Source organism: Python bivittatus, unplaced genomic scaffold (assembly GCF_059951505.1).
Source record: "Python bivittatus isolate LINGU-HERP-01145 unplaced genomic scaffold, Pbiv_v1 ctg000590_np1212, whole genome shotgun sequence".
NCBI lineage: Eukaryota > Metazoa > Chordata > Lepidosauria > Squamata > Pythonidae > Python > Python bivittatus.
The window spans coordinates 25,297,917-25,370,005 of record NW_028277086.1 but is presented as its reverse complement, the minus strand read 5'-3'; the positions used below and the strand labels follow the sequence as shown (position 1 = coordinate 25,370,005).

Genomic DNA, 72,089 nt, shown 5'->3' with positions numbered 1-72,089 from the left:
ACTCCTAACTTTTATGACCTTAATATTTTTGAATCTAAAGACAGCCTGATGCCATCTTTTTTAGAAGAGTTGTGAAGAGCTGGTTCTTCCCCCAGGCCTTCGGTGAGGGAGAGAGAACCCCCTTGCTTTGTTTCTATCTGGTCTGTTGTTCTTGGCCTCTGTTATCTTTTTTTCCCCTTCCTTTTAATTGGTTTATTGTAATTTCTTTGTTTTGATTGTGGTGAGCCATCCAGAGCTGTTGGGAGTCAGGTGGCATACAAGCTTGATAGATAAATAAATAAACCAGTGTTTTTCAAACTTGGCAGCTTTAAGATGTGTGGACTTCAGCTCCCAGAATTCCCCAGCTAGCATGCTAGCTGGGGAATTCTGGGAGCTGAAGTTCATACATCTTAAAGCTGCCAAGTTTGAAAAACACTAAAATAAACAACAAAGCTAAACTCAAGCTGCTTATTATTGACTGGAAGGCTCATAAGGCCTAGTGAACTCTGATTGGCTTGTTGGAGGTCAGCTGACAGCATATATCAAATAATGGACAACATTGACCCAGGACAGAAGGCTAGAAATGGCCACTGAGGATCCAGTGTGAAGGAAGGTAATAGGCTGCCATCTAGGCTGAATATGGTAGACTCTTCTCCCTCAGTTCTCCTGGATCAAGGAATCCTCTGGGGTTTAATTTTCCAAATTACGTTTGTGTAAGGCAAAACAGACTGAAGAGGGATAGTATCAGGCAGAGGGAAGCCTGAATTACAAAATTAATGTTGGGAGAAACTTTGGGAGGACGCTGGTTCTCTGTGGCCAATTGCTTGAAGGACTAGTTTTCCATATGTGGGGAATTTTGCTGTTCAAGAAGAGCAGCCAAGAGTACATATTCTCCACTTGTGCTAGGAACTGGTAAAGCTGGAAGGGGAACTGATTTGCCATATTCATATTAATATAAATTATTTCAGATAGGTGATGTATTTTCTCTGTAAGGGGACAATTAAAGGGACCTTTCTCTGTAGGGGGACAATTAAAGGACATTAAAAGGACAAATGGAAAGAATAATTGTTTTAAACCACTGCCTGAGAGGTTATATTAAAGAGGTTTTAGAATAAGTTATTATTATTATCATCATTTGATTTATAAGGCCACATAATTACATAATCAGTGGGACCTGCAGGATATGGTAAAAAAAATAAAAATGGTGGCCATGATGGTGCAATCAAAGTTCTGCTTGGGTTTTTTATGCGTGTCACACTGTTGTGGCCACCATCTTTACTTTTTTGACCATATTCTACGGATACCCCTGTACCTATAATCACATGCTCTAGTTATATAAAGAAAATACACCCTTTCCTCATTTATCAATCTCAACCCTTTCTTTACATTGGAAGCAAAATGGTCGCTATGCAAAATGGTCTCTAAGTGAACACATGTCTGAGAGAGAGAGAGAGAGAGAGAGAGAGAGAGAGAGATGCTGCAAAGATCACTGATTGCTGCCGTCTCATTTGGATAAAGTTCTCTCGTACAGCTACACCAGTGTTACTCTCACTCCAGAGTGCATTGTTGTCAGGCGCACAAAATTTGGTCATAAGTGCATGCATTGATCAGAAAGTGATTTTTAAAATTATTATTACTGTTGTATTTGCAAATGGTTGCTAAATGAAGTAGCCGCTAAACAAGGAGTGGCTGTAATTACGGTGCCTTCTTTCTCAATACAGCACTATTTACATATTTGCATGGTTCTATGCACATACATTAGAGTGACTGGATCAGGGCTGCAAAAATCTGGACTGCTACAATAGTGGTCCAGATTTTTTCAGCCCTGATCTGGTAACCCTCCTGATGCATCCCATATATTGAGGTAGGGAAAGGAGTAGAATCATGACAGAAGAACCTGTTGTACAGCATATATAGACTAGTTTTCCATAAGTGGGGAATTTTGCTGTTCAAGAAGAACAGCCAACAGTACATATTCTCCACTTGTGCTAGGAACTGATAAAGCTGAACGGGCAAGATTAACTGCAAGATTTAATGTGTAGAGATGAGCAGACTATAGTAAAATGTTTTAGTCCAGTCCAGATTAGTTAGTCTTCTTCTACACTTATAAATGGAATAGGAAGATCTGTGAGCCAAGAGGATTCCAATTCTTCTGAGTGCTAGGTGTTAAATCAGCCTCAGTTACTCTTTTTAATTTCAGTTCACTATCTCCAAGGTGAAGTGGCATGACTGGTCTGACATCCAAAACTGTAAAAAAGCGATTACCTAAATAATTATATGGAATACTTTGAATTTTGAAGTGCTATATAAATGCTGACCAGCATCATTGATCTTTGCAAGACAGGAGTGTGGCTATTCACAACCATGTGCAACAGCACTACACGATCCCATTGAACAGTAAGGTTCCATTTAACTCTCATGGCTAATAATCACTTGTAGATTTCTGCTCCATTTACTTAGTTGGCATTCTGACTCAGTGTATCAGGTACTCATGAAGAAGAGCACATGAATCCAAGATCTCAAGGAAAAAAGAAACATGCAGAAGTTCTGCTGAAATATTTCAAAAGCATTTCAAACCCTGGGGTTGACTCCAAGAGATATTTTTGAAACACGCACCCTGATTTAGTGACAGGAATCTGAACACTTGTTTGTACATGAATACAGTTATAAAAAAGGATGTATGATTAACTTTGATTGGAGCCAGAAAGTAGCTATTAAATGAGTGGGAGAGCTCTGGCACCCACATGAAACTCCTCTGTAGAGGAAATAAATAGGGAAACAATTCATTAATTCCTTCTTTCCTCTGGAGGCCCTGCATTGTCTCTCATTCTGCTCTAAAAGTTACCTTAATTCTCCAGTCCAGTTTACAATAGGTAGCCAGAAGAAGAAGTTGCATTAGTTGCCTTCCTGCATTCTTCCTCCCATAAGAGCCAGAGTCTGCTAAATGAAATCCTTGATCCATCCTATTTTTTAGATCATTGGTCTTCATTAACGTGTTATTTGTCTGGTATAAACAGATATCAGAAATTCCTTTCTTTGTCCTGCTAGGACTCTGTGTCGTCTTCTCCCTGGGGGTGGAGAGCAGAAGGCCGACTAATTTTACTTGATTGTCTCTTCAGCAAAAGAGTGAGTATTTTGCTTTCCTTTTTTAGTCATCACACTCCAGTATCATCTGGTGGTAGTACATTGGGTAACTGGTAAATGATGTTTTGGAAAATCTTATTCATCAAGAAAGCAGGAGTCATATTGATCTAAAGAAGAATTATCAGTTTATCTCTAAATGCCACTGGATGTCACTGTTGCTTTGTATATCTCTAATAAAATCTTATACATTTTAGTGCAGGAAGGCAGAAACCTTTAGCTTTAGATAGGGGTCCAAATCAAATATCCACCACATATTTTCATCTTTCTGTCCTTAAACTGAGAAAGAAACATGTCTAATTTAGTTCCATTTTTATAATTAGAACTGGAAGTTATATAGTTTTGCATGAGATTCAGAATTTTGAATGGATTTTTAGAGCTATCGAGCTTTAGCATAATTGTATGTAAAAATGCTTTCATTATCAGAAATGGACCTCCTTGAGTAGCACACAGAACAAATAATTTTGGGAGATGTGTTTGCATAGATTATGCTCCCTTGTGATAAAATTTAAGGTATTAATGGAACAAGCTGCTGAGCTGTTTACATTTTGATACCTATATAACTTGTGTAAATAATTAGTGCTTTGGTGTTTTATGACTCAGTCACTTATGAAAAGAGCACATGACAGCAGTATATGAGTGTGTTTTAATGGAAATATTCAAAAATGATTTCTGATTGAGACTGGGACATAGTTGCCTGCTTTGGAGGTATTTGGTTAGGTATCCTCTGAATAGACCAACACATATAACATACATTTTCTGGGTAAATGGAATATGTGCTTTTATACAGCCACATCACTGCCTGCATGCCTATAGTGGAGTGGAACTACCCATCTGGACTTGTAAACATGTCCATTGCCAACCTGTGGTCTTTAATATGCTTGGCTATTTGGAGCCAATTCAGAACTCACTAGTTATAGTAGTAGCAGAAGTGTAAACTATGCTTAGAAAGGATTAGCTGGCTACTTCTCTTCAGCTTGCTGCTTGTTTTCCAGCTAGCTCATTGTGAGTGATGTGAAAGTGATAGCATTTTCCAAAAGTTTCTTCTTCGTTGATTTTCTGAGTTAATCAATCTTCATGAAGATGGATTTAATGTTTAGTGTGTTATTGGATGTTTGTCAATTTTAATGAAACTTTCACTGTTTATTATTAATGTTATTGTTGCTGTATATACTACTTCCTATATCAAAGCATCCTGAAACCTTTTACAATTAAAAGGTAAAAGGGACTGGATATATTTAGCCTAAAAAGGAGAAGGCTATGGTGAGACATGATAGCAGACTTCCAGTACTTGAAGGGCTGTCACAGGGAAGAGGGTGAGGATTTATTCTTCATTGTGCCTGAGGGTAGGACAAGAACCAAAGGATGGAAACTTTAAAGAGTAGAATCCAAACTAGCAGCCAGTTCAGTACATTTATATATATTGTCCCAGCTATGATAAGTGAACATCTGTCTAATTTACCAGATATGAAGACAATTTGGATATATGGTATTCACTCAATGTAAAGAAAAAAGGAATTAGAACTAATGATATTTTACTGTAGGTTCAGCTACCCCTTCATAGTTAATATGGTATTTATGTAGTTGTAAAGAGTTAGGGATGCAAAATTGTATTAGAAAATACAATTAGCAGTGGTCCTGAAAGAAACAACTCATAGAGTTTCAGAGATGTATTTCAATGAATATGTATGTATATGTATGCATATTTATCATATTATAGCAAGATCAAGATGTGCATAATTCATGATTCATATTCCGTTTTGGCAGCTTCATGTCCAGAGAACAGTGGGCTGTCCATGTACTGTATACATAGAAAGAGATACTGAAAATAGCATCTCTGTCAATATTCAGTTGTTTTGCTACTTAACAGAAGCCATAAGATAATGAGCCATTGATACGGCACTCATGGCAGAGATGCTTCTGTTATTAAATCACCTTTCCTTATTCATGGAACCTTAGACCAGGTACAAGGGCTTCCAAATGTTGTGTAACATTCCTAACCTTTCTTCTAAATACCAACTTCCAATTGTTATCTCAACAAGTACTTTACTAAGCCATTAGGTCAGAACATGATATCTGATTGACACAGAAACGAGCTGAAAGAGTTTAATATGTAAGTTTAATAACTTACATCATGGTGGCTTACCATGAATAGTTTCCACAACAAACCTGAAAACAGGCAATTCAGCCAGTCTATGAGGTGACTAGCTCCATATGTAATGCCTGCTGCATCTAACAGTCCACACATGGAACACTAAATTTCTTATAAATCAGACAGTAACTTACCTCACTGACATATTTGTTTGACAACGAAGATTTTAGTACTTCTGTAAGGTTTACTTTATAGTAAACTAACCAGTCCTTCAAGACCAGTTCTAATGAACTTGTAGGATTTGGTATTTTTAATAATTCTATGAAAACTAGAAACATACTTTTTAAAAAACAAATAAAGGAGTCATGCTTTCCAGTTAGTCATTCTATTTTTTTCTCTTTCCTCCATCTTTCCACTTTGGTTTTTCCAGCTGATACTGTCCTAGTTAGTACATAACAATAACCCATTATTACCAGGATTTATTTCTGAGTAGCCTATTCATGTTCAATTTTTATCAATGCTCACCATCAAAATTTGTTAAGGAGTTTCCACAACAACCCATCTCCAGAAAATATAATGGATTTATTTATTTCAGGAAACAAAACCCCAATCTCTCTGCTATCCCTAAAATTTCATGTTATGGCAGTTTTGTCAGAGCTTCCTCTCATCCTCTTTACAAATCCTTACCATACCACCACCCCTATGCAAAGTATCTGATTGCATATGCTTGATTTTCATATGCTATATGATGTACCAACTACTTTTTTCTGTGGCGACTCTCTGGACAAGTCCCTGAAGTTTTCTTGACAAGATTTTGGAAGTGGTTTGCCATTCCCTTCTTCTTCCTAGGGCCAAGAGAGAAGTCACCAAGCTGGCTTTCTGCACAACTAGAACTCATGGTCTCTCAGTTTCTAGCCCGGTGCCTTAACCACTACACCAAACTGGCTCTATAAAGATGGAATACAGAGTGTAATATTGATAAGGAGCACTCATAGTCTTATAGTATCTGCCTGTCCCTGAAATTAAACAAATATAATTATATAATTATACTATATAATATATATATATATATAATATAATGACATTTGTCTCTGCAAGTTGACACTGACAATTTTTTGCCGTATCCAGTATATTTTTCATGGATGTTGGAACTTAGAATAAATACTTTTCCATCCTGTTTAAGCAATCAGCTGTAAGATCTAAGGAATAAAACATCCTTTGTGAAGTTAGCTGAAACTGTGACATCAGACAGTAGCAAAACAAATGATAAGAAAAACTAGGTCATGTTATGATGTCCCTCAAGGGTCCATGTGTCCTTCTGGAAGGCTGTCCAAAAAGAGACAGTCCAAAAATATTGGAAATCTAAGATATGTTGTATGATAGTTATATGAGACTGGACAAAAGGTGCTTTCACACTAGATTTTTATTCAACACATTGCCTTATTTAACAAACCAGTAATTTTTTTGTGAATATAGCTGGGAAAAATAATTCTCCCATGGGCTGGGAGTTATACTTTTGGAAATTCCATTGTGTTTTTTTGGTCTTTTTGTTCTGATATCAATAAGGTATTTATTCAATTACCTTAGAAATGCTGGTTTTGAGAGGCTCTTGAGCCTTGCTGCCCCTTTTGCCTTTGTTCAATAAAGACACTCAGAAGAAAAGAAAACATAAAATGATTGTCAAGCCTTTAAGGATTTAACAACTATAATACAGCAATAAAACATATCCTATACAAGTCATATTAAGAAATCCTCATATAATACCATTTATATTAACCATACTTTTATGTGCAATAAAGTTTTGTAGTGATTCATTTTAACAGAAGTTCTGTCTTCAATAAGAAAACCATCCTTTAACTAGATAAATTTTGCCTTAATCTAGAATGCCTGAGATCCTTAATGGACCATAGTTTTGAGTTCTTCTCCCATTAATACCAGTAGAACTATACACTTAGGAAGAAGTAGAACAAACTCCGAATCTTAGGCAATTAAGAAGAATATTGTAGTCAATGATATTGCATGCTGCTAACAAATTGAAAAGGACTAAGAGGTTCAACTCCCATCCCAAGCCAGTTCTGTTGGAAGTCCCTTATGAGCACAATCAGTATCATTTCTACCCAGTATCCAGATCTGAACCCTGATTGAAAGCGATCCAGATAGTCCACCTCCTCCAGCTTCCTCTGCATGTAAAATTGCATTTGGCATAAGAAATCATGAAATAAATCTTTCTGACATCCCTGGGCTGAAGAGCACTCCAGATTCTTTTTGCATTTACACTCTATGGTCTGTCTCTTTTGTCTTTTGCAATGTTACTTCTGTGCATTCTTCAGTGATGCTTTGTACTTCATATAAGCTGAGAGTAGAAGTTTGTCAAAATTAGAAACCACATTTTAGAAAAAGATGAATGGCTTTTATGCAAAGGAGATTAGTTTGAATGTTATTCATTACCCACTGGGATGGTGGGGAAAATCCTTAATGAGTTTTATATACTGGATTACTTGACATTCACATTGTTACCTAATCGTTTCCATTACATGTAAACACAAAAGGATAGTATATACTTTTAACAGAATGCCTTTATTTCCTTCTTTCTTTGATGCTGTTATAAAATGTATGATACTTAAATGCCTAGGCTTTTATAGTAGAATCATATATTCAATAGAACAACATCTGGAGAAAGTATTTGAGTTAGGGACAATAAGAAATCACTAGGCATTAAAGATATTTAGAGAATGGTCTCCATAGAAAGCATATTAGCTATATAAACTGCCAGTAGGAGAGAGGGGATTAAATAGCTATAAAATAAGACACGCTGGGTACAAATTGCATATTAGAAATTGTATAGCTAGGTAGCTGTACTTATCAGGGCTAGATTAATCACCCTGCAAGGTACTATGGATCCTCAGTTATTTATGTTATTATACTATGTAAATCCCAATTTTTCCACTGTAACAAAAGCAGTCTGTCTCTATTGCTCTCTCCACTGGATGTCTTTAAACTCCTAGTAATTCTTAACAGTTACAAATTTATTACAAGGTAAGGATACAATACCCATATCTCCAACTGGAGGAACTAATATGTCATCATTTTCTGATGTTCACTTTTATAAGCTTATCACCTTAAAGGCATTCGGTTCTGGGGCTACAGATATTCTCCAAAATTCTTTTACCTCTAGTTGCTAACAGGTGTTCAAGGAGGGGATGATTGTTATCATTTACACATTCCTTACATTCTGTGTGCTTTATCATGCATGTAATTCAGAGGTAGTTCATCCAAGTATACATCTGACATAGTCCTGGTTTGCTTTAGGAAATTGTATTTATTTATTTGTTAGATTTGTTAAGATGGCCTGATTCCACAAAGACTCTGGGAGGCTTACAAAAGTTGCTGTGTTATATGTCTTCAAATTGTAGCCTTGCCACATTTAGCTGATATTTAACTTGTGTTGTCAATAGCTTGTAAGCTGTTGGAGTCAGTTTGACTGAAGCCACATAGAAGCTTCAGTAAATAAACAAATAAAATAAATAAGGGTAGAAAAATACCCTTCGTACATGTTTTAAATATGTAGTGGTGAGGAAAAGTTTTTAATGAGTTGTAATTGCATCAAGACATACTTTACAGTTTATTACATGCTAGCACTCTTATTTTGTACAAGTTTTAAATCCATGAAAACCAGTGGGTTTGAAGGAACTAAGCTACGTAGACTAGCTTATCGCAACTGACTTAACAATTGGCATTGTACACTCGCTTGTAAGTTTTTGTGGGCCAGGTAGGATATGATGCATTTATGATGGTTCTTCCAGAAAATCACAAATCTGTTAGCTAAATCTATGATGGTCTCTTTTTCCTTAAATACTTCAGATGTGGAGAAGGAGATTCACCCAGGGCAACCTTTCCCTTCTATTCATGGGCTGATGTTGGTATATAATTTTGTCAGGCTATATCACTGCTGAATAAGAAGAGTTGCAGTGTTGACAATCATATAAATGGAACAGTAATAGTAATAATGATTATGTCAATCTTAAACAAAATTCACCAACATGATTCAAATATCAGTGGTTATGATGACAATAGGCATTTATACATTGCCATGTTGTGTTTCTCCTGGGATATTTAAAAAGGAACAGATATATCATACGGTGGACAGCTTTGGGTTAGAAACACCTCCAGGTTTCTTGTAGTATTGGGAAGAAACAGAGCTTGGACCAAAACACTGAAAAATTAACCCAGTTATACAAGAAAGTTTCTTGAATGTCCCCTCCTAACTTTTTGTTTAAGATTTTTTTTTAATCCTGCCTTTATTTATTTAATAAATAACTCAAGGCAGTGAACATACATAATATTCCCTCCTCCTCCTCCTCCTCCTATTTTCCCCACAACAACTCTGTGAGGTGGATTGGGCTGAGAGAGAGTGAGACTGGCCCAAAGTCACCCAGCTGGCTTTCATGCCTAAGGCAGGACTAGAACTCACAATCTCCTGGTTTCTAGGCCAGCACCTTGGCCATTACACCAAACTTCACTGAATGGTTCACACAGTTTTGGGTTCAACTCTTTCTAGCAGTGACTCCAGCTCATTTTTGGAGTCCTCCCTTGTGCCAAGCCAATTCAGTTTAGGAGGATTCTTCAAACCCCTAAGCAGCATTTTCAGGGGTGGAGTTGAAACTGCTGTTAGAAATAAAAACCAGAAAACCATGTTTCATAAATTCTGTTCCACCAGTAAAACACTAAATGTCACACCATTTACACATGTGCTTTTTCTGTATCTCCCAGTTTACTTACAAAGACCATCAAATGTCTTTCAAACATTTTTCCCTAATCCCCATTATCTTTCTTGTGCACTTCAACATTTTAGGTATGTTTTTTAAAAGCACACAGATGCAGAGGGCTTTACAAGAGATCGAACTTATAGTTCGGTGGTACAACACATGTTTTTATTTATTAGTATGGCTTGTATGATTGTAGACAGCTTACAATAAATACTGCATCAAGAGGATAAATTTTAAAAATATCACAGTCAAATTAATAAAAATGTGATAGCCCAGTGCTCATAACATCAGCACCCTCATTTTAATTACCAGGACAAACACCATCATTGTTCACCTAACACCACCTTTCAGTCCTTGAAGGCTCTGTGGAAGAGCATCCTAAATTCTGCAAGGGAAGGAGCCATTCTGTTCCAAAGGAAGGGAGCCCTGGGGAAACAGATGCCCTCTCTGCTAGATTGTGTCAAACAGAGATTCTTTCTGGAGCAGATCATCTTGACACCGCCATCTTTCTCTACAGATCCCCTGCAGGAATCCTTGCCATCTCTAGTTCAAGAGAGCAGATAATAGCTAATAAGAAAGGACCCCTGTTTGTTTCCCCAGGGTAGGAATGGACAATCCTTCTACTGCAGATCAAATTCCCTCAGGAATAATTTTTTGGAGCTACAGAGTGGGCAGAGTTGAAGACAAAATAAGTAGGGATCCCTATTGTCAGCATATTCAATATTTTTTATTTTCCGATTTCTCTCTCCCCCAAGTTGCAGGGAAGGGATAGGTTGTTCTTACCTGAAGTCAGTGCTCAGCATGACTGATTTTTTGTACAACAGCTTTGAAATTATACTGAGGGCTGTGTCAATGATTAGGGTTGTCCGTTGTTCTCCCTGAGAACAGATTACCACGGCCATCACAGCAGACAATACGGGCCAGGAGTCTGATTCTGGTATAAGGTAACTTCTTGGGACTGGCAGCTTTTCTAGCTGTTCCCTTATCAGCACTTTAATCAGTGTCAATGTGTATGCCTGCAGACCATATTTATATCCAACTGGTCAAGATTAGAGCACCTGACAATTTATGCATAGCAAGCCCTTCTTAAAGCAGCAGGAACAGGCCAGGTCAGGGTTCATCTTTTCTGGCTAAATGGCAACCTTGTCTTCGTTTCTCTGGCTTTCTCTGCCAGTATACCAGAAAAACTGCTTTGCCTTTTCAACAGGTATCAACTGTGCCAAGAACAAACTAATCCCAACTTCTTTTCAAAAGAGAATGCTTTAATTAACATATTACGTTGCAGGAAAGAAAAAAATCAAACAAATCTGGATCCAGCTAAAGTTACAGAGTATGTTTAGTAGCACTGGAATTCAAGGCACTTTTTAATGCACTGATGAATCTTTGCTATGGGTAGAGACAGGCAGGTTTTGTGTTTTCTCACAGTAACGGCAGTTATTTTTTTTATAATGGTTGGCAAGGAGACTCATGTCTAGCTGGGCACTTCCTGATTACATTAGCATAGCCCATCCCACATCGAACGTACGCCCAGCACTACCTCATTTTAATGCTGGATCCAGGCCAAAAGCAAAATCACTACACTGAATATAAGGAGGAGAATGACTGCAAAGAGAATCATAAACTGTAATAGGACTAGGGTATATTTCTGACTAGGACAGAAAAATACTATGCTGAACATAAGGCTTTAGGTATTTACACAGTTGAAAATATGCTTAGCAGCAAGCAAGCAAGCGGGCTGTGTTTCTCTTCTAGCTCTGAAACTATTATCTGATAGAAGAATCTGGTGCAATTCCATAGAAGTGGGAGTTTTTTTTCTTCACAGAAAAAGGAATTATCCAAACGGAAGGAGGAAAGTGGAAATAAAGCATGACAGGAACAAAGAGGAAAAAGGAAAATGCCATATGGAGGAAGATCCACGCCTTTCGCTATGAAGACTTCAAACTTTGGTGTGTAAGCAGGCTGCCTGTTTTGGAGTGGGCACCACACTATTGTTGGAAAATGGACCTGATCCATGATATAGTTTCTGGGATGATGCTGGCAGTTCAACAAGTGACGCAAGGTACTGTGTTAAAAATGGGGTCAGTGACTTGTATCGCTCTAGCCTTAGGAGTAGAAGTTCTGTTTACCTACTTATTCCTTTTTTTATGAAGGAGATGGGCATCTCCTTGCTTTTCCAAACCTGGGTCCATCATATATAACTTACCTTACAAACTCTGTTTGCCTAAAGCATATCCCGTTGTATTTAATGCGGTTTATTCTCTAGGATTTTAGCTTTAAAGAAGAATAATTCCTTCTGATCATGTTAACTTAAAACAGTATTATAGACTGGGAATCGAACAACAGTATTCTCTTTAACTTGCAAACAATGCTGTTCATATATTTATATGTACACATGCATACCTATACGCTCATTGTGGTGCTTTACATAATAGATGTAGCTTATCTTTCCACTTCTTCTCTTCCTATACTTATATCTATGTGGAGAGGTTTATCTTTGTTTATAGAAGAGAAAAGCCCACTTTAATAATAGCTTGTTAGGCATCCAGTTAAATAATCTTGTTCCTTTTATTTTTATTTGATGCTGGTTGAAAAATTGCATTGTACATCAAAAGAAGAATTGCAGATATATACAATTATGCCTTCAGATATAAACTTTAACAGTGAAAGGATTACTGCTTTTTGAAATAGTGAGTGTGGGTGTTGTAAAACACTGTTCACAATATTCACACTATTTTATGAATATGTAGCATTTCCTTTTTAATATAGTAATTTTCCTTCTCTTCCTCAAAGTATGAAAAAACATTAATCAAACAAATGATAGCATTACTTCCAATATTATCTGGTATTTCTTTGAAAATGGTAACCCATAAACTTTCTAGTGTATAAAAGGCCAAGGCTATGATATCTCATTTTTCATATTATCCTGAACTGCCCTGTATCATCTTATCCATGGCATCTTTTCTTGGAGAACTATAAATGAACATAGTGCTCCAATTCAATTAATCATTAATTGAGAAGAATAAGCCCTGGCTTATATATAAGGCCATTTTTTGCAGGTGATAATTCAAAAAATGCTACAATAGCTAAAGATTTTTCACATTATTGCATTTTAGGGAATTTCTGCATGTGATCACATGTTAAAATGGTCTATGACTCTTTCAGAAGCAAAAGCACTATGATAGCTGCTCTTTTCCAGATTCCCTAACAGCTTGGTCTAGTTTTCATTCATGCCCTGAAAATTATGAGCCCTCCTTTAATTGAATTATTCTGCAGCTGGAATCATCCGGTTTGTATACTTATTTATGCTTTTGGAGTAATTAGTAACATCTGCATTGGCATGATTTAAATTGAAGACCTTAATATTGTAGTACTGTAAAGAATTTTGTTCACTGATACATTCATACAAAAAAATAGCAAATTAAATGGTGCTAATAATGACATTTTAGAAGCCAACCCAAATATGGAGTTAAAAAAAAGGCAACATGGGTACTTATTTCTGTCCTTTCTGTGAACTTCCACAGAACAGGATTTTTACTAGTTTGGGCAGCTTTCCACAATTTAATTATTTCCAGATGTGCTGGGACTACAACTCCCAGAATTCTCAGTCCATGAAAAAGCCACCACCTGAATGGAAGGCTAAGTTACTACTTTAAAAAACACAGGTGATGTTGAAAAAAAAAAGTAGTTTCCTTAAAAACAGAGAAACTGGTTTAGGTACTTAGATTTATCTAATTCAGTACTGTTTACTCTGAGCTTATGTTCCCTAGCATACCCCAGTAACTGTTTTTATATTATATGTTGCTGCTATGATGTTGCTTTTGTCATATCCCAAGTCCATAGCTAATGCAGCTGAAAAGTATATTTAGCTGTCCAGTTGGGAAGTAGTGTGTTCCCTTTTTTCCCCAACATAAATTTTGCTGGGAACACAATTTAGGATGGTTTGTTAACAATTTGGTTGATAATGTGGTTATGGGCTGGCTTTTGCCCAGCTCCTGGCAACTGGGTTGCCACTTTAGGTTATTGTGGGTACCAAAACATGCCCAGGTTCCTTATATATATGGAATTAGCAGCCTTTTGAAAGAGCACTAAACCTGCTGCTTTTATGAAAGAGCTAGCCTGTGTTGTGTGATTTGAATCTGCCATCTATGTGTTACTGAATATGTCACCAATAAGTATATTACTGGGTTTCCACTGCTTCACCCCAAAAAAGAGGTTACATGTTTGTATTGTTTATATTACTTTGGGAGGGGCAGAATGGGATGTACTTTGCCTATGACAATGGCAGCCGTTCAGGACAGGACTCACTTCTTATCAGTTGCTCCCTCCCATTTTTCTCTATGCTTCTTCTTGACAGGTTACAGGCATAGAGATGGGCATGGGATAAAGCAGGAGGGAGCTCAGTAGGAGAGAGAGAACCCCCAGTGCTCCTTGCAACCCCTTCTCTGCCCCTGTGATCTGTCAGATAGGTGTTTCTGAAATGGGTCTAGCACTCTCAAGATCTGACAGGTGACTAAACCTGCAATTCAAAGCATTCACCTACATTTGCCTACCTCTGCTTTACCAGCCCTGTTAAGGAGGGTGATTGGTTTTTGTTTTTCCTACCTGCAGTTGATGCTTGGTGGAACATAATCCACAAGTTGCTTTCCTTAACTCGTCCCATATTAAACATGTTAAGGATAGCACCAGTCACTGGCCTCATTACTGAGACAGTCTAGGGCTCATCCACTGGGACAGTGTAATTTATGCTCACATACTTATCTGTCAGATCAAAAACTGGTGGATTGAATTTTAACGCAGTTCTCTGGCTGTGCCCTCTGACTGGCAGTACACTTCATAGCAGAGATTTTGTTTCATCACCTGCGGTCTACCCTTTTCCTTTAAATCTGGAAATGCCAGGTGTTTAAACCTGAGAAGTTGCTTGAAAATCATCTATTTTACCATCATACTGGCTTTTTAACTGTTGAATCACACAACTTGCTGATAATCAACTGGTGGTCCATTGGTACTCTTGAATCTTCCTCACGTGTACTGCTGCCAAGCCAGGTCTCCCCAATGTTGTAATAATGCATATGATTTTTCTTATTTAGAGACAAAACAACTGACAATCATCCTGTTGACTTTGGTCCACTGTTCAAGCCTGTTGAGATCATTCATTATTGAATTGAGAGAAGATATTAAGATGCTAGCTAAATATCTAGCTTGGCATTACTTTGATTCGATCCTCTAAAGAAGTTGGATAACACAGATCTGAGGATGAAGCCCTGGGAGACCCCAGTGGGTGCTTCCTTCCAAGTTAATGCAGAACCATTACAAGCTCCTTTGGGATGTGTGTTTTTTTAAACCAATTGTAAATCTGCTGACCTGCAGTACCTTCTGCTGGTTGTAGTACCTTTTATCCATCTTCTCCACCAGGATATCATCAAACACTTCAAATTTGTTATTGATATCAAGGTACATTACATCCACACCATTATCTTGGTCTAGTAAACTAATAACTCTCTCATAAAAAGAGAAGATAGTCTGATGTGACCTATTATTGACAAACTCATGCTAACTCCTGATAGTAATAATTATATCCTTTTCTAAGTGCTCATGGACGTGCTGCTTGACAATCTATTCTAGTAACTTGTCCTATACAGATGTTAAACTAACTGGTTTGTAGTTCTCCAGGTCTTCCCTTTTCTCCTGTTTTTGAACATTGGGGTTATGTTTGTTCTTCTCCAGTTTTCTGACAACTCACCAGTTCTCTAGAGAACTCCAGTCAGTGATTCTTAGATTACATCTGCCGGTTTCTCCAGTGTGCTGCAAGGTAATTTGCCTGCCTTTGGAATTTGTTTAGGGTAGCAAGGAGGATTCTTAGTACCTCTTTATCAATCTTGGCACAGAATGTGTAATATTTAAAAGCTAATGAATTACAATGAAAGTTAATATGGGAAGATGGAATTAAAATAGCTCAGATGTTAATTCTCAGATCTTGTAATGTAAACATGTTGCAAGGACATCCAATTTTAACAGGCTGGTAGAAACACAACCTTCTCTTAGAAGAAAATTGGTAGTTAATGGGAGCAGGTGGAGACCCATTGAAAAACAATTTATTTATTTTGCCCCTTGTAATTAAGTCCCAGGGCTTCAACTTTTCACGTCTTGCCTGTCAAAGTATCTTCATCTGTTCTTGTTAGCCACAGTCACTTATGTCTTAAGTAGCCTCTTTTTTGCTTGTCACTATTTTCCATCCCAAATCCTTTTCTTTGCCAAAATAGCTTTCTTGCTAGTCTTACCCATTGAACCATCCAAATTAGCTTCTGGACACAAAGAACCACAACCACCACTATTTATTTCACATACTCTGTCTGCCTGCTGCAAATGTTGGTATGCAATCAATCACATAATTGCTATCCTCCTAGGCATATGTTCTGCTAATGTAATTGGTAAAGGATTGAGGTTTAAGTCAAATATCAAAGACACTCTTAGGTCAGTCCTTTTGCTTTCTTCTCTTAAAGATGGATTACATCACTTGTTTATGAGGAATGAGCTCAGGGACCTACATCAGGGAATGAATATATATATATATATATATATATATATATATATATGTGTGTGTGTGTGTGTGTGTGTGTGTGTGTGTGTATATATATGGATCTATCCCTGGCAGAACTACTGAATAGAATAGAAAAATTAGCAGTAACTGGAGGGATTCAATCTTTGGTTAGTTGCTATTGTTTATGAAATAAATTAAAATATATTAGTGCATCCTTTCTTCAGCAAAATCATAGATAATTTCTGAAGCTATATGCCTCATGAAAATATAACATATGCTCTACTGTATGTTTGCACTATCTCTTGAGTTACCATTAAGATTTTTAAAAAAGTTCCTAACTCATCTCCTTCCTCAGTTGCCATCTCCAACCCCATAACTTCTGCCTCATTTTGAGAGCTATCAACATGCATTCATCGATCGACCAAAATTGTTTCATAAATACTGTAGGAAGAATAGAATAGTAATCTTGCTGCTTATATTTGAACAGATCAGTGATGCAACAGTCATTCATATTTTTTTTATTCTCTAAAGAATAAATTTTGGTGTTGCTCGGTGACACTTTCCATTAGTGGAGAATAAATTTGGATTTTGAAAAAAATGATTAATTCACAGAATATAGACCCAAGAAAGACTGTTTCCATCCATGAGAGGCATCTTTAAACGGGATATGGATGGACATGTTCTGAGAATATTTTAATTTGCAATGTGCAAGTAGTTGGACTCAGATAGATAGATAATTTTATTATCTTGGTTTATTTTACTTTTAACTAAATGGATCTTTCCAAGTGTACAGTTTCATGAATCTGTGAATCTTTTTGTTACCTAAGAAAAATATATAAACTGTTCCAATAAAAGAGAAGAGAAGAAAATCACACAGATCAAGCTACTGTATATAAATAGGGAGCAAACCCCACACTCACTATCACTGATGATGTTACCTAGTTGGGTAATGTAATGTCTGCAAGCAAACAACCAAGTTCAGAGAGCACCAAGGACTCCACAATTTATAAACTGATTTAATCAATTGCCTCAATCACACAATTTCTATATCTTTTTGGCATCTGCTGAATTAAAAACATTTGCAATAATTTATCTTGGCTCTTCTTTTTAATAATGAAAATAGGTAGTTGATTAGTTAAGTTTTTAAAGTTAAGGTAGTGCAGGATGTTTACAAATCCTATCTTTAGAATCCTGAGAGAGATCATTCTATCAGATCATTCTATCCATTATACCTATAATGAGAAAATAAGAGTCTTTTTCATATTGTATCAGATTAAGGAACTGGGATACTTTCAAGGAAAGGAATATGACATATGAACAGTATCTTTCAAAACAGACTTCGAAAACCAGCAATGAATATTCAAGGTTTAAAAATGGTATCATCTGAAACAAATTTAGTTCACCTGTTGCTCTTCACAAAGAAATTCTGTATAGTAATACTATCACCTTTATATGGCAAAATATATTTGGAAACAAAAGAGAAGAATTTAAAATTCTTCAATCCTGTTTGACAAAAGAAGATAGGAGATGACACATTTACTTTATTACATAATGGTAAATCATTTGAGTGATTCATGTTATGGCATCACTGATTAACCTATGATTAGAGAAGTAATTAATTGTATATGTTAACTGATTGGAGCCCCAAACAGTCATTTGACCAGATGTTCTGACTTGAGGGTAAAATAAGATTGTTTTATGCCTCTCTGATTTTTCTCTCAATCACCTTTTCCAAGATTATGGGCTATGGGTACCAGAGAGAGAAGTTTGTTTTAATTCCCAGATTCCTTTGATGCTGTTTATTTTTAATAACATAACTTGTTAATATAATTTTTTTTAAAGTTTTCAATACTTCCTACGCTCTTTAATAATTTCAACTAAATCAAAAGCATCTAATTTGTGCTTTCAAAATTAAATTTGCTAGCAAAGGATTCTAATCATAAACTATAGGACAAAGCCCATCTACTACCTAAAGAAGCTCTCAATCTTTTACTTGGATTATGGGTTTCTTAAAAAGCAGAGGAACTTAAAGTCTTCATGAGTTGGCAAACACATTCTTTCTTGGGCCACTAATATACATGCTAGGAATGTGTATTTTAAAAATATCAGAGAAATGGATCATGTGTATTTATGAGAGCTGCATTCAATGCTTCCTGAAATTCTAGAAGGGTAAGGGCTAGAAAGCTAGGGGCATCATCTGAGTTTTAACTCAGATGATGGAGAGGAATATTCTTTGTAAAAGCTAGCACTTCTGTTAGCTCTTCAGGTTCTGTCATTCTTCAATGCATCACCTGGAAGAAGTTAGGAATGTTTACATTTCTCTGAAATTGGTTGGATTAAATACTTAACAGTGCATTTCTATACTTGTCTACTCAAAAGTAATCCCCATTACATTTAATTAGATATACTCCTAAGTGGGCTCAACCTTAGCTGAAACTTAACTTGATCTTAACTGGATTTGTTAAGTTGGTATCCCAAATGTACACTAAGTTGTTCAGAGTTGTGGTGCTCCCAGGTGACTTTTATATTTTCTTTTTAGTATGAGGATTAGAGTGGGCAGGGTCAGAAGCAAAGAGCCTGAGATCAGACAAGCCCCCTTACAATAGTGATACATAGATGTCAATTGCTCCTCCTACACAAAAGTGACAGACCCATTATGCCATAAAGGTGGGAGAAAGAGAGATATCAGCTATGAACCTTCTGCTTTTTATAAGCTTGACTAATTACACTTTGCACTTGCTAGATTTCTTCATTACTGTTTTTTTTTAAGGGTTTGGAATAAGACTAGCTTTGAATCTCTGCCTATTGGTGTTACTGGAACCAATTATATTACAATTGCAAAATTATTGAAAATGCAATTATGGGGAAATGGGTGTCCAGAAGGAACATATTTGAGCCCAGAAAAATGCTCTACCCGGAAGGCACTCATATCCGAACCCATTCTAGTGAATATTTTAAATGACCAGTTGGTAGGCTCTTAACACCTTCATTCCCCTTTCAAACTCCCTTCAGTGCAAGTACATAATTTGATAATTTTTATTTATTTATTTTAAAGGTTTGTATGGCCTCCCATCTTAGGTCACAAGATGAGTGACAATGAAACCATAAAAGCCATAAAACAAAACCTAAAACCTGGCACCTCAATCATCATTTTGGGAAGCTCCAACAACCATCCATAGACTCTCATCACACTCTACCCCAGCACCTTTATGGCCTTCTGGAAGCTAAAAGGCGGGGGCCTGCTGGATCACTGGGTGGAAGGTATTCCACAGGTTAGGGCCCCCCACAGAAAAAGCATGCTTCCTAGGTCCCACTAAACAACAATATTTCAGGAAGGGACCTGGAGCATCCCCAATTAAGAATTGAGGGATTTAATATATATTGAAAACACATTTGAAAGATGCCCCTTGCTCCTAAATTAGACCTAGTTAAGTTTTTGATGCTTTTTTTAATATTATAGAATATAAAGCCAAATTCCAGATTATAAAAATGACTAGTGTGATCCTTAACCCTTGGCATTGTTTTAAGTAGACTTTTTGCCCTTGTGGTTATAACCTTGAATGTGGGGAACTTGGAAGTATTTCTCAGCAAATTGCATTGGAGTTTGGTTTGGCAGTTGTCCTGATTACCACAGGCATTTTTTTCTGTTGTTGCTTGTGTCCCAAGTTCATTACTTGGTATTTTCTGCAGCTAGCAACAATACAGCCAGAGGTAATTTTCTTTGCAGGTATACCATGGTTAGTGATCTATCATCAGCAATAAGTAGTAGCATTCTAAGTATCCCAAGGTAACAAAGGCACATATTGTTCTTGTGTACTGACTTCATATTAGCATGATATTCTGATGTACTCTAATGGAACTTACTATTTGTGCATTACTTTCTGTCTTTGCTTTACCCTTTTCTACCATTACGTAATGTAGGGCTAGGCTATTCATTCATTTAGATCCTGGCAAAATGAATAACTTTGCACGAGACTCTTTGCACGAGACACTGAAGAAGGTATACCTATAATTTATTTTGCTTTTTCACATAACTGGGCTGCAACTACCTGTCATTTTATTTTTTAACATTGGCTTTAGGACTATCATATCTGGGTTGCAAAATTATGGTAAAAAAAATGTAGGGCTAGTTTAATACATGAAAATATTGGAATTTGCTGTAAGTCATACTACGTCTGTGTGTAGTTCATCATTAACTATTCCACGCGGCAACAGCTTTAAGGGACACAAAAATTCTTTTTTTAGAAAGGGACAGATTGAAGGAAATGGGGATTCTCTGTCTCAAAGCTGTTGCCCTAATATAGCTATTATACTCTACTACCTCTTAAAATAGCCCTAGAAGGGGATTCTTCTAGGTCAATTATGTTGATATTTTCATAGCGGCTTATACTATATCTTTTCATTCTTATTTACCTTTTTTACAGGGCTTGCTTTTGCTGTTCTATCTTCAGTGCATCCAGTATTTGGTTTATATGGATCACTCTTTCCTGCTATTATTTATTCCATATTTGGAATGGGTCGTCATGTTGCCCCAGGTAAGTTACTTCTAAGTCCTTGCAGTCCAGTTTGAAAAACTTAGCTGGTGTCTTTGTTAATTCTATCAGTTATTTTCTATTTTATTCTGCAGCATTTCTTACATATAATATGAGTTGAGCCACATGCATGCATGCACATAACATACATACACAGTAAGCCAAAATCAAGCAGAACAAATTGTATCTTAGTGTTACACACAGAGAGATACAATAAAATTTTGCTCCTTCCATGGGAGAATAATATCAGGCTGGCTTTTCTGAAAGTCACCCAGAACTATTCAGCTTCTATTCATTTGTAAGAACCCCTTGCAAATTCACTGGAAGCAAATGGAGCATGGATTTCAGCTATGCTTGATGAGTTGGGTTCTCAGTAACTATATTCCTCAAGTGACACTTATATTAATATGAGTAGTGTGACTGCTCTAGTGATTATGGTTTCAGTCATGTACTGTAGTTCAGAGGAGATAAACAATACATTCCAGAAGCAAGATTTTTCTTTTTGTGCCTCTGTGTACTTCCTTTACATCTATAGTCTCTCCCCTTCATCCCCTATTTTAAGAAATTTTGGGGGAGTAGGTGAAGTAAGTTTAGAATGTATTGGGAACTATGTTTCCTTCTTAAAATTCTTGTAGTTAATGTATAGGATTGCTATGTACCTTATATGATTAAGTCAATAGTAGGTTCATGATATCCCTTTTTTGCTCCTCTTCCTTCCTATGAAGTTGCCTTACACTGAAACATATTGATCCATATAGCTCAAAAGTGTCTCTCAACATATTAACAGAAAGTTGTCAAGATTTTTGATTGCGTTCTTTCTAAGCCCTGCTTAGAGACTGAGTCTCTTGCTTATAAAGTATATGCTTTCCTAGCGAGTGACAATCCTACCTCTCTCTTCTCTCTTGATATTGCAGCATCTAGAGAAGTCCAACAGGCAGGGATCATTCAGGTTTGTTGTGCTGCTCTGTATTTCATTCATTCTGAAATAATGACAGTCTTCAAGTTAATAATTAAAGACATTGAATTTTTAGAATGTGAAGCAGGCTTATATCATAGAAGAAACCATCTGGTCTTAGTTGCAGAAAACAATGGAGCTGGGTATGGGGCCATGTCTCCCATTATTCAGTATGGGTTGAAACTGATGGAGGAAGATAAAGAGCTGCGTCTTTCAGATATTGGGGAGGGTGTCTCTCTACCAGAAATTCAGAACTCTGTGGAACCACACACAAAGCTCAGTCCTCTGGGGCTGAAAAGCTCAAGTATATGCACATTCTCATTGGTTATTATTATTCTTTCTAAGGAGCAGTCATTTTCTTTTGAGTAATTGTGTGGCTTTTTGCAACTAGCTTGTGTGCCAAAAGTGCATTCAGCATTACATTTAACAACTCTGTAGGAGCCGTGTGGTCTACTGGGATAGCAACATTCCATCCAAAGTACATAGGATTTGCATCAGAATGTATTCAAAGCATTTTGTTAAAGGCCCCTTGCAACTCACTGGCAAGTTGGATTTGAATTTTGTGGCAAGTTCCTTGGAAGCGATGATAATGTTGAGTCAGCAGAGTAGATGTTACGTAGTTATTTCATTTTAAGAGTAATAATTGCCCAACTGGGACAAGATGCACTATTGGTTTCATTAAAAAAGGCATTTAAGCCATCTGATACCTTGGAAAAATGTTGGATGCAGTTTGATTCTTTCTTTCTTTTTTTTAAGTGGTGAAGATCTGAATGGTATGGGTGATATAGATTCTGCTGTTATAGTATTTAGTTTATCTTTAAAGGAAATGAGAATCTCCAGGATGAGAGTATTCAGTTTAGGGGCACATTCTGAGTATAGTAGTGGAAACAGTAAAGCCTATATTAAAATAAGTTTTTAACTGCTTTCTTAAGTAATCTTAAAGACATGTTTAAACATGTGTTGTAAAAGTCTCTAACATATACCAGAGATGAATAACCTGAGGCCTTCAAAATCCTTGACTTTACTCCTAAAGATCTTCAAGAATTACCAAATTGTAACTGTTTAGCAATGTTTAGCAAACTAGTAGAAGGAAGCAAGTATTAAATACATAATTAAAGAATAACGATATTAACTACATTTGATTTAAAATATAGCAAATTAAATTAAATTAAAACCTTCTGCAACCTTTTTCCTCCTAGAGGTACCAGACTACAGTTCCCATAATTTTCAGTCAGCATACTTGTTGACTATGCTGCCAAAAATTTGTGTAGTTAACAGTCCCACCTATTAGGAAGGGGTCATATAGGAAGGCATTCTTAGATTTCTGACTGATGGCTGCAGATCCGGTCCATAGGAAAAGGGAAAAGTGCTTTGCGCAGGCTAAACTATTTGTCCATCTAGGCCTGTATTGTCTACTTGAACAGATACTAACTCTCTAAAAAGATAGAAGTCTTTTCTATTATATACTGTCTGTTTCTTTTACCCGGACAATCAGCAATTGATTTCTCATGCAAAGTATCAGCTTCTACTTATTCTAAACTATACCTCTCCCCCTTATTTTACAATTAACATTTATGGAGCTTAGATCTCTGTTGGATAGGAAGCTATCCCTGGAAATATTTCAAAAGGATTTCAGACAAGCCTCTGCATGAGGATTCCATGTGCATGCAGGCGTATGACTCATGTACACGCAAAAAAGAGTGAACAGCTTGTTGCCCAGAATTTGTATAATGTAAAAATGGAGCTCTGAATATGGGAATGAATGCTCATGGCAAGAGCGTATAAAGATGATGTCTGCAGAAAGCAAAATATATACAGGGAAGGCTTAGAGCTAGGGTATCTGAATGTAGAAATGGCATACTGACCATAAGCAGAATTTAATCAATCAATATTGTCATATCTCACAACTCTTGGAACTTTAAAATGGTTATAAAATATTCACAATGAATTCAAGTTAAAATTAGAATTAGTTGGACATAGTCTGGAATCATACATCACATTTAGGTATGGTTTATTTAACCATGTTTTTGTTAAATAGACTATAAATGAGCAAGGTCAATCATAATAAGCCATATTTTGTAATTTAAATGTAACAGTTGGGTTCATGTCAACATGTCAAGCCCAAACCTAGCAATTGAATCATGGCTTAACTGTAGCATGAAAACCTTGCCATTGATTTCAGTGGTATTTCTTTCCTCCTAAGCAACTTAGAGTCATTTGATAGGAATTAAATGAAAACTAAATCCTCTCTCTTCTTTTGCAGGAACCTTTGCTCTGACCTCCTTGATTTCTGCAAATGCTGTTGAGCGTCTTGTTCCTCCCATAAACAGCAATTCCACTACAGACAATACATCTGCAGTATTGGGCTTATCTGAGTTTGAGATGCAGCGGATTGGAGTTGCTGCAGCAGTTTCATTACTGGGAGGGCTGATTCAAGTAAGTTTTTCAGAATAGCCAATTTTATATGTGGAGAATCAGTTCTTGCACTAAAATAGTTCCCAGGAGAAGCAAGCCAACATGGAAGGAAGTATTTCCGCATGATCTGAGATTATGTTTCACATACTGTATTAAGACATTGCTTAATCATGATTTGTCATGTAAGTTGAAATTGACAATCAATATTGTCATATGTTCCAAGAGCTCATGTAACACAATAAATATAAACATGGCTTACAAACCACAGTACCTAGATTCTCACAACACACTGATTCAAAACTGAACAAAGTCTGATACAGGAGTAAATAATCTGTGGCATTCCAGAGGTTAATAAATTATAACTTCTGGCATCCTTAGGAGGCATAGCCAATGATGAGGGATGACGGAAGCTATAATTCTACATATCTTGAATGCCTCTGCTCTGCATGATTTTAGGTCATGCCTCTGGCTTAGCATGGTTTTATAACTCACCAATGGGGTGATTGTGTTTGCAAAAAAATCTCATTGCTGTATCAGCAATGTTAATTTGGTTGACTTTTGTACATGAAATGAATGGAGAAACCATCTTCTCCTTTTCCTTGCATAGCAAATGTTAGTGTAGGGTATAGCTGCATGTTCTACAATTACCATGCACAGTTTCATAAAAAAGTGAATTATCTCAGTAACTCTAGTGACTTTGCTTATATCATAGGATACCATTTATAAATCAGTTCAAACAATAATTTGCACATATGCTCTTATAACTGGAAATGATAATTGTGGCTCTTCCAATTTCCTGGTATAGGTTCAGTCTCTAAAAAATGTGAATGCATGAAAGGTGAAGAATAATTTGTGTTGCTGTATTGCATGTTTATTTTTGGGAATACATGGCAAAATGGACACGTGTGCCTGGATTAAACGCATAATGTACTACTGGATTTTTCCAGTTTTGACATGAAAGCAATTTTCATAGAAATTGTATAACCTATTAAGTGGCTCTCAGAAACTTCTGCATATATGCTTTCTTTCCATTCAGTTATAGGCCTTTGCAAATTAGACAACATGCAGTTCAAATCATTGATTGAATATAGAAACATTTAGAAATGATTTGGGAAAAAAAGTATCTGTGCATATGTATAGAAGCATCCAAATTAATTTTACAGGTACCCAGTTTGTCTAATATGAGATTCAACTGAATCACCTTTGAATGGAATATCTGAATGAAATATTACAGTAATAGAAGTTAAGCTTATATTAGCAATAGAACTGGCTATCTTTTTTTGCTTTTGGAATCTGCTTTTCTGCACTGGCTCTTGGTTTGTTTAAAAGTCTTATCGTTACTTACTGATAAATACTATCAGAAAGAAAACATCTTTTGTTCTCACTGAGCATGACCACAAAAGCTAATCAGTCTTTTCTGTTCTAATCCTTATTTATCCAATGGAGAGGTAAGGCGTGCTTTTGAATTGACCTGCACTGGGTACAGAAGTCTGGGAAATCTATTTCTTTTCAGAGTTTTATTTTATTAAATCTTTCATCTCTCAGTAGTTTTGGTCTTTTTATGTTTTTTTCCTCTTTTCCTTCCATCTTACTCTCTTTTTTCATCAGTACAACCTCCAGAGACCTCCAGAAGTCGATAGCACATTGTAATTTTTAACATGGCAAATAGACAATCGTTAAACACATGTGTTTGGAGAGTGATCATATTCATTAGTCCTGCTGACATTTGTTTTGTACACCATTTTCATGGTTTACCATGTTGTGTGAACCTGACAAATTGTGGCTTGCATCACAAACCATGCTTTAGCAAATCATAGCCTAGAGCACAATGTGCAAACTATACATGATCTTTTTGTTCTAAAGAAAGGCCAACAGCAAAACTTGCTGGGATGTTCTGAATGGCTGCGTTCATGCTCTGCTGAGATTTTTCTTTTTAAAAACTACAAAATAATGCAAGGTCAGTATGGCAATGATCAAGAACAAGTCTGAGCTGCTAAAGCTGTTGACTTTTATTTCCCAGCATACAACCTTCATTTTTAGATGATAATAGATATAGCAGAATATAAATATCATATGTAAAAAAATAAATAAAACATTATCTCCCAGAGGATGTTTAGTAAAGTGCAATGGTTCAGAAGCAGTGGTTGCCTTGAACTTCTGAACAACTTCCATCAGCACTTGACTTCTACTTAACGGCTCTTGGTTTAGCAGACTTTGGGTGTAATGGGCAAAATTCATTAATGGTTTATCTCAAAAACGGCAGCTTAATCCAAGCTCAGGAAGAGATCCAAAACCTTCAAAGAAACTGTGCCTTAATGGATTAGGATTAGAAATTTCTAACACACTTTCCAAGGTTCTATACTTTACCCCTAATTATTGCCTCATTGAAGTCTCTGTGATTCTTGTTTCCTTGACTATGCCCTTGGTGCAGGACTTGACAAAGCTACCTACCTCACAAGGCTCTTGTGGGGAAAAATGAGAGGAGGGTGTCCATGTGTACCTCCTTGAGTTTCTGAAGAAAAGATGAGCTATGCATCTAACAAAGAAACATCCATCCATACACACACACACATACATACATACAACTGTGGCTCTTTCTTCTACCTGTTCAGTTTGTTGGATTCAGAAACCTGACTTTTTACATTTCAAATCTGTTAGAAATTTATGAACTGAATGGCTTTTTAAGTGTATCTAGCCTGACTGCTGTAGCTTAATATTTTCCCCATCCGCAGAGCTTATAATGTTTGTATATTGAAATAACTCAAAGCCAACATTCAGAGAGGTCACCACAATGAATATACATTGGCAGAGCCAGCTGTTATAACTAATCTCAGTGCAGAGCCTGGTGGAAAACTAGCAATATGAGAGAGATAGCATTGTAATAAATGTATGAAAGTTAACATGTGTTGAAAGTTTATTCATGGGTGCAGTGCATAATGAAATAACTTCTACCTGATTAGCTCATGGAGCTATCACATCCCACTATTAAAAAAAAAAAAAGAACACGGATAGGCCTATCTCTTTCCTATATTAGAATCAGTAACTGCATTTAGATGTAATCTCTGTGATATCTCTGGTTTCTCAGGTAGCAATGTTTATGCTACACTTGGGCAGTGCTACCTTCTTGCTAACAGAGCCAGTGATAAGTGCAATGACAACTGGGGCAGCTACACACGTTGTGACTTCGCAAGTGAAGTACCTCTTGGGAATGAAAATGCCATATATCTCAGGACCGCTGGGATTCTTTTATGTGAGTATATTGGTAAATATTTGCTGTGCCGCTTTGCTCATATTTGCATGTTGATTAAAGTTGCAGGATAAACCCTAAATACTGTTGTGATGTCTTGGATCAGGCCTGACTCTGTTATCTCTAATTGGAGTCAATTCTGGATAGGTTTGCTATCTGGGGGTCTTTGTCAATTTTGTAACCAGAATCCAAAGTGCCTTTCATCAGGTTTGGTCCCTGCTAGACTGCCTGATCATGGTTATCTACTTTTTATAAACTTTGAGGCTAGACTATTGCAAGATATTATATGTGCCTTTGAAGACTGCTTGGAAAATGTGCCATTATCTAGCGCTAAGCTTCCAACTGATGGGAACAACCTGTGACTTGTGTTGTGCTTAAAGAGCTCTGGCTCCATTCTAAGTGTAATTCAAAATATTGATGCTTATATTTTAAAATCATAGGGCCATGCAAAGCATTCAGAAGGGTCACTTCACAAGGGGCATTGTGCAACTGAATACCCCTCCCTGGAGTATTAAAGCAGCTGCATCCTCCACAATGGGTTCTTCCAAAGCTTTTACCAGAAGTTTGCTAATGAAGCGGCTTTGCATATGCACACATGCAGACAGCCAGAGAAACTCTTAAAAACTGCCATGTGGAGTTTTCTGGAGGATACAGCTGCTTTAATGCTTTCAGGAAGGATGCTATACTTGCACAGCGAAGTTTGCAAATCATCCTTATCCTAAGGAAAGCCTACATCTCAAATAGACCATCTTATCATTTGTGGAGACTGTGGAAAGAGATTTTCTCCTTATGGCATTCTCTCTTTAAAAGCACACAGTGATGTCTTCTAAGTACTCTGCAATACCTTCTAAAAGCTGTTGGGTGTCTATTTTCAAGGCATGTAACATAACTTTTCTCAAATTATGTTATGCTATCTTTGTTGGTTTTTAAAATTACAGTTTTAATTTATTTCACTCCTATCATTGAAGCAGATGAATACAAATCTTTCTGAATAGTTTCCTTGTGAAAGTTTTCCTCAGAAAAAAATATTCTCCTCTCTAATTTTGGGAAGAAAAAGAGCTATTATATCCTTCATGTACTCACAGCAACACATTTTCTCTTAGCCATACAGATTTCTTGCTCTGCCAATCATTGTCACCAAATCTTAAGCATTACAAAATCTTAGCACTTATCAAACATTGCAAATGCAGCTGTGCTATTTCTCAGCTATAAATTTATGAGAAAAATTGTTTTGGGGAAAATAAGGCATATTTTGCAAGTAAAAGAAAGGCAGAAAAATAAAGATTTCAATTGTAATTGTTTGGAGCCAAATTGGTCTATAAATGTACATGTGTCACCAAAGGAGAGGGGAAAGAGGGCACCAATTTGTAGCCATTATCAATAGACTTCTTACATGTTACTGTATTTCTTTACAATGAAGAAGACTGCAATGGAGTGCCCTATGTACCTATTCAATCTGCTGTTCAGTTGCTAACAGTTGATGGAGCACAGGCCTGTGCAAAATTGGATAAATGATCAGCCATGGCCATAAACTAACTAACTAAGAAATGAGACATCAGTAGAATAATCTTTTAGGGCCAACCAAAAAAATTGGAAAAAAGTAAGATACTTAGGATTCTTTTTCAGATTGGATGTTATCTTAAAATAACATTAAAAAAGGGAGGAAGAAAGGAAGGATTAGTCGGCTGAATCAAAGTAGTTTTGTAGATTTTCATTATTTTAGAAAATTTAGAAAATGTAATTTTGAAAAGGAAACTCAGATATTTGGATAGGGATAGGATCATGGTCATGTACATAAAGGTATTTATGTTATGAACTTGACATGAGTTCCAAAGCCCAGCCCACATTGTACTGACTATTCTTCAAGATACTATGTAGATGTATGAAATAGAAAACATTAACATTTGTAAACAGCCTTTCATATAAACTACAAGGAAATTGATAATGCCATCTAGTGGTACTTATTTACATTTATATTGAAAATATTATTTATATTTTAGTGCAGCACACTGTGGGCAACAGAAGGTGTAGTACAGTGTTTCTCAACCTTAGCAACTTTAAGATGCCTGGACTTCAATTCCCAGAACTGCATAGCTGGTTGAGGAATTCTGGGAGTTGAAGTTCAGACATCTTAAAGTTGCTAAGGTTGAGAAACACTGGTATGGTATGATAACAAATAAGAAATCAACAAATAACAATGATAACAAATAAGAAATAAATGCAGGGAAATAACCCCAGTGTAGTGTAGTATAGTGGGAAGATAGTGTGTCCACCAATGGTTTCTTGGTGTCCTTCATAACCTTTTTCGGTTCTTTTAAATTAAGTTTATAGAAAACTAGCATGCTACAAAAGCAAAGAATCAGCCTCAACTATGATTTCTATTTCCGACAATGTTTCTGGCCCCACATAGATCCCAGTGGCATTCTTAGAAAATAAAATGATGGCTAGCTGAAGCCCAGTGCTTTGTTTGCCTTTTGATCTGATGCATTTTGTGACTGGCCATGTCTACCTTGGCAGCCATTTTGTGAGAATAACAATAACATTCACTCAAAATTCCAAATATACCTCCAGCCCAAATCCTTATCTATTTGCTTCCTCTCCATAATAGAGGCTTGACTGTATTCTGAATATTTCTTGTCATCTCAACCCCCAATAGTTTCAACCTGTTTGTGTTTTATACTTGTGTTTTATGCTATACTTTTACTTGTGTTTTATACTTTTATAACCAGTTTTACATTATTTATACTTTTATTACTAGAAATACTACTATACTTTAAAGAAAGTCATGCTATGGATATGTGTATGGGTTCCGGAATCTGATTAAATCAGACAGGGCTACACAGATTCCATTTTCATACTTTTTATTCAGTTTACAGAGACAGGAAGAAGCAGTATGGATATCACCCAGGCCTTATCAGAGCAGACAAGCACTTCTGATCCCTTTTGGTTTACCAGCAAACTTTTACTCTAGATAGAAACCAGGAAACCAACCACTGAAATGTAGATATATTTCTTTAGTAGTTTGCAGATTTTCTAAATTCACAAATCCTTTCCATACTCTGTCTTTCGCCAACAATGAACATTTAAGATGTGTTCTCAGGTGCATATATAGTTCATGAGGCCTCAGAGGTGTTGCGGGGGGGGGGGAGCATTTGAATTGCAGACAGGATCTATCACACATCTGGCATAATTTGACTGCTTCTGTACAGAGCAGAAAATTACTCACAATGGATAAACTGCCCTCTATGAAGCTTGTCTGATTACTGATCTTGCCATTGAGACCCCCATAAACATCTGAAGAACTCAGAGTTTATCAGAATTAAATTCGTTGTATAGTGATTGTTTTACCTAATTGCAACCTAGACATTTTAAAAACATGGTAGCAAAGGATTTAAAAAAATGCATTCCTTTCATTGCTTTGTTCTTTGGAACAAAAATCATGCTTTTAAAATGTTGAATTATTATGTGGCATTCATATTTAATATCTTGGCTGAAAGTAGACTCTTTATTTTTATTAGAAAAGTTGCTTCCCTTTTAAAGGGACTGTTCAAAATTAGGGGAAAATCCCACGGGCATGTATCCATCTATGTGCTGCTTGGGAGAGGGGCCAGTATCACCATCCAAAACACCACACAATACATTAATAACTTGAGTTGCCATGGAATTATTTTTATATGAAAAATACAGTTAAGTAATTCTATATAGCTCAGCTGGCACAATGACAAATTTGGCAAATATGGCCCTATTCTGTTCTGTTTTTCTTTTTCTTTTTAATCCATTTTGTAATTTCAGCACGTTGCTTTTTCTTTACTTTCTTTTACAATCTCCACTTTTTTTTCTTTTGGCTTAAATGCTCCTGGATTTCAAAGAAAGAATCATGATTGTTAATAAAGTGTGGTTAAAGAGTCATAAAGAAAACAAGCCAATAAAACATTTTGTTTTATATAGAATGAGATCATAATTCAGTATGAACCATGAAATATATATGGAGAGAACCAACCTACTTTGAAGACCCCTTGTGATTAAATATTACAAATTTACATGAAATTGCAATGTGGTTCAACCAAAATGTCCTTAAATAAAACATTTCTTTAATATATATTTTGTTTCTACTATGGTTCTTTCTGTGTGGCTACAGATCCAGGAAGAATCTTCTGACTCTGTAGCTTTTTTGTTGGATAAATTGTCATGTACTGAGACAGACTGTTAGTTCATTGGTATAACTGACACTGACTATATTATTAACTTTCTAGGATCTGAGACTAGAAATACCTTGGGATGTTGAGATTGGATCTAGAAATTTCTGCATAAAAATTTATTCTCTAGCTGTGGCCTTCCATTAAGTATATAGCCACTGTGGAAAGTGAAAAGCTAGAAAGGGGTGAGGGAGGTATCTGCAGAGATCATGTTTTCCATTTTGGCTCATGTATTGAAAGTATTATTGTGCATATACAGGTAGTCCTCGACTTATGACCACAACTGGGACTGGAACTTCCATTGCTAAGAGATGAGGTTGTTAAGTGAGTCACGCCTGATTTTATGACCTTTTTTGTTGCAATTGTTAAGGGAATCACTGCGGTTGTTAAGCGAATCTGGCTTCCCCCATTAACTTCGTTTGTCATAAGCCCCCTGGGAAGGTTGCAAATGGCAATCATATGACTGTGGGACATTGCAACCATGGTAAGTTTAGTGCACCTGAATTTTGATCACATGACCCTGGGGATACTGCGACAGTTGTAAGTGCAAGGACCAGTCATAAGTCACTTTTTTCAGCGCCATTGTAACTTCAAACGGTCATTATATGAATGTTCATAAATTGAGGACTACCTCTATTGAAGTAAAATAGGAGCTAATTAACCTAGCTGGCAAGTATCTTCCAGATTGATACCACATTACATGGGAAAGGATCATGTCACGTACATTTTTCAAACTAGCTATTTCAAGCTGTGTTTGGCTCTGCAGAATGTTGAGACATGCAATATTAAAAAGAAATCATCCAACTTTCAAACCAGCTTTTTCAAGACAAGGCATGGCAGGATTCCACTTGACAGCTGAAATGCTGTGTAGCACATTTTCTGAAAATAAGAACAAGAGAAACAGATATAAATAATTCTTAAAAAGTGAATGTTCTTATTTAGGACCTGGTCTCTTATTTTTTTATGAACAAATTTCTGAACTAGATATTCAAGTCTTAGATTTAAATTGTTTTTCTAAAGCAATTTCAGTACAAATCTGTGTTGCGTTTGGCTGCCAAATGTTGAAGAAAAGCACTTTTTAGCAACTTAAGGGGACTTTTTGCCTGTAAAATTGGATTATGTTAGTATAGGTTCCAATATTTTGAATAAATGTGTTTGCTTTGATAGCTGTATCCATTTATAACTTCAACCTTAATGGCTTTTCTTTACAATTATACTTTTTGGCATGCTAACTTGATGATGTCACCTATATGTCTTAGCAGGCACTATTGAATGATGTGGCTGAACCAGACAATAATTTTTATATATAAAATTTTAATAAAGTTATATCTATATCTATATATATTAAAATTTTAAAAAGGAAAGATAAAAACTAACAGTAATATTTAGAATAAAGAAAAGAAAGAAGAGAAAAGAGAAGAAAAGAACAAAGCCAAAAGTGCAGAAAAAAAGAAAAAATAAAGAAGTAGCTTCCAATTTTCTTTATAACAGTTATAAGTCTAGATATAAACTAACCTCTTACTCTATGGTCACAACATGACTTACATTTTTTCTATAATCTATTTTTTCTAATCATCAAAAGCATATACTGTATCATAATTTCATTTTTTATATGTTTCATGTAAAAAGTCTATAAGGGGTTTCCAGTCAGCATTAAACTTATTTAATATATTTTCTCTGATCAAACTGTCAGTTTGGCTATCTCAGCAAGTTCCATCATCTTCACCATCCATTCCTCCATTGTGGGTAATGTCAAGTCTTTCCACCTTTGTCCATATAATAACCTCACTGCAGTTATCGTGTATAAAAAATAAAGTTCCATGACTTTTTTTCAACTGTTTATCGATCAGTTCCAAAAGAAAAGCCTCTCAATTGCACATTAATCTTTAAAATCTTCTAAATTAATATATGTAATTGAGTCCAAAATTTTCTGGCTTTTTTACATGTCCACCAAGCATGATAAAATGTCCCCTTTTGTTGTTTACATTTCCAACATAAATTTGAAATACCTTTATACATGCTAGACAATTTTTCTGGTGACATATACCAAAGATACATCATTTTATAAAAAATTCTCTTTAAGATTATAACATAATGTAAATTTCAATCCTTTCAACCACATGTTCTCCCACTGTTTCATTTGTATATAGTAACCAACATTTTAGCCCATTTTATCATACATTCTTTCACTTGTTCTTCTGTTTCAAATTTCCATAGTTTATATATTTTAGCAATAACATGTTTATCATTTGTATACAGTTCTGTTTCAAACTCACTCTTACAATGCTCAGAATCAAAAGTTCTTTTATCTACTTTAAATCTTTGTAGTAATTGTAAATAAGAAAACCACTGACAAGTGTAACCTTCTGCCACCAGATCTTCTCTACATTTTATTTTGCATTGTCCTTGAGAAAATTCTAATATGTCCCAATAAGTTAGCCATTTGTGTTTACTTACCATTTCTCTTCTATAAAATGCTTCTTATGCTGAGAGCCACCAAGATATTTTTGGGCACAACCTGGGTTTATGTCTGTTCCATATTCTCAGTGTAGCATGTCAAATAAAATTATTTTTAAAATCTACATTAACCTTAACTTTATCCTCTCTGTAGATATCTTTAGGGAAAGCCATGCCTTATGTTACAAAGAGTAAGGCACTTGCCTCAGATAGGAAATTCTGGCCATTGTGAAAGGGCAGTTCATGGTTTGCTATTTTTATTTTATTCTGTATTCTTTACCTGTCAGAGAGAAATACTTGTGGGATTTTCTGCCTCATATGCCAAAATAACTCTTCTGGAGATAGATAGATAGATAGATAGATAGATAGATAGATAGATAGATAGATAGATAGATAGATAGATAGATAGATGATAGACAGATAGATATTTACTTATTTAAATTTAGGAAGCACTCAACTCCAAATTGGGATACTCTGCACCTTAACATTAATGTCCTATTCACAGAGAAAAATATCTTGGGGTGATCTAGTGACAGAATTGCATGTGGTAGAATTTGTGCTCCTTTATATGGTAGTTTAAATGATAGAGTCATTCTGAATGTACATAAACAAAAATGATGAACTAAAATGCAGGATTATTATATTTATGGTGCTGCATATTATTTTCTCCAATTTTAAAGGATCAAGTGCACAAATGAAGCGCGCTTGATCCTTTAAAATTGAAAGATTGAGATATCTTTTGTCACATTCTAAACTGAAATTCTATAGAAGTGTGAGTACAGTGCAAGATTATTTATCATACATTCTAATGGCTGGTTTTCTACTACTTATCATTGGTACTACACAGAGTGAGGAAGAAAGTATCACACTGAGAAATGAGCCTATTACACAGGGATGGGTACCTCCACAGGGTATGATTTATATTTATTTACTTATTGTTACCCTTCCCCAAGATCTGTAAGAAGTGTGGTCATGAAATGGGTTGGGCTAAAATTTTCATCCTTTTTGTATTAAGGGAGTGGGGCTTCTTTGAATGCAAAATAGAATGCAAAATCATACTGTTTTACTCCTTCTCCAGTGCAAAAGTGAAGAACTGCACTTATGAAAATTTGTGGCAGCTCTGGAGGCTGCAAAATGCTGCATGAGAGCCATAGGTTCTACATCATTATAAGTTGTTATAAAAGCAATTTGTATGTTATGAGAAGATGAGTCATGAACAATGATTAAATAGATGATATTGATCTACAAGTAGCAGACTACAATAGATTGGGTGATGATGATTTGCAAGATTATTTGCAAGTCTCCATTTCAGAATATCTTCATAAGCCTTATAAACTCAGTATCCCCAAATTTTTGCTCACTGGTTGCTCTTCCAATATAACTTTGGATCTCACCGGATTGCTCTTTGGATTTGACTTTTAGTAGCTTCCCAGCAGTGATGAATTTCCTAACATTCTGACATAGCATTCCAAGTTTCTGTCTTTTAACTTAGTCGAGCCAAAGCCACATGCTTTTGGCAACATGCTTTTCTGGGTAGCCATGACATTCTGTCTGCCAATTCCTAAGTTATCTAGTATAATATCTTCATTGTTTAATTACAGGAGAAGAACAGTGAGTAGAAGTTGCAGTTTCATTGCCTTCCAAATATCTGGCTCGTCTATAAAATCCCTTCCCCCTCCTCTTCTCTTCTGTTAGTCACACAAAGTATCCTTGTTATATATTCTTGAGTAGGTTAAATTTGACTTAGCTCTGGGATATTATGTATTTACTTATGCACTAATTTATTTATTTTCATGTGTGTCCTGCTTTTCCTCTGAGGGGCTAAAGGCAGCATACATGGGGGCATCTGTTATTTTATTCTCACAACATCAAACAGGTTAGTTAAGTTTGGCTAAGAGAAATGATTGTCCCAATGTCACCCAGTGAACTCCATGACTGAGTGGAGAATAAATCTGGGTCTCTCTGATCCTAGTCCACTACACTACATTGTAATTACCCCATAGGATTGTTCTGTAAAGTTGGTTTATATATTCTTTATGTACATGTAATATCTTATGTTGCCAAACCATCTTAGAAAACCCCAGATAAATATATTCTGATTTCCTTAAAAATATTCATAGAATCAATTTCTATTCTTATCAAGGAAGATGCACTACATTATATAACATTATATATGTATGTATAGACAGACAGACAGACAGACACTGGCTTTTCCCATTTTTGCTGAGTTTCAGTGTAAAGCTCCTAAATTTTTATTTCTTTCATTTCTTTTGATTCCCTCTTATTATGAATACAGTTTTCCTGCCATAAATAAGGAAATATTTATAAATGTTCATAACACACTTTGTGCATTATAAGAGGAATTCCCATGTAGCTTTTGTCTTTGAATGGGGAACATTAGGTTCTGTTTACATGCTTGTGGGAGGTGAGCCTTAGAACTTGCTATAGTTGCTATTCTTAAACTATGCCTTGAGTTGCTTCTCTGCCATTAATGGCAGCTTCTTCTGTAGCTCGTTGGCTGTTAGTACTGATATTCCATGCCATAATTATTGATTTTTTAATCAGGTAATTTTTGTAACTCAAGAAAGCATAGTTGACTAAATCTGCCATATCAGTTGTCTATCTTACATCTTTTACATATGAAATACTATGCAGATATATGTGTTTGTGTTCATCTAGACATCTGTAGGCGTAAGAAGCAAATATCACAGATTCATACTGTAATTCAGAAAATTAAGAAGCCCTCTGGAAATTACAGGAAAGAGGAGACATTTAGCAGAAGTTATCCCTCTTCCTTTTTCTCTGACAAGGATCTCTATTGAATATGAATCCCTTCAGAAAACTACAGAAACTCTACTGTTTGTGGAGGGCATAGCTGGATCCAGTTTACAATATTCATGAATTGGTCTCAATATTGGAAACCTACTTTTCTATCCCTTGAATATACCTTTAAGTATTGCTTATTTATTGAGAATGTTCTTTCTTTCCGCTCTAGATTTATGCCTACATCTTTGAAAACATCAAGTCCGTTCAGTTGGAAGCTATGCTGTTATCTGTATCTAGTATTGCCATACTAGTCCTTGTTAAAGAGCTAAATCAAAAATTTAAAAAGAAAATTAAAATGGTGCTTCCCATTGATTTGGTTCTGGTAAGTATAACATTTTAGGTACTGTACTGGTAATCTGCTACAGTTGTTGGGGCCTTCTGATTATTTTGTGTGGAGCAAGTATGTATAGATTTAGCATTATAATGATGATACAGTCAGTTTGCTAGGACTGGATTGAACCAGTTCAAGTCTACCCTCAGCCATGGCGACTCCCAGGATCAAACACACACACACACACAGACACACACACACAGACACATGTAAATCTACAGGGCATTGTTGCAGAAAGAATGGGAGGAGGAGGTGGTGATTTGTATTTCCTCTTAGAGGAAAGGTATGATATAAATCTAACAAATACATAACTCTGAAAAAGATAACTTATCAGATTAATATTTTTATTTTATACCATGATTAACAAATCAGCTAAAATACATTACATGATATATTACAAAAATTTAAATGCCTGGAAAACACCATAAATAAATAAAATAACTCAAGAAAACTTGACCGTATTGTCTGAAAATTCTTTTCCTTCTCCTCTGTTATAATCAAACAAACAAAATAATATTGAAAAGCAGCACATCTCAACAGTTCACTGCCACAAGATTTGTATAGTGTTTCTCATAAAACTTCTGAGAAAAACATTATATTCTTTTGAAAGAAAATGATAATGAAGGTTTAATCAATATTATTTGTGCCCTTTAACTTCAGTCAGGCAATGTTATGATATATTAGCTATGGTAATTAATCTGAGGAATCCCTCAATTTGTTTCCCTCAAAAATGTCAGATGAGTAAGATACCTTGATCCTTTTTAATCAAAATCAATTATATAGTTATAAATCTATACTGTGGCTCCAATGTAAAGTTGTATACATTTAATATTAGATCCAAATCCCCATCTTCATGCAGGCTAGTCAAGAGCTGCCCTTGCAGAGGTTTTACCATATCCTTCCCTGGGATTTTTACACCATTTAGAAAGGATGAATAGAGTATGACTGTATGACTCCTACCTTTCTTTCCTGTTCCCACAGCCACCTGGACTCCAGAAAGTGTCTCTGGAAGGCTAGGGACTCTCTTCAATAATATAGATTAGGGTGTGAATGACTTTGGAATTCTAAAATAAATTAAGAAATGTCACAGAAGGAAAAATGGCCACAAGGTGCTGGCACATGGCTTCCATTGTGTTTTCCCAGCTACAGTATGGCCTTTGGATCAAAAAAGAACCCTTTATGTCTCCCCTAAACCCAACAGATGAGGAAATCTTGATCTGACTCCAATAATTATGGTGCTCAAGAAGTGATCCCATCTCATAGTTGTCTGTATGGTTAGTTCTAATCCATATTTCTAAGGAAGTAGAAAAACACAGTTATATTACTTCTTGTACTTTTTAATAATATTATGTTGTTTCAAATCACTTAATCTTTGTTGTTGCTTGATCAATAGGTAATTGCTACCTCTCTCATTTGCTATTCTGCTGATATGGAGCACAGCTATGGCCTGGAAGTTGTGGGACATATTCCAAAAGGGTAATGTGCCTTTTATAAAGAAGCTTTTATGGTCATGTATACATGTCCAGATACAGAAATGTAGATATTTCTTACCCAGATTTTATAATCAGCAGTTGTTAATGTGAACTAAGCAACAGTATAGTTGAAGAATGAAAATAAAAGTACACAGTTTGCATTAATGCATATGATAAGAACGTCTCAGGAGAAGAAATGAAGTCAGAATCTGGTACCTAATACATTTTCTTTCTAAACAACATCATACTATTGGTAAATGTTTTCTGCATCTCTTCAGGCACACTTTCTGTAGTTAATACAGACAGTTTTCAGAGGGATAAATCAAATGCTTTTAAATGTATACATTCAATCATAAAATAGTCTACCCTTTGTTTTTCATTTATTTTTAAAGCTGTGAATAAGGATTAAGGTGCAACCTTAAAAGGATTCTTAGACTTCTCTGTCTGGGGTCACAGATGGGGCTCGATCTTGGGTGGAGAAATCTGACATCAGATCTACCTCTTGGGCCTCTTTGCCATCTCCACAGTGATTTACTTCCAGTATTGGGAAATGTGGAGGCTATGCAGTGCCCTTTGCCCCCACCCATCCCTAGGACCTGAAATGCATTAAAATAAGCTCAGGAGTTGCCATAAATATATTTCCTTTCATGGCGCGTGGTGGGGGAGGGAATGTTTTTTGAAATGAGAAAACCGAAACTGGAAAAGGCATTGGATTTATCAGAACATTCTATTTTCCCAGCCCCCACATTTGGGTTTTGTTAAAAGGTACTTTAAATTCAAGGATAATTGGTGAGGAATAAGATAACAATGTAATTTTTATTAACCAGCAGAGCTGGGCACAGCATTCGAAAGAGGCGAGTTAAAGCTTTGGCTTGTTAAAACCTTGAGTCCTTTGTGTGGTTGGCTTGGCCGCTTCACTGCTCTCTGCGCATAGATGCATGCTCCCAGCCACTTTATTTCACTGGCAGGCCTAGCAGAATTGCTCTTTGTGCACATACATGCATGCACACGCAACCAGGGACAGCATTCTGAGCAGCCATGGAGTCTTCCAGGGAATGTGACCACTCAAATATTTTGAAGAGGAGAGGTTCTGTGCTCCTATTAATGCACTTCGTAAAGTACCTCTTTCAAAGGCTTTGCATGGCCCCATTAGCTAGTATAAGAGAGCTGTGAGACAGAATGCATTGTTTTTCTTATTATTACCTCAGCTGGTATCAACAGATTTTTTTAAAAAAAATTAAGACCTAATTATCAGACTAAGGGGAGAATCCTCATAACTTTAGAATTTAATGTTTGGGAAAAGAACCTAACTTAATTACTCTGCCGATATAGTTCCAGGATTCAACTAAAATCTGAAAAAATAGTTTTCAAGAGCACTGAAGGTGAAATGAGACATTTTTCTGTGAAAGCATACAAACATTTATGTATTTCTGAAGTGCTGCAAAAAACTTGAAAACTCACAAAAAGTGATAATAGGGAGATTACATAAGATCAATAATTCCTAGTCATAGCTATTTTTGACCCTGCTGATATTAGCTTGTTTTCAGCCCCTTTCCCCCACCAAATATACATGCCAAAAGTAATTTTTATGTGTCCTGGGGACTTCTGTTTGAGAAGCATAAGTGTGAGCATTTGAGCACATTTCTCTTTTGAGCCTGGCCAGTGCAAATCTTTATCATTTTTAGACACATTATATAACTAAAAAATTTGTTAAAAATTGCTGATTTCAAAATAGAAAGTGGCCTGGGATATCAGGTCCCAAATTAAGTAAGCACTGAAACTATCAAGAGGAAAATGATACATAACAATAATACTATTAACATACCGTATTTTTCCGTCAATAAGACGACCCCATGTACAAGACGACCCCCACTTTTCCAACCCAAAATTAAGAAATCAATATTTTAAAGATAGTGCAGAACACATTTTTATTTAGTAATTAGGTAACATTTACCTGATACACTTGGTGGGAGGAGGTCCAAACCGTCTCTCTGCAGCTCTATTTCCAGGCTCTTTTGCATAACTGATTACATTCAGTCATGAGTGAAACTGCCGATAGCTTGTCTCTGCAAAGAGACTTCCTCTAATTGGTTTGTTCAGCACCAGCTGACGTCAGTTACATAAGGCTCGTGATTGGAGGAAGTCTGTTTGGGAGACAAGCTATTTCACTCGTGATTGGAGGCTAGCAATAGGAGGAAGCCTGTCTGCAGAGACAAAGTATGGGCAGTTTTGCAACCACGCGGTGTTCTCCTCGGCTGACTTCCTTGAATAAGATGCCCTTCAATTTTTAGCGTAAGGATTTTAGAAAAAAGTATCGTCTTATAGTCGGAAAAATATGGTAACTGTGTTCCTAAATTCCTTATTGTAAAAATCCATAGTAATGGAAGAACTATTTGTTGTTTCTACCTGTCCAATCTGATCCGGCAGGATAGTAATGCTCTGGGTCCCGTCAGCCAAGGAATGTCGGCTGGCAGGGACCAGGAGATGTGCCTTTTCTGCTGTGGGGCCTGCCCTCTGGATCATCCTCCCTCCTGAGATTAGGATGGCCCCGACCCTTTTGGCTTTTCAAAAGGCCTTGAAGACTCGGCTTTATGCCCAGGCCTGGGGCCCTGAGTGTGCGAAGGGCGCCGTTTCATGGCTGTGCTGATACCGACAGTTTTTAAAGATCTCTTGGCTGTATTTATATTTATATTTAATCTTTTGTACGGTTTTAAGTGTTGACTGTTTTTATTGTTAGCTGCCCAGAGTCACTGGTCTGAGATGGGTGGCTATATAAATTGAATAAATAAACAAACAAACAAATAAATAAAATTGTTTCACACAGGATGGATGCAGCTATGAAACAGAGCAAAATAAATAAATAAGCAAGCTGCAAGAGAGGTCAGTTAAATTACTCTAATATTACAAAAATCATGGTGGCATCTGAGATTGAATCTTGCCTACAGCTATCAAATAATTAAACTGATGACTGAGCTGAGACTTCAACTGCATATTTCCAGATCATGCTTTTAGTCTTATGCTAATTCTGGAGCAGTTTAACAGTTATTAAGAGCCCAGAATTGAGCACATAATTGGTAAATAGATAGATCCTATAATGCAGTCACTATAATACACAGAAGAATGCCTTTGCAGGTTCTAACGATACTTGTAATGGTGGAATAATATACGGTACAGCTGATTTCTCTGTGGGATTCATGTAACACTGGCCACAGTTTTGCCACCTTCTATTGCGTGACATTTTCTGCCACCTAAAATTGTCCTTACTTTTACAGTATCCCAGCACCAAGGTCTCCACCTTTGAATATCCTCCCTGAAGTAGTGACAGAGGCCTTTGGAGTTGCGTTAGTTGGTTATGTGGCATCCCTCGCTCTGGCCCATGACTCTGCTAAAAGATTTAATTACTCTGTGGATGATAACCAGGTAAAAAAATGAATAGCCTTAAAATTTGCCTTCAGGATGCATTTGTTTGGGCATTTGGATGGCATAAGAGATGGGAAGGCAGTCTGAATTCAGTAGAGAGTACTTAGTTCAATGGGACTTTGGTCTAGTCTAACATAACTCTTCCTATATTCTTACTTTTTTTTAAACATTTCCAGGAGTTTTTAGCTCATGGTCTCAGCAATGTGATCCCTTCATTTTTCTTTTGCATACCAAGTGCAGCAGCCATGGGGCGAACCATACTTCTATACAACACTGGAGCAAAAACACAGGTATTCTTATTGCCAAGGTGGTGTGGAGACAATAGCCTGTGTAGAATAACTATTCAACTCAGGGGAGTAATGATTATTGATTAATACACCATGTTTTAAAATCCTGCAAGTCTTAGTATGACTAAGAACCAGATCAGCGTGGTAAAGAAACTTTAAAATGTATAGTAATTGATTCATTTGGCATTTAGAACAGAGTCACATTTATGAAAGGGTATAGCTGCTGTAGAAAACAGCAGTTCCCTCTCTTTTCTTTCTTCTCTGACAACACGATGCTCTATATGTTTGAGAAACGTCTGGCATGACAATTTCTCATCACACAGTCCTTTTTAATATGCAAAAGCAAAGAGAGAAAGGGGGCAAAAATGACAAGAGTTGCTTGTTTTGGATGGCAGCTGTGTGTCTTCCATAATGTATAATTGACTGTAAAATTCCCGAAGGCAAAACAAAGTTTTCTTAAAATGAAGAGTGAGTTAGTCACATCAGAGTACTCTACAGTCTACATAGAGTTGAAGAAGGAAAAGGGAAACTCTTTAAAAAATGTAAATTATTCATATACAAATCAAAATTGAATCATAATTTGTTGAGAGTAAAGACTTAATTCTCTAGTATAGAGAAACATTTCTTAGCACTGGTGTTAGCTTGCTGGGATGACTAGAGCAGTCTTCTCCATTCTGAAGACTTCCAGATATATTAGAACAATATTTCTCAGATTTCCTACCATGGTCAAAAGCCACGGTAGCTTCCAAGAGGTGGTTTTGTTACATATGCATCTATGCAAATGTAAATCCACCATACATGATTTAAATGAAATGTGGGTACACAAATATCTGTGGATTCCAACATTTATAAATATACAAGCAGACAGTGAAAGCATTGTTATTAAAAAAACACAACTTCACGTCTTTGAGTTTTCTTCTTTAAAGCTATTCTTTAATGGTGTATCTGAAATAAAAAAGTGCCCCTTTTGTGTTTATATTGTATATACTATTATCTGACCCATGTACTTGCTTCTTGAATAGGGTAGGAGTACCCCATAACAAGTCAAATATTAATTTTTTCTCAAATGCTTTCAGCTACAGATCATATGAGAGCCAAAAGTCCTTTAATTTTTGTATGTCAGCAGAGGTTTGTTTTTCTCAGCAACTTTGAGAAAACCAAGCACTTTTATTTATACATGCTTTAGAATCTGAATAATATGATTATTTATACTTTTTTCTTTCCAACAATTTTTAGGTGGCTTGTCTGATATCTTGTATATTGGTGCTTGTGGTCATCTATGCAATAGGACCAATGTTATACTGGCTACCCATGGTACAATTCTTTTTTTTCTTTTAAACATCATCATCATCATCATCATCATCATCATCATTATTATTTGCATTGTATAACTGTTTAGTTTAAATTATTATTTCTGAAAACGATCATTCTACTTTTCATTATGATTTCATTAAAAGGGAAGAACACACCATTGCTGTGTGCCAGGAACAAATATGCAAAAAAAGTATTCTTTATTTTACTTGGATAAGAACAAAGTTGCTTGCTTTCAGTGGAAATTATTGCAGAAGCTTAAATACTTTGCACCTACTGTATAAGATTACAATAGGCTGCAGGACTGAACTGGAGTTCCTGGCCCCAGCACAAGGACATAATTTATCCTTCCAGTGTATAAGGAGAGAAGCACTTACATTTTGCTTAAGAAAGAAAAAGCTTTTGTGTGTAACAAAAGTGCTTACATAGGGACTTAGGTAAATAGGAGAAAGGGAAGCAACTGCGGGGTAATTTGCTTGAGCTGCCTGGCTGGTTCAGGTTGGATCTGCTTAGAGCTTTGATGGAAGACCATTAGAAAATCCCTGAGCTATCGGCTAGGCTGGGAAGTAAAACAAACAACCCATCCCAGAAGAAGGCAGTGGTTCACCACTTCCACATGGCTGTTTTTCATATGTTGTTTTAAGTTTCTGGTGGAAAGATGAGATATGATTATAAGAGAAAAATATACTGTTGCTAGAAATCAGTGTGCATGGAATAGACTCCAAGAGCCAACTTTGATTCAAAGGAGTTTTTACTTTTTATGATATGCAGAAGGGAATCCCCCTGCATTTCATGGAGCTTAATTTTATATATGTAAGTGCACACTGATTGCAGATTCATTCAAGAAAAATAATAAAACCCAAGAAGAAGGCTGCGTTGTACAGGTGGAAGATACCATGATTGCCAGCAGGTCATTACCTTAATCATGAGTTGGCCACCACTGAAGAAAGGAAATAGCTGGTCTATATTCATCTTTGAGTATATAAAAACCTATTTGATCCACTTATAGTTGTAAAAGACTATGAAAACTCATCAGGCTCTTCATTAGGGGAATGGTGATTAAGCAGCAGAATGGAGCTACACAGGGTTCATGTATCACACTGAGCCATAATCTCAATTTTGTTAAGGTGATTGAATCCAGACACTCTATGCTGCACTGTGGAAACTATTGCTTGTTGGAAGTTGTCACAGAGGTATCTAGGGAACAGTCATCATATCTGCTTTCTCTAAGAAGTACTAAACTTTTTGTGTTTCTACCTTAGTCCTGAAGGTCCAGACAGAGAAAAGAAAAGCTGTAATTTGGATATTGTATGCCTATAATAGTATAAAACCAAGAAGAATCCTAGAGAAGGATACAAAATAGGTGAATTTGAATATCTGATATTCTTTTAAAGGCCTTTAAAGGCTTTCTTCAGAAAAAAGTTGATCTGATATTCAAATTCACCTTAAATTTTTTTAAAAAGTAAGAGCTGTGGGGTAGGACAGAAACTACAGGAACAAATGGTACACACAAGTGTAACAATTCCATTCAGCTAAACAGCTTCCGGTTTTTGTATTACCTTTTTTTTTTTTTAATGAATTTTGCATTTTGCATTATGTATATTTGGGAGGGAGAATGATATCATACAGTGTCTGCTGCTGCCTTGTTACTTACTTCACTTAATGAACTTCACCTTGTAATAAATGTTTCTTTCATTTCAGAGTGTGCTAGCAAGTATCATTGTGGTGGGGCTGAAGGGAATGCTGATGCAGTTCCGAGATTTAAAAAAATATTGGAGTGTGGATAAAATTGAATGGGTAAGTGAAGTTGAACTTCAGGAGGCTTTATTGCATGATCTTTTCAGAAGATGGAGTAATCTTAGAAGTTTTGCCCCCTTATCCTTGCATCCTCCCTTTTGTATTGTCCCAAAAAAGTATGCACGTAGGTCATCTGCTCTTCTGGGGGAGGTATAGTGAACTGAAGATGGCTCCGTGAAAGCAGAGCCGACAGTTGCAGCAAAGCCCAAGGAATTGGTGAGTAGACAAGTTCCTTGGAACCTCTCTGGATAAGGGGAGGATGGGAGATTGCCCACATGTGCTCTGGATGGCTGCTTCTCGTGAGGAGATTGCAGGACAGTGGTTTTCTGTGGGATTGAGTGCCAGGAGACGTCAGTATTAATCATCTTGCTCACAACCGCAGCAGAGACTTTTAAAAGACACTAAGTTCACAAACCTCATTTTCTAATCACGTTTGGAAATTGCTTATTAACTACATCTAAGTTATCAGAGACCTTCAGACTGACAAGTTTAAAACCACCCGATAAGTCTGCCTTCAATCCTGATTGAAAGAAAATTTTAATCATAAGCTTAAGAATTTAAAGAATCTGAAATAAACAGCAAAAAGCTAAAAAAGATTTTGATCTTAGAAAGTTATAAGCAGACCAAGGGTCCAGATAAAATTGGAATACTGAAACTTTTACAATAAAATTTCGGAATTATTTATAAAGAACAAACAGCTTCTCATGGGAAATAGATTCTGTTTGGGTTTTTACAAGATAAAACAAAGATAAGCAATTTCATAATTTCAAAAACTGGACACTAGAGGGGACTAAAATTTTTAAGTAAAGATTTACATGCCAGTAAAATGTTGCAAAACGTTATAACAATGAAAATACCGAAGGAGACTTTTGAAGAATGGAATAAAAAAATAGTAGCCACAATAGCAACAATGTCAGTAATGTCTGCTTCTATGGATAGACTGTGTCCAAAAGATGTTATTGAAGAAATGACAGATGTAGAACAAATTTTATCTGACAAGATAGAGATAGTATTGAAAATGGATTTACAGCTGACAGGCCAAGAGAATGACTTAGAAGAGGATGTTTCACTAGATCTACAAAAGAAACTGGACGAGGTTTTAAATTTTAAAAAGGAAATACAAGTGACAAAACAAGAGAGTGACCTGGGTACTTTTTTCTTACTGGATTTACAAAAGAGGCTTAGTAAAGCCTTGAAGAAATGGAGAGAAATTAAATCCTATGATAATATTTGAATGAACTAAAGATTAAGACTGTTAGAAGTAAAAGGAAGGAATATAAAGTTGGTTTTTTTGATCAAGGTTAAAACAAGATATGTTGTTATTTCTGGCAACCCTTTATGGACTTTCTGCTGACACCAGGACTGAAAAAGATGATGTTTGATGGATTTGTTTATAGATAAGAGGTGGGATATGGGATGAAAACATAAATGTTTGTAACCTTAGAGAGAGTGAAGAGTCATTAAATGTGTTTATACTTGTGATGAAGGTTGGAAGTCACTTCTTTATAACTTTTCTCTTCTCTCGCTCTTTTTCTTTTTTCTTGCACTTTTTACTCCTTCGTTCTATTCTCTTTTCTTTCTTTAAGTTTAGTTTGTATCTAATAAAACTACCATTAAAATCAAAATTCTTAATAAAAATTATATATGACAAAAAAGTATGTACGCAGTGATTCAATACTGTCGCCCAAACAAAAGCCCTTTATTCTACTTCAGAAGTCTATCACAAGAACACTTAAAGTACAAATCAATCTTCAGATCAGTTTGTAGCTGATTAACAAATAGGGGAATTTTTATCACTGTTCAGAACATGAGAAAGGCTTAACGTTTTTAGCATTTCTCAAGGAAACTGAAGCTGCTTAGATCTGGGTATTTCTGAACTATTTAATTTTACATGCTCATTATTTGGTCCCTTGTTCTTTCTGCCCATGTGTATGAAAAATTATGCTATTCTGTATAATATGGAAACGTGAGTCTTGGAATGGAAGTTATATATCTGCTTTCAATTACACATATGCTTTGAGGAATAGTTGTGGAATATTTTGTGACAACACCTGACATAAGATCTTGGGGAATCTGCCTTCTTATTTGTGGCTAAAATGGTAATTATGTCACTGTTCTTTTAAGAATCCCTGTGGAATGTTAACCTCGTGTTATAGGGAAAAAAATTGGATACTTTCACAGTCTCAAAGAAACATGATTGCAATAATGTTAATTGGAACTTCAGGGATCTCTAAACTGTCTAATGGTATATTAGAAATCCATCATTATATTTCAAGGAGTTCAAGTGAGTTGAGAAAATAAACTTTCTTAAAACAATTGGAAATAATTTTGGGGGTTTGTATGTGAATAAATAACAGTTATTTGAAAGGTATACTTCAAATAACCAAATTAGGGTGTTATCTTTATTGGATTGGCAGGTAAAAATATTCAAACATTTATGATTAGCTTTTAAGATCTAATTGCTGTGATACTTCAGCTTTTCACTTGCACAGAATGCATTACTTAATATGTATTGTTATTTTAGTTTCAAAATACAAAGACTTTATTGATTGCTTATATCCTTTCTTCCTTCTTTTTTTGTAAGATGAGAGTTTATGTGTAGATATAGATTTAGATAATAATGATTACAGTGATAATCTGTCCCTGCTGTGTTTTTAAAACTATGTTGCCAGAAAACTATATATTTTTAAAGATAGTGCCTATGTTTTATCCCTAATGGAAAAAGAAACAACATTTCTTTGCTGTGCATCAGAATAGTATCTTGATATTATTAAGAATTTTGATTGAAGACCATAGTAAACCTCTAAAAGTGTGAGAGCTAGGTAAGGAGATGATTTTCTTGGCCAATCTTATCCAGGCATTTGTGTCCTTTTAATGACTGAAATATCCTAGTGCCAGAGGTGGGGCCTTCACTTGCTCAGCAAGTGTTTTTGAAATAAATACTGTAATCTTGCTCGGATGTTTAAAACTCCATAGGACGCTCAGGGAAAGATGAGTCAAAAGCTAAAAAAACAAGAAATGGTATAGGAAAGAGAAACAATTAAATATTTTGCTTTATCACATATCAAATGTTATATAGAAGCAAAAATGTTCTGACATTGCAAAAACTTTCAGTCTTAAGAATAACCAGAATAGTTTGCAGACAGCCTGAAATTGCATAGCATGAAAGAACAGAAACTCACTCTTAGTTCTTAACAGCTTAAAGACAAGCAAGGCTTCACAAGCAGAGACTATTCCCTTAGAAAACCTGAAGAGTCAAGCCAGTTGATCAGTTGCCTTAGATTCTTATTTCTTTCTTTATTATATTAATTTATTCAGCTGCCCACCTTGCAGTTGTGACTCTGGGCAGCAAACAAAGGATTAAAAGCGAACAGAAACAAAGAAGAAAGACTGAAGAAGACTGAAGAAGAAAGACTGTGGTGGCCACCATTACTTACTTACACCCCTTGGCAGCCTGGAAACATTGCTGCGAGACCTAAAAAGCTGCTCTTTTGATGTCTTTTTCAACATCAGGAAGCAACTACTACAGCTGGATGGGACCTTCTTTGCATGATATATTTAGTTTGCAGGCTTTAAAATGCAACACCTACTGCTGCAAAAATAGCTTTCTCCTTTGGCTGATCATGAGTTAGAGCTTTTAGCCAAGGTTCTCTTTTCAAACACTGATTTTTATTTTCGGCTATTCAGGATTTGTATAAAGCGTTATCCTGAGCCTTTGTTTTTTGTTCTCCTTGTCTTCTGCTTGAAATTCATAGTCATCATTTTAATATGCAAGTCCTGAGCCAGTCATTTTCCCAGGTTCTATGCTTCAATGCTTTTGCAAAGAAATGACTTCACTCCAGATGTGATTGTAATTTCAATTTGGCAAATTTGCTCTGAGAAGTACACATTGTGATATGATTTATATAGGAACATGTCCACAATGGAAGAGATTGAAAATAATCAAACTGCCTCATTCAAATATCAATTAGTCACCAGAGGATAATTCCCCATAATTTTGGTTTCCTTAAAACCCCATATGTTAGAGATGAAATGGACCTTTGTCATTATTCCTGAGTACTCCAGCTTCTGTTTTGTTTCTAAACACTAATAACACGTTTTTCTGATTAGAATATAATATTTTACTTAGTGCTCCTTCATCTTGCCTTACAGCAAAATTTCTACATTATAATTGTGCTTTGAAATGAAAAGGGTTTGAAATCCAGTAATGTTAAAACAAGAAGCTTCTGAAAATTCCCAAGCAAATGCAAAAATAAATATGGAAACAAATTCCATATTTGTTTGAATATGAAATTTAACAAATTCCAGATTTGTTAAAAGGCACTTTTAATTTTCTGTTCATGATTTTTCCTTCTTTTCCATGCTATGATATTTTTGTTTGAATCAGAAGAAATCAAGGGGATGTCAAAATACTATGGTCCTTGAGTAGAAACAGGCAACCTTATGAGGAGATGATCTAAGAAACCAGAAGAGGCATGCATAAAAATATATTTTGAAATATATAAAGTCATGCTTTCTCACCATCTAATTTTACCGTCTTGCTCACTGTTTCATGCTAATTTCATCACCTCCATCACGATCTCCGATAGCAGTGGATTCCTGCACTGACCAGAGGGCTGGCCTAGGTAATCTCCAAGCTTCCTTCTGGCCCTTCCAGTCTATGATTCTATTTAAAAAAAACCCCTCAACTTCAATTCTCTTAGTGCCATGGCTTAAAATACATTTATGCTCTGAGGATCATGAATATTAGATCTTTCAGGAATATACAGTAATTCAGGGTTGAAATTTATTGAAGGGTGTTACACTTTTCTTGTAACAGCGACTTGTTACTGTTTACAGTCACATTTCAGAGAGTGGTATACTAAAGCTGTAACTGTCCATGGTACCATATTCCATTTGCTGCTTTTCTATAGGGGCGGACATACTAGTTTTGAAGATATTTATAATCTTGAAACCTCTTCTCTGTTGTGTATCCAACACTATGTGAATATTTATTCTCCCAATGATGTGTAATTGTCCAGGGGCTGGTCAAATGAATTTGTTAGAAATAAAAAATAATTGTTTCTTGCTATCTGCATGCATCTTTAAGCTTATAAACAAAGAAGGTAGAAGATAACATAGCTTTTATAATACAGAATGTAATTATTAATGAAATCCCTGCCTTCAGCTTTCTGGATTAAAGTACTGCTTCTTATGGTGGGGCTGAAGTAAGTTTCAATTAATTCACAATGCTAATTGAGTGTTTCCAGGGATGCAGGTACCTATATTTATATTTCAATTTGACCAGCCTTCCATGCATATACTTATAAAATGTGTTGATTTTTTTCCTCTAATGTTGTGCTGCTTATTAAGTTACCTGCAGTATATTTACTTTATTTTTTAAGAGATGAAGGCCAATTCAGTATATTTCCTAGGTTTCATAATACCAATGTTCTGGAATGTGAATATGTACTGGGCTTTCTTCACACAGCTTGCTGCACATTAGCATGGAACATCCACTGGTTTCTCCAGTAGGGAGTAAACAGCAGAGAAATGATATCTACCATGCTTTAGAAGGTTTGGATCAGTCTGGCCACATTCACCCCATTTGGCTATGAGGCTCATGGCCAAATTATAAGTATTATTACAGAATGCGATGCCAATTGCCTCTTCCTCTTTGCAGTGTGCCCACAGGAATTCTTTGCTACATGCTGCCCTCTTCTGAAAATGAAGAGGCTGCCAAGTTGACTGGATACTTTCCATTTTATGATTTCCCCTTCACTTGACTTGGATAAGCTGTTTAGTCACATTTAACTTATTTATCTCACAGGGATATTATGTGGCTGCTTTCATGGAGAAAGATAGGTCTAGTTGTATTCCACTGACATAGTTTCTAGATCCAGAGGTTTTCACACTTTCATGTTTTGTTAAGGAACATCTTACCACTTCTTAGCTTAACTAGTATATATATATTTCTGTCATTACTGTATTGCTTAATGCACATTTTGAAGTATGATTTGTTTGGCAATCCATTGCAAGTAGCTTCCAAAAGGGGTATTTAAAAAATGCAGTTGGAATACTAACTTAAGAGCTGTCATTGGAACTGCGCAAAGTGTTTGAAAACTGTCCTGTTCAAGACCAAACACACACACCAAGTTGAGGTTTAAGTACTTTACTATGCGTTGCAAGTGAATTACAAGCAGCAGCAGGCAGAGCACATGCATACTCCAGCAAAGGTTACAGAAATCTGAGGTCTTGTCCAAGCCAGAGCAACAAACAGGTAGTATGGTCAGAGCACAGTCCAAGGTTCAAGTGTTCATAGGAAGGTCTTTGGCCAGTCTGAAGTCAGAGAAGCAGAAGTTCAGGGTACATGAGTCATAGAAGACAAGCATACAAGGTCAAGTTGAATTGGTTGTTCCCAAGACAGAGCCCCTAGGCAGCAGTGGCCTTGATATAAGGCAACCACTGGGTGGGAACCAATTAAGGGTGATGCAGCTGTTGCATCACAAGGGGGCATGCTGAGCCCCTCTATTCAGCTGTTTGAAGTTCACAGAGCTGTTTGGATTGGGACCCCCGTCATCTGATTCCCAGCATACGTACTCTGTGTGATTGCTGGTGGAATCAGTTTCAGGTGCTTAATTGCTCCCTGATGGCTGAGGCTGACATTCAACTGGAGTGTCCAGAACCGGCTCTTCAGCATCAGAGGATGGCATGGGAAAAGGGCAAAGCACAGTGAAACACCCTTCTTTGAATCAATAAAGCAGTCATGATTCACAAAGGGTCAGCTTGACTGCTTCAAAGACTTTCCCTGGTTATTTCCACATGTGTGTGCATGCACATTTGCTTTTCTGACTTCCAGAGGATGCAACTGCTTCAGTGCTTTGAGAAGGAGGGCTGGAGAGCTTCGTTTGCACTAATGTGCTTAGCAAAGCACCCCTTTTGAATGCTTTGAACAGCCTTAATTTCATACATGCTTCAGCAGATGCTCAATATTCTAGAGAATGAAATACTGTTCATTTACCAGTTTAGAAGGTCAATATGTCTTCTGAGGTATGCAGTTGTTAAATTATTCAAATTTAAAACATATATCTTATGAAATAGCTTGTCAGATTTTACATCTGTTTGTTTCTAATTAAAGTAATGAAAATGTTAATTATGTAGCTAATAAAATCACTAGTAGAAAGAATTTTGTGTATCTAATTATTAAATATGTTTTCATCTTTTGTATCTTTCAGAGTATTTGGGTCAGCACTTATGTGTTTACAGTTTGCTTTGCTGCTAATGTAGGGCTATTATATGGTGTCATCTGCACAATACTTATAGTGGTTTTCCGTTTTTCAAGGTGAGACATTTTTAATGTTTTTAGAAGCAAATAATATTGTACCTAATTTCTGGAAATATTGATTCTGCTCTGCTTATGACTTGTGTATACTATAATTTGTTTTTGCTATATATAACTGTTCAGCTGTTTTTTTGACCCCCTACAAATAATCTTGGAAGTTTTAATTAGTTGGAAGTATAATTATTCTCTTTTGCTATTTTGGTCAGGCTTATCCCTGGCAAGCTTGATTAGAACAGATAAATAGGCCCACAAGGACACAGCGCTTCTGATTTATAGTACAAAAGTCAAGAAGCTGTTACAGTGTTGTTGTTATTGTTGTTTAGTCGTTAAGTCGTGTCTGACTCTTCGCGACCCCATGAACCATATCGCGCCAGGACTTCCTGTCCTTCACTGCCTCCCTGAGTTTGCTCAGTTTCATGCTCACTGCTTCAGTGATGCTATCTAACCATCTCATCCTCTGCTGTCCTCTTCTCCTTTTGCCTTCAATCCTTCCCAGCATCAGGGACTTCTCCAAAGAGATCTCTCTTCGCATTAGGTGACCAAAGTATCTGAGCTTGAGCTTCATTATCAATCCTTCCAATGAGCAATCAGGGTTGATTTCCTTTAAGATTGACTGGTTTGACCTCCTAGTAGTCCAGGGGACTCTCAAGAGTCTTCTCCAGCACCACAGTTCAAAGGCATCTGTTATAGTGACTGCTGTATATTGAATGCGAGTTCTATTTATATTGCAATCAGTGTTCAAATTCCTGTGCCTCTTTCTCCTACCTGCTCTGTAAAAGAGGCTAGAAGTTACTTGCTTTGGGATGGGGGAAACGATATCCAACTTTCCTTGCTTTGATAATAGCCAGATCTGGTATCACACCTTTCACTTTTGATCACGTAAGAACTACCTCCCACAATTCCCTATGTGACTTCAGCTATAATGACTAGGAATTATGAGTTGAGTAGACATTAGTTGGCCCCTGACCATTTTTCAGAAGGTCATTTTTCAGGGTGGAGAAGGACTATTGCAAGGATCAAAGTAAGCATTACAAGAGAAATGTGTGATTCCCAAACAAATATAGACTCAAAGATGATCATTTGCAGGGAAAAAATGGTAGTCAAGGGAAAGATTAAACACCTGCCTGTTGCTCATCTAATCTCGCCTCTCCAATTCATATTTACATTCCTTTTATTTTGGACAGTGTTGTTATAGCTAGATGCCCTCCTTCTGTGTTAGACTAACTCCCCAAATTCATGATCCCAGGATGGCCAATTCAGACAGACATCTGCGTAGCTGCTGATGCACTGCAATACTAAATTAAACGGTGATTCTAAATACTTTTTACATTTAAACAATTTATTAATCCAAGTTCTAGCAATTGGTGGAATTTTCATGGAAATACAACTATGTTATGTAAAATCTACCTGGAGAATGTTTATCTTTCATGACTGCCAAGACAACTTAGATAACTACAGTACTTGTATAATTAGCTTAAGTACATTCTTAAGAATATAATATTAATACTATGGTTTAAATGTGCAGCCACCTTACTAGGAAGTAATTTACAGCATCTAGAACACTTGGAATAGTACCACCAAAAAATTAAATAAATTGATTTTTAAAAGATTTTCTGTTTTCATGTATTTGTTATACATTCTTCTATATATTTGTCATAGAGCAACAACACTGAGCTTGAAGCACATGAAAGAAATGGAATGCAGATTCAAAACAGAAGTAGACTTCGTAAGCTTAACTTTCTTATTCTTCTTTATATCTAAAGGATCCTGCGTTTCAGCCCGGGAAAACATTCTTCTCTTCTCCTCTCTATAGTTCTGTGTAGAAATGTAAAGGTTTCAGTTCTGTTCCCAGGATGTGTGTGAAGGCTGTGTGTGCAGGTTTTGCTCATATGTACTCTAATGGAATGAGAGAAATATTACTTTATTTATCTCACTTACAATTCAGTGACAATCCTATTTAATGGCTGCTTAGGGCATATCCATGGCACTTCCTTAACTTTCAGGATAGTAGTATGACAAAATTATTGGAGGGAATCTGAAATTTTTTAGTTTGCAGCAGTCAACTTGCTGCAAATTGGTACCTCTTTGTTCCAATACATTTGGGTTTTGATGATAATATTTTATTTTATATAGTCTATTGAACTTTATGAGAAACAACATACAAGAAGACAACAAATCCAAATATGAGATTAAAGCAACTCTGTAAAAATGTAGGATTGCAAATATAAATTCTGAGAGAATAACAATATGATTGAGGAATTTATGGAGGAAGAACAGTCGTTCAAAATGAACAATTATAGAGATCTCAGATCTGGACTGCAAAAATTCAGACTTCTAAGAGATACAAAAACCTCTTTGCTGCTGCTTGCCCATTTTTGTAGCTCAGATCTGGTAGATCAACAATTACTACAATTTAACCTAAATCATATTGTCATTGGTATGTTTGAAAATGCATTTGATTGTGCCTGTAACATTCAGTGTGGGTTATGCAGGGGTTGTATGTTATAAATGATTTAAAATATTCTATTGTCTAAAGTTTGGGGTTTTTTTATTCTAAAGGAACCTTTACAATCAGTGAAAATAGTGTCAGTGAATAACCCATTAGTCTTTCTGAATGCTAAGAAGTTTTATGCCAAGATATTAAAAATAATCCAGAAGGAGTGGACGTGTGCACAGCAGCTGTCAGAAGATATGAACAAGGTAAGACCTACTTAATAAAGAGTAGAGAAAGGTGAAAATTAATTTGTGCTCCAGATTTACAGTCAAGTGATTGTATTTTGTATTGCTAGGAAGAGATCATGACTAAGCAACTAGAACACATTTCAGACCATGTCAAAAAGGGACCTAACATGCTGAGTTGGACCTCTGTTCTCCCTAGCTCACTTTTGATGACAGCGACTTACAGCAGGTTTCCAAGTTTCTGAAAGAAGTCCTATATGAATATGTCAGGGTTTAAACCTAGGACTCCTTTGTTGCCAAGCATGTTTCTGTACTCCCAACACCCCACCCTGCACTGCCCCAGTAAAGAACTCTCAAATTTTATCTCTAAATATCTGACCAAAGGAGGTGTAAATATGGGAGGAAGTATAAATTTGGAAATACACTGGTGGTTGCATGTAAAAGAAGACAAATTACAGCAAAAGTAAGACTCCAAATTATGTGATTATTATTTTATCCTGTTTCCCAAGCCACCTTTGAATTTTGACTTTCTAGTGATACTAACCATGAAAGCTCATTTGTGGAAAGCCAAGGCAACAGAGTGATTGAGCCATTTTTATTTCTAGCTGACCAGATCTATAGAACAGGAAGAAACAGTGCAACTGTTTGATTCATCCATGTTGAATCAAACAGTTCATTCAAGTTTGATTTGTTTCAGCATCCTGCAGTCATGTGATTGCCATTTGCGTGCTTCGCAACTGGCTTCCGACAAGCAGAGTCAATGGACAAGCTGGCATTAATATTAAAAGTTGTGGTCATGTGATGTCTCACTTAACGACTGTGGCAGAAGTGAGGTCGTAAGTCCATTGTGGTCACATGATGTCTCGCTTAATGACCATGTCGCTTAGTGATGGAGTTGCTGGTCCCAATTGTGGTCATTAAGTGAGGACTACCTGTAGATGCCTCCTGGGCTCATGCACACCTTCTGCCTTTCATCTTTCTTCTCAAATGCTATCATTCTCTTCCTTCCTGCTTTGAAGCAAACAGTAGTTTTCTGTTTCTTGTAAAATGAGAAACTATGATTTGTACTTGCCTGGAAACAAGGATTGAACACCAGAATCAAAACATAATTCTTTTCCAAAGAAAATGTATCAACCATTATGTCTGAAAGCAAGAATGGAGCTAGGGAATCAGTGTGTGATGGAAAGTGGAATATATAAACATGAGGCTTTTTGAAGCCCATCTAGAAATGGTGGTGTGATTTTACCTATGAGTCAATCAGATATGTGTGCCTATGCATGGTTGTACAATTTATTGCTGAACTCCAATTCCCAGCAGCCACAGCTAGCATGGTCAATATAGTGAATGCTGATAGTTCCACATCTGGAGGGAAGCATGTTGGCTTATTTCATACACAGGAGTAATAGTCTTTTAGTTAGCTTTAAAATTAATCAACACTTTCCATCTATGTTACTGCAGGTAATGAAAGAAATCAAATGGAAATGACTGTGTTTTGCTTCTGTTTTAATACTGCTACCAGTAAATAATAAAAAAACGAGTGAGAAGTATGTAGCTTTCTCATTGTTATTATTCATTATGGGTTAGCTTTGCATCCCAGGTAATAACAATGCTATAGAATTTTCCCCATAGCCTTAATAATTCTTGCAGACCAGATTCTGTAAACATGCTTCCAGGGAAATTGTATTAAAACTGCCTTTTTGTTTTTGTTTGATCTGTATATAATATGCCCTTTTAAATGATAATATTGCTGCTCTGGCGGCCAAGTTCTTGAAGGCCTATCATGAAGAAACTCTACGATTTTAGAATTAGTGTAAAAATAACTGTCAGAGTTCCTAGCAAGGCAAATACACTGTATTCATAAAACAGTCAGAATAACCATTTTTGCAGCAGAAAATAAGAGTTAACATTGCAATCAATCAATCATGCTGCTTTTCTTTTTGTTTCAGTATGAACAGAACATATTGCTCACTTCATTATCCAATGGAAACTGCCATGGTGAGTGAACAATTCAAGAAATAAATACTAGATCAGTATTAATTTTCCTGTTAATGTCAGGTTGTTGCATCATGGGAAAGAATCCAGCATATCTTATTGCTGTCCACATATCTTCCATCTGGCATGGTAAGCAAAAGAACTAGAAGGTATGTCTATATGGGTATGAATCCAAGAGAAGGGGGACAGATTGTTCCTCTCCTGTACTTCATGCACCCTAAGTTGATGGACTGAGGGGTTTGCGCTGACCATGTAATTTAAAGGGCCTTTTATTTCTTCGTTCATGTGGAAGCCATAGGAGGCAAGGACTGCATGGAGGTGAGCAAACCGTAAAAGAGGAACATAATATTCACTCTTCTTCTGTGTCCTCATTGACACACAACTTAGGAATTTAATGGGGTACTGCAAAAGAATATAAATCTTGCTGTCCTTCCAGTCCCCAGGAGGCTAATCAACATTTTTCCAGGAAAATATCTTTATGAGCTTATTTACAAGGTTGGCTCACACTTTTTCAAGTGCAACATAGGGAATGTTTCTAAGTGTAAATGTACTAGATTTTCAAAAATGTCTAATTCTGTAATTCATTGGAATTTATATGGTCCTGGACCTTTGGTTCATATTAACTTCCCTGATGTGTTAGGATTTTATAAGAATTCGTTTGCCAGTCTAACAATACTTTTGAATTATTTGAGATGAACTATGTAGTCAGGCTACCAGATCTGGGCCATAAAAGTCTAGTTGGCCATTAGTTGGCATAAAGAATGGCTACCAACAACTTCTTACATCAGTGTTGTCCAAACTTGGCCACTTTAAGATGAGTGGACTTCAACTCCCAGAATTCCCCAGCCAGCCATGCTGGCTGGGGAATTCTGGGAGTTGAAGTCCACTCATCTTAAAGTGGTCAAGTTTGGACAACACTGTCTTACATCTTTGGGTTATTGGTAGTCATACTTCTGAGACTACAGTAGCAATGTTACACTGCAGTAAAGGAACAGAGAAGTACTAGTGCCTCAATATAAGTGAAGTATGCTGTCTTCCTAGAATTGGTACAGTAGACGTGTTGTCACATGGTCATCCCACTGAGACCTTTTTTCTCAGTCCTCAGTACTGTATACCTGTAGCTGATGTCCCTGTTGTAGCTGGGGGGAAAATTGTGGTGGAAGAAGAGCTTGATTTTTCTTACAGCTTTCTTTTAAATGATGGAAAGTAGAGAATCCTGAGAAGGTTTGAGTGAGATAGCAACAAACATGTACCTGAAGTGGGAACTTCAAGGCGATGTTATAATCCATAGAATCCATAATAACATGTCCTTCAAAGTAATTTGAGAAATAGCATTTCCTTTTTCAGGGGAATAACCCTATTGGTTAGAATAACTTAGCAGTGTCAGTGTCAGTATCTGACATTCTTGGATTGTTGCTATGTCTCAGCACCTAGGCAGATATTTGCTCTGGATCTTCCTTATTTTTTCCTTGGGTCCATACTTCTAGGAGCAATGGGCTGCTGGATTATCCTTCAATTCTCATTATGTCACTGACCCTGTGGGGAATTAGAAAAATGGCCTATATATGCAGCATTGTTCAGGTTGCTTGACAAACTTATCAGAGTTAGCTACCAGGAAGAAAACCCACTAGAAGTCAAAACCCAAAGTAACACAGGTTGCCATTCATTCCTGGATGGAAAGGCCCATATTTGTCAATTTCTAGAGAAGGTTTGTTCATATGGAAATTTCTACTTATTTCAGAAGGGAATATGGATCCTGCATCTGCTGATCTAAGAAATTCATCTTTACAACAGCATCCCAGTGAAAAGCACAACCTAATATTTGACTGCAGTAACTTGACTTTCTTTGACTACACTGGTATCTCTGTACTTATTCAGGTATTTATGATCATCTGTATGTCCACCCACCTCCATGTGCTTTTTAAATAAAACTCATTCTACATTTAGTTTGTTGAAGCCGCCAATGAAGGCAGAAGATTGGTACTTAAAAATAAACACCCCTTACTTATTTTCATTAAGTTTGCATATAGATGAAGGAAGCCTTCCTTTTTAAAAATATTTACCTTTCCTTCAAGAATATCGCAACCCCACAATTCAAAACTATATACTTCTTGACATTCCTGACGTAGGCATAAAGCTACTGTATCGTGATGTTTCTGATTGGAGTTTAGAGGTCTGATTCACTTCCTGAGTATCACAATGTGAAACTAGCTCTTCCATGTGAAGTATGTTTCAAGAGAATAATTTACTCTTTAGTCGGTGAGTCATTTTGTGGGGTAAATTGGGAAGGATGTACATGGAAATCAAGTCTCACTCTAGAAGTTATATCTACACATTGTGGTACATTGAAACTTTTATTGAACAGACCAACTGCAGGGTTAAATCGGAAACGACACCATTTTAGTGATTTATATAGTTTGCATAATGACATCATTATGCCAATAACCCAAAGGATATCATTGGTGACAATTTACATAATTTGCATGATAATGTCATTGAAACAAATTACATGGATTTAACAGAAATTTAATTCTCTTGTCCAGACTATTTCAGATGCGAAGGGCTTGTCCTTTATTTCAGGGTAACATCCAGACAGAAATTTGGTCCATTGCAACTGAAGGGTGCTAACTGGAGATTTCTTAAATTAAAGTTTCATTCTATATTTTCTTTTTCTTCCTATGTTAATTTTAGTGTAGATTTTAAAGTGAATCCAAGTAAATTTACAGATCATAAAATTTATGTACATACAGTATCAGAACTTTTTTATCTTTTAAACTCCACAAAAGAAAAAAACTTCACCAAATTTTGCAATTCCAACTGATATAATATGCACTAGAAAATGTATGTTTTGGGATAAAACATATTTTGTAATGCATATTTTATCCAAACACATCATGAGAAACATATTTTAATACTTTTTTTTTTCCAAATTCACAAATTGGAGCAGAAATGGATGAACATGAAATATTAAACTGATCACAGAACTAGATTGCCAGGAAATTTCTTCATTGTTTCAGGATGATGATGGCTGCTGCTTTTTGACAAAATATGCTTTTGCCCCCCCCCCCCCTTTCTGCTCCAGTTCTTCTGTTTCCTATAAATATGACCTATCCAAAATCCTTGGCAGCTTCCTTTGCTTGGGTTGGATGTATAGCTCCTGGAAGGTTTACATAGTAAAGGAATGTTCAGGTCTGATGAGTGAAACATGCCAATATTATTGCTTTGTAACTGGATGAGAGAGAAGTAGTCAGAGAGTCAAGCCATATGACATGTCTTGTTTGCATTTGAATGTTTTTTTTCTTTTTTGTGGAGGATTTTATTGGATGTTTCTGAAAGCCTTTGCCAGGTTAAAGATGGTGTGATTTGCCCTTAAGGAACCTTTGCCTGAGCAGTTTCACTGTACCTGAAAGTATCAGCAATAGCAATGATAAGGGTCTTGTGCATCTCCTTGCAAATTTCCAGTTAGCCTTCAAAGTGGCAATTTTTATATCTGTCAACTGTCATCCATTAGAGAAATTCAAGAATCCTTTAGTTTATATTGTTGTCCCAGCAGAGGCTGTCTAAAATTCACCTTTAGGCTTTGTTTTAGATAAAATTGGGGGAAGAAGTATGGAAGGGATTCTTGGCATACTATTGGAGTAGGTATTAATCTGTTCTGATTTTTTACATTGTGTTCTAATGCATCAGCACAGCTTCTTACGGCCTACCCAGGCATTTGAAGTAACACAATGGAGAAGTCACAATTTGAATATTAATTGTAGATTAGGTGGGGAGCAACTGCAAGATGATTATTAACTTCATACTCTCTTTTTGGATTTCCAAGAAGGGTGGCCACTGAGGAGCAAAATGTAGCAGTAGATAGACGTTTCTTAATGAAGCAATTTACTGTACAAAGTTGCATTTTGCCTTATTCTGAGTTACAAAACCATGCTATTTTAGGGAATGTTTATACTATAGAACACTTCCCCCTAGTGGCCATTTGAAATGCAGCCTGTGATCCCCATTCTTTTCCCCCATCGTCTCCCACAACCTACCATGTATATGGTAAGACCTTCAAATAAGTCCAGAACTAATCTTAATTGTTTTCAACATTTACATTGGCATTCTATTAATCATTCCCAATGGGAGTATGCCTGTCTTTCCTCTGCATATAAGAACTGCTTTCAGCTAGATTATTTCTTGATTTCTCATTCTTTGACTCCTCAAGTTAAAGCATGTGATATACTGTAGATGCTGTTATTACTTCAGAGCATGTTCCTATTGAGCTCATTGCTTTGAAAATGCATGGGTTCACAAAGATACGAAGACTATGAGACATTATAATAATGTTTTTCAACATTCACACAAGGTACAAAATTGAAAGGCACATGAGCTGGAAGAAATATATTGGGAAGGAGATAAAGTAATAAAATTATTTCAGGATATCAGCCAGGCTACTTAACAGAAAAAGAGAAACCCCTTACTGAACAACTGAGAAAAAGCAAAATAAGTTATAAAGGGTGGGGGGAGGGGGCTTCCTTTCAAATTAACCCTTTTAGTCTTCTGGAGCTGGCTCTTCCCCCAGACACTGGGATAGATAGGGTGGAATGGAAGCTTGTGGACGGTTTTTTTGTTTTTATGGTTTTTGTTTTATTATTATTATTTTTTAGGCTTTATTGTTGTTGTGAGCTGCCCAGAGTTGTGTTCTAAGATGGGCAGCCATACAAATCATTTAAATAAATAAATAAATAAATGAAATGAATAAAGCTTTAGATGGCCTTTAAAAAATCACCTATACATAAGGTGGCCATGGAACTTCTGAAAAACAGCTGTAGCTGCAAGAAGGAGAAGATAAGACAGAATATAGCAAAAGCAATTAGGACCACGATCTCTATGAATTATATACCTTATTTAATATCAGCATTAGGGGAAAGGGGAAAAAAAGAAGACTGAATATGAATAAATGAGTATGAGTGGCTGGGAGAGAAAAGATTGGAGTACAGCGGAGCACTCCCTTCTTAGACTGAGGAGGAACTTATAGGAGCCTTTGTACATTTTTTCTAAAAAGAAGTTCATGAATGGTCTTAAGAGTGGTGGGAGAGTTGGAATGGGAGGGAAGGGAGGAGAAAGGTGAAGCAGCAGGACTGGGATGGACAGATGGAGGGAGGAAAATGTGAAAAAGTTCTTTTAAATATGGTTGTCACTGTCATCAATTTCAACATCAACACTTCTGAAAGTGTTGTCAAGAAAATGTGTGGACTTGTCCAGGCAATTGCAAAGAAGGAAGGAAGGAAGGAAGGAAGGAAGGAAGGAAGGAAGGAAGGAAGGAAGGAAGGAAGGAAGGAAGGAAGGAAGGAGGGAGGGAGGGAGGGAGGGAGGGAGGGAGGGAGGGAGGGAGGGAGGGAATATCCTGTATTAGCCCTTAAGCAGCAAAACAAAATTTATCTTAAGTCTTAACAAATGTTCTTAAAGAAAATGATGCAAAGCAAATGAGATAGGAGGCTATGAAAGCGTAATATGAGGAGAATGCATAAACCAGTTAAGTGTAATTAAAAAGAAATCCTCACAATTAGCAAGCAAATTAAATTTAGAAATCAAGCAGTTATTGGCAAAATACAATAAGACAGGCTCCTAAAGTATGCATAAACAGAAAAAAAGAGAGAACTGGATGTTTTAGAAACTAGTAAAATCTGTAGAGCTTTTTTTCTAAAGCAAGAATATTATGAATCTTGAAAAAAAAAATAAACATTTCTCGTAATTAGGTTGAAAAAAGCAGGAAAAAAACTATAAAAAATCAGTACAAGACTAAATTGTTGCCAGCACTACCAATATTAGGTGAGTTTATGATTTCCCCCCCCAAAGATTTATATATTTCAAGTAATTCCATTGCATATAAAGTTGATAATTATCTAGATAAATTGAAGTTGCCAGAATTATCAGTCAAGGACATTTCAGGGAGCAGATGTGAGTCTAGGAAGACCCCCAAGCTGTGTACCGGTTCTGTATGCGTCTGTTTGACCCCCATCTAGAACCAAAAATGGAAGATCTCTGATCCAGATAGCCCTAAAATCCATAGCCGATCAGTCTTGCTAGGACTGAGCCTAAGGTTGTCCTTCCCATGTGACCCCTTACAGCATCCAGACACTGGGACAAAACTGTAATGGCATCACTTGGCTAGCCTTGGGTTGAGATATATAACTGGGGATCATCAGCATACTGATGATACCTAACCCTGTACTGATGGATGACCTCACCCAGAGTTTCATGCAGAGATTACCGAGGAGGAAGAGGAGAGAATTGAGCCCTGAGACACTCTAAAAAGCAAGGGTCTAGGGTTGGATCTCTTCCTCCCACAAACACTGACTGGATCTGGCTCTGGAGAAAGGAGGAGATCCATCACAACACCATGGCTACCACTCCCAACCCCATGCACCAGTCTAGAAGGATGGTAGAAAAAGCTGCCGATGGATCAAGGAGGGCCATGATGGATGTATAACTACCATCCTGTACTCATAGCTCATCAACAAGCACAAGTAATGCCATCTCAGTACTGTGCACAGGCCTGAAAACTGACTGAAAGGGATTTCTGCCAGGGCCCTTTGAAACTGCAGCCCAACCACATTCTCAACCACCTTCCCCAGAAAGAGGATGACTGCCTCCTTAAGCACACCCAAGGATGAATTAACCACCACTAGAACCCAACTGCATGTTCTCTCCTGGGAAGCCTTAACCATGTAGGAAAGACATGGATTTAATGAACAGGTGGCCACACTCATGGCCCCAAGGACCCTGTCCACTTCCTTGGGAGCAGCAGTCTCAAATTCTTCCCAGGTAATCAAGCCAGACCATACTTCATCAATTCAGTAGGACCTACACCACTAGAGTCCAGCTGAGAGTAGATTCAAGCAATTTATCTGTCAGATGCCTTGAATAATTCTCATAGCTGTTCTTCAGACTGGATCGCTATATATATATATATATATATATATATATATATATATGTGTGTGTGTGTGTGTGTGTATCAAAACAAAACATATAACATGTTTATCATATGTAAACAATGTATTATATGTAAACAAAGTATTATATGTTGATTTTTTTTGTATAATTAGACTAGAAATTTCTATTCCTAATCTTATCTCATTAAGATATGAGTTGGGAAACTAAGGTAAATCAGACTTGATGCCGCTAGATCACAGTAATAATTTAGAAAAATATAAAGATTGGGGTTTTGGCTTATGTTCTGATTCTTTTGTCTATCTTGGCATAAGAATTAATTTTATTAATTAATGTTATTTATTAACATTGTAGCTGTACTTCTCTTCTACTTTTTTATTAGTTTACGTAATACTGTTTAAAAGATGATGCTTCATATTCCTCAATAATATATGTTAATATTTGCTCTCTTTTAGATCTACATGGATGCTCAAAAAAATAATATAGATGTTTTTCTGGCCAACTGCAAAGGCAAGTATCAATTTTCAATGAAGATAACTTTTATGAATTATGCTTGATTTTTGGTGTCCCTGCTCCTCTTTTACAAAGCCACCTTCTCTTACTACAGCTTCTTTGAAAAAGGCCCTGAAACTCAGTGGAAAGCTAGAATCAGAGAATGCTGTCTTCTATGAGTCGGTTTCTTCAGCTGTAGCTGCCATTCAGTTTAACAGGGTGAGTCTCAGTCTATGGGAAAAACAGATGCTAAGAGGTCAGCAGTGTTGACCTCAAGTCCTCTTTCTAAAGTAGACAGCTGAATCACAGACAAATAGGGGAGATGGAAATGCCCAGGCCTTATTATTTCTTTGATTAAAAATATATATGGGTTTATTTGTTTATTTTCATCATCTAGTATTCATGAACTCTAAGAAAGCAGATCTGTTTCTAGCTTGCCTGGTTTATCATCACTGATAGCATATTTTCATCTCTCATCAGAGTGTTGAGAGTGGATTTGCAGTAATCTACAATAGTGAAGTTCATACATGAATTAAAGATTATGTGAACTTTTTATGTGCTGAGCAGAGTGTTATGGCTTTCCAAATCACTCGGTTCTTGCCATGCCATTGACTTCATCTTCTGAATCTATGGGCTCATTCTCACATTCCACTAACCATAGCATAAAGGACATAGTAATGAAGGATATGACATCACCTTTGTCTCATCCCCAGGTTGCCATGGAAGCAGTTTAGATTTGTCTTTCTGGTGTTAAAGTGATGTTTTCCCTCTTCTCCGGCACATACCTTGCTGTATAAATGATCAAAATCTCGTCAACAATATGGTCAATGATGCAGTAAGGGGCTGAAATCTTCTCAGCTCCCATTGGCCATTATAGGCGGTTGTGAGTATGCTTCCTTTCTTCTGGTGCCTGGACACTGTTTTCCAGGTCTGTTTTGCTTTTGGTACCAGCAGATACCAGTTCTTTCCAACTGGGATTTCCCCCTGTACAAAATAGCCATCTCTCTCCACCTCACCTCCACCCCTCTAGGAGCTGGAAGCAGATTCCTTTTTCTTCTCCAATTCTTCAGTTACATGGAGCTACACTATGGGATAGGAGACCTGGTCGGTATTTCCCACCCCCATTCCTTTTGTCTCCTGCCACTTCTCCTACTACTTCTCCCAGGCTGGGAGGGGTGGCCAGAGAAGTATGGGTTTGCATGGGATCAGAGACCCCATCCCCATCTGCTTCTTTTGGCACCTCACCCAACACTGGCAGCTGTGCTTGGGGAGCTGACTGTTTTGCTGGCACTCTGATTGCATAGGGCTGAACCATGCAAGTAGAGATCTGGCGGGGAAACAGGGAGTTCCCCACAGCCAGCACCACTCAGCTAGCTCAAGAAGTGGCCAAAAGGGTGGTGTTGTGAAGCATGAAAAATCTTGCTTCTCCCCATGGGCCCTGAAACACCTGTTAAGTCTTTTGAGGACCACTTTTAAACACAGTTTGCATTTTAGGCCCAGTGCCAACCAAAGTCTTTTGAGGGAATTTTGAAGAAAACACAATGAAATATAGTATTCTCTTGTTAGCTGTGCATTTTGGATATCCAAGATTGTTGGTACACCAATAGCAACCTTCCCAACAGCCTTTTTCCCTCCTAACCTAAAAAGTCTCATTAAGATGTTAACATGATTTAAAGACATGTGTTGGCCATTTTTTTTACCATAAAATAAATTAAAAAGTCAAGTCAAGTCAGCCTATGAGTATCTATATTCAATAACAGCAATGAACAAACCACTCAAGAGCAAACAAAAATCTGAACATGGCATCTTCTTCTGTGGAAAGCTGGAAACTGTGATGGTAGTGGCCCCTATCATCTCATTTGCTTTGCCCTTTCATTCATTAACGCTTCCAATTCACCTACCTAATGGTAAATGCAGTCTTACAACTTCTGTGTAAAAAAAGCATTATGCATATTTGGATTGGAACTCATCTAATTGAATATAAACTATGCTTTTATGTTCCCAGTTTTATGAGGCATAAACTTACTTTGTAATGTAAACTCCTGTAAGCTTCTTTTCTGTAACTAAACCAAATCTTCAGGCGATGTAGAGCATTTCCATTTCCATTGTTTTAGATATGAGTTGGTCCAAGTTTAAGACAGAGTCCCCTCCAAAACAAAAATGCAAAACTGATCAGTGAGCTGTTGCCTTCTTTTTCTCCATTGTCTTATTACCATAAACATTCCTGTTATTCAAAACAAACAAACAAGCAAACAAACCCAACTATTATGCCTTTCCCACTGAAGCTACTTAACTTTGATCAACCAAAGTTAAGAAACTTAGTGACATTTGTTTAGATGTATTACAGAATGGAGGGCACATCATGATTAACCATTCAAACTTCTGTCCTCGGCTTTTCATTGCATAAATATAAGGATCTCTTGAAGTTTCCTTTAGCAGCAAAAAATAAGAACAGATAATACTGCAGCTGTTACTTATATCCATGCAATAATCTTGGAATTAACTTCATGGTTTATCCCCTCCTTCCCAAATCAAACTATCACAATCATGATTATTGTAAATTGTTGTTAGAGACTCCAGATCTTGTACCACGTATGAAGATAGATACCTAGCTTAATGAACAGGCCCAGTGCCAATCAAAGGCTAGGGCCCACTGCAACTGATGTGAGTACTATATGTCTGCCAAGTTGGATTTCACTCAATTTCTCATTTTTCCAGTGCTAAATTTATTCCATTTTGTTTCTCCATCAGTTTCAGCAAAAAACAAACATGAAAATGCCTATGCATTTATGTATGCATTACCTTATTTTTTTTATATATATATATATTATAGACACATTTCTTTGTGCACTATTTTTGCAAACAATTTTATTATGCATTTTTATGTGTATAGTTAGCAAATGGAGTGTAAAATTTAAGAAAGAGTTGTTGTCAACACAGAACAGCACTGGAGTACAGACATAGGTTTAAAAAGTGTGAATTAATTAACTCAGTAGCACAGTTGGCTACATGATCTGCCTACCAACTGGTAGGTAGCAAGTTGGTGGGAATGAAAGGTGAGACCTGCTAAAGATAGATTTCTTAGCTGATAAATAGAACAGTTAATGACTTCACGTTCAGGGTTTCCAGCTGAAGCCAGTGATGTCATGAAATAAGGCTGTCTTGATTTGGATTTAGTTATCCATGATGCTTGCCTGATTCTGATAGCTGTTTGCAAAATTCAAGATCTTACTGAAAATAAGTTCTAAGTCAGCCTTTTCCCCAGATCATAGGTTTCAAATCTCAGATATTGGCAGTCAGCATAACCCGGTGTTTCTCAACCTTGGCAACTTGAAGCTGTGTGGACTTCAACTCCCAGTATGGCTGGGGAATTCTGGGAGTTGAAGTCCACACATCTTCAAGCTGCCAACATTAAGAAACACTGGCATAATCATTGCTGAGCAGTTCTCAAATCTGGCAGGGAGCGAACTGGGGAAGCCAATTAACCCTTGACTCCTTGACTAACCTGAACTTCATGATATGAAATATGGTGGCTGATCATTTCCTCAGCATACGTAAAACCTATTCACTGAGTTATCCCAGTGGTAGCTCAAAGAAGACACAAGCTCCTGCTAATTTTGATTACATATTCATCTTCAGACAAACCCAGTATTTAAATAGACATTTGATTGATCGGTATTAAAACTTCAGTAGAGTTAAAAAATGCTTGTGGTAAGTATAGTACAAAGGTGACATGAAATAAGGTGCACAGGGAAATGGAGAAAGGGATGAAAGTTTGTTTTGCTTTTCTCCTTCACCTTATTAATAAATCTGGACTGTTTCTTTCCTCAGATCCAAAAAGAAGGTTTGGGAGGGGGTTGTAGGTACTGGTCTAGAAATATATCTGTTTGAAAAAAGCAAACACAAAATAAAATCTGTACTCTTCCTCCTCAAAGCTATTTAGATTAATAAATAAATGTATGTATGTGTGTTATGGGAAGTTTTTCCATAAAGCATCAGAAGAAACACCAGTTGCCTGCACCCTAAGTACATTGTTTTTCGCTTCTCTGTCAAATTGAGGAGACAAGAGCAAACTTAGGGATTTGATTTAAGATCTAGTATTTTTCATTGAATAAATGAAGAGGCCAACAGTGTGAGCTGAAGAAATACTTAGTACCTAAGGAAGCCAGATTTATCTCATTCACATGAAATTCAGGCATTTCCACATTACCACTGTCAAGTAAACATTTTTTTGACAAGACTGAAGCTTTTAAGAAGGTGAAGTAAGATTTTCCTCTAATAATTATCTCAAAACACAACAGATACCTCTACCACCACAACACATCTTTTCACAGAATGTTTAACTATGTCGCAACTGCAGTCGAACCAAAAATAAATTGATCCAATTCTTTATGGGAAACAAACCTGGAACTGCTTTCAAAGTGGCTCAAAATCCTTGTGTGGAAATGCCCTCATGCAATGGCAAGTCAATAATGTTCAATAAAGGATTTCCATGTAGAAAAACTCCTTAAGGAAAATTTACAATATAATGATTATTATCATCCAAAAGCATTAATAGCTCAATAGTAGAAAACTTGTTTTGTATGTGGAACATCCAAGGTTCAGTTTCTTATATATGTATCTAGCAAGTGGATGATGAAAACCTCAAGAATTACAGCCAGAATTGAAAAAGAAACAATCACTAGTTGTACAGTGGCTTCATGTGCAACTACTTCAACTTCCAGAACTGGAAGTCTTCTGAACATTTGCTGGCTGGAAACTATAGAAGCTGTAATCCAATGGATCTGGAGGACAGCAGGTTGGGGAAGGCTGGTTTGTGTTACACTTCTATGTTTTCTTCTTGCAACAGAGTATATGCCTCTCTTTCATTGATATAAGAATGTAGATAGGAAGCTTTAATTTTAGTCCTGTTTGAGAGTTCATTTTTCAAAGTGATAACCATAGATAGTAAGATATGGATATACACATGCACACTGTAAAATGGCTTTATTTCTTACATTTCAGAACTTTTGCAAGCTTAATGAACATACTGAGGTTTGATGCCAATCTGATTCCAATCTGTCTATCAAACTGCTCACTTACAGAAGGAATGGTGCCAAAGTATTTCTTCAGATGTTTAAACATGGGATTTTGTTGGTGATAATTGCCAAGTATATTTAACAAACCAACAGCAACAGTATTTTCTGCCTATATTTCCTGAAAGTTTCTCTCTGAGTTAACATCAGTGACAGGGTTTATTTTTGTAACTTAGATTCTTCTTTGATGACCACATATTTTTCTATGCATGTAGATTTAAAAAATAGAAAGCAATTTAAGATATTACTGTGATGTATGCTGTTTTAGCTGTCTTGTTGCAACTTAAAAGTATGATTTTGTGGAGAAGAGAATGCAACAAGAGAATTTTGTAGTGCACTGTATCTAATCCAAAGTTTGTCACTTTTTACATGCAAATGCAAACTGTAATAAAAGGCCAACTTTTTTCTTAAATATCTAGAATTAACCATCATATCTTGCCACTTCCACATTCTGCTAAAGACATTGACATTCTTGATTGTTTTGAGTGTTGTCTCTTTATTGCATTGTTTTAATGAGGGATATAAAAGAATTTCACTACAAATTCCTTTGAGAGTAAATTTTAAGTTTCTACATCAGTAGAATCTTGGCGAGGAAAACAGTTCCCATAACCAAAGACTGACTAGCATTTGTTCTTCTATCAAAAAATATATGACAGGGATTGAAGATTGCTCTTATTATTTTTACATGCGCAAAGTGGCCAAGGGATTGTTGCAACCTTTAAAGGCCAAATGCACCTACCACAAAGCCAGACTTATTTCCCTATCTAGCACTTCATGGACCTATCATGGGACAAAGCATCTACCATTCTTACAAAGGTATCTTTAGATTTAAAAAAGATCCTCATCAAAAACTGCTGAACCAGAAAATGTCCTAACTGAAGCAAGCAGTAAAGACAGCATATTTTTGAGAGTGCACAGAGCCATATCTTATCTATCTTCTTATCTAGCCATATCTTATCTATCTTCTTTTTAACTGACATTGTTCCCCAAAATAATGTATTGCCCCTTTTTAGTTTTGGGCTGTTGTGAATGTAAATTAAATCAGCTCCATTAAGTTCAGCAGAACGTACTAATATAAAGTGTTTGGGAGGATCTAAATGGGACTTATTTTTAAACTACATTGTGAAGGGAAGAATCTGTATTTTCATATGAATATATTTGCATGAGAAGGGCTAAAATGGTTTGCATGTACAGGGGCAGTTATTATAATTGTAAAACCTCCCTCTTCCCTTCTCTGGAATAGCTGTGAAAAAGTAATCAAAAGCTTGTGGTTAGCTTTTGGTTTGAATGAAATAAACTATGGCTTGTTTGAAACAGGAGACGCTTTTGGTCTCCCCTTGTGTTCAGATTTGGTGAATACTCAGGCAATATAAAAATATTATAAATAAATGTATTCATCACCATTTTCTGTATGCAGTCAAGACCAAAGCACTTTTTGCCAACCTTTGGGAAAAGGTGCCCTGAAAAATCCCTCTGCAGAAGCATTTGCTTGAGATGCCTCATCTAGTAGTATCTTCATTTAGTTAAATATTCTTGTCTGGTTCCCCCATTGGGCTGTATTACTTTTCATCAGCAAGTAGGCCAATGGTGCCAAAGAGCCTGCAGGTGTCCAGCAATTAAATCTTTTACACTGATTTTTTTAGGCTGAAGCTAACAAAGATGAAAGGTATTAGGCACAGTCCATAAGAAAGTGTTCAGCAGTGATAAACCCACAATTTCTATTTGCTGGCTTGAAAAGAGTTTGTATGGCTTATAAAACTAGTGGTATAATATTGATTAAAATCCAATCAAGGGAAAGAATATTTCTATATTGGTATAGAGAGCATCACCA

At 36.4% G+C, this 72,089-nt stretch overlaps 1 protein-coding gene across 1 annotated transcript; it reads left to right on the top strand.

Moving 5' to 3' along the window:
• Positions 1-11,586: 11,586 nt before the first annotated feature.
• Positions 11,587-71,493, top strand: SLC26A7 (solute carrier family 26 member 7). The gene is made up of 18 exons (XM_025167806.2): positions 11,587-12,037; positions 20,941-21,051; positions 24,267-24,439; positions 27,504-27,668; positions 37,314-37,466; positions 38,869-38,951; positions 42,220-42,367; positions 42,544-42,657; positions 43,891-43,968; positions 45,667-45,762; positions 52,977-53,083; positions 54,743-54,809; positions 55,643-55,783; positions 57,709-57,757; positions 59,496-59,632; positions 65,147-65,201; positions 65,299-65,402; positions 70,188-71,493. The coding sequence occupies exons 1-18, from the start codon at positions 11,845-11,847 to the stop codon at positions 70,221-70,223; spliced, it is 2,010 nt and encodes a 669-aa protein (XP_025023574.1). The 5' UTR covers positions 11,587-11,844; the 3' UTR covers positions 70,224-71,493.
• Positions 71,494-72,089: the final 596 nt, after the last annotated feature.

Bases quoted from the DNA above. Each gene is read 5' to 3' on its own strand.
- SLC26A7 (XM_025167806.2), top strand. From the start codon at position 11,845: ATGACAGGAACAAAGAGGAAAAAGGAAAATGCCATATGGAGGAAGATC. The intron at 45,763-52,976 runs GTAAGTGAAGTT...TGTATCTTTCAG, and splicing joins GTGTGGATAAAATTGAATGG to AGTATTTGGGTCAGCACTTA. The intron at 59,633-65,146 runs GTATTTATGATC...GCTCTCTTTTAG, and splicing joins GTATCTCTGTACTTATTCAG to ATCTACATGGATGCTCAAAA.